Source organism: Apodemus sylvaticus, chromosome 9 (genome assembly GCF_947179515.1).
Source record: "Apodemus sylvaticus chromosome 9, mApoSyl1.1, whole genome shotgun sequence".
Classification (NCBI taxonomy): Eukaryota; Metazoa; Chordata; class Mammalia; order Rodentia; family Muridae; genus Apodemus; species Apodemus sylvaticus.
Genome location: NC_067480.1, coordinates 60,834,912 through 60,907,000, shown reverse-complemented (window position 1 = coordinate 60,907,000; position 72,089 = coordinate 60,834,912).

Below are 72,089 nucleotides of genomic sequence, written 5' to 3'. Positions count from 1 at the left end.
TCCGCTGAGAGACATCTGGGTTCATTCCAGCTTCTGACTATTATAAATAGGGCTGCTATGAACATAGTGGAACATGTATCCTTATTTCATGCTGGGGAATCCTCTGGGTATATGCCCAGGAGTAGCATAGCCAGAAGTATCATTCTCAGTTTTCTGAGGAACCACCAGACTGATTTCCAGAGTGGTCATACCATCTTGCAATCCCACCAGCAGTGGAGGACTGTTCCTCTTTCTCCACATCCTTGCCAGCACCTCTTCTGAGTTTTTGATCTTAGCCATTCTGACTGGTGTGAGGTGAAATCTCAGGGTCATTTTGATTTGCATTTCCCTGATGACTAAGGACATTGAACATTTCATTAGGTGCTTCTCAGCCATTTGATATTCCTCAGCTGAAAATTCTCTTTTTTAGCTCTGTACCCCATTTTTAATGGGGTTATTTGGCTCTGTGAAGTCTACCTTCTTGATTTCTTTGAATATCTTAGACATAAGCCCTCTCTTGGATGGAGTGTTGGTAAAGATCTTTTCCCAATTTGTTGGTTGCCATTTTGTCCTTTTCACAATGTCCTTTGCCTTACAGAAAATTAGTAATTTTATGGGGTCCCATTTGTCAATTCTTGATCTTAGAGCATAAGCTATTGGTGTTCTGTTCAGGAAAATTTCCCCTGTGCCCATGTCCTGAAGGGTCTTCCTCAATTCCTTTTCTATTAGTTTCAGTGTGTCTAGTTTTATGTGGATATCCTTGATCCACTTGGACTTGAGCTTAGTAAAAGGAGATAAGAATGGACCAATTTGCATTCTTCTGCATGCTGACCTTCAGTTGAACCAGCATCATTTGTTGAAAAGGCTTTTTTTCCACTGGATGGTTGCAGCTCCTATGTCAAAGATCAAGTGACTATAGGAGTGTGGGTTCATTTCAGGGTCTTCAATTCTATTCCATTGATCTACTTGTCTGTTGCTGTACTAATACCATGTAGTTTTTAATACAATTTCTCGGTAGTACTGCTTGAGGTTGGGGATACTGATTCCCCCAGAAGTTCTTTTAATGTTGAGGATAGTTTTAGCTATCCTGGGTTTTTGTTATTACAGATGAATTTGAGACTTGCTCTTTCTAACTTTATAAAGAATTAAGTTGGGATTTTGATAGGGATTGCATTGAATCTGTATATTGTTTTTGGCAGGATGGCCATTTTTACTATATTAATCCTGCCAATTCATGAGCATGGAAGATTTTTCCATCTTCTGAGGTATTCTTGTATTTCTTTCTTCAAAGACTTGAAGTTCCTGTCATACAGACCTTTTACTTGTTTGGTTAGAGTCACACCAAGATACTTTATATTGTTTGTGGCTATTGTGAAGAGTGCCATTTCCCTAATTTGATGTGTTCTTGGATTCGGTTAGAAAGAATTTTACTGAGTATTATTGCATCGATATTTATAAGAGAAATTGGACTAAAGTTCTCTGTTTTTTCTTGGATCTTGGTGTGGTTTTGGTGAAATTGTGGCTTCATAGAACGAGTTGGGTAATGTTCCTCTGTTTCTATTTTGTGGAATTGTTTGAAGAGCATTGGTCTCCTTTGAAGGTCTGATAGAACTCTGCACTAAAACCATCTGGTCCTGTGCTTTTCCATGACTACTTCTATTTCTTTAGGGGTTATGGTATCATTTAGATGGTCTATCTGATCCTGATTAAACTTTGGTATTTGGTATCTGTCTAGGAAATTGTCCCTTTCCTCCAGATTTTCCATTTGTGATGATTATAGGCTTTTGTAGAAGGATATGATTTTTTTTTTGAGTTTTCTGTTTCTCTTGTTCTTTCTCCCTTCTCATTTCTGATTTTGTTAATTTGGGTACTGTCTCTGTGCCCTCTGGTTAGTCTGACTAAAGTTTTATCTATCTTGTTGATTTTTCTCAAGGAACCAGCTCCTGGTTATGTTAATTCTTTGTACAGTTTTTTTTTTTTTTTTTTTGTTTCAACTTGGTTGATTTCAGCCCTGAGTTTGATAATTTCCTACTTTCTAATCCTCTTGGGTGTATTAGCTTCTTTCTGTTCTAAAGCTTTTAGGGGTGCTGTTAAGCTGCTAGTGTATGCTCTCTCCAGCTTCTTTTTGGAGGCACTCAGAGCTGTGAGTCTTTCTCTGTGCACTGCTTTCATTGTGCCCCATAAATTTGAGTATGTTGTGCCTTAGTTTTCATCAAATTCTAAAAAGGTTTTGATTTCTTTCCTTATTTCTTTCTTGACCGAGATATCATTGAGTAGAGTATTGTTCATCTTCCATGTTTATGTGGGATTTCTGTTGTTTTTGTTGCTATTGAAGACCACCCTTACTTCATAGTGATCTGATATAAAGCATGGAATTAGTTTGATATTCTTATATCTGTTGAGGTCTGTTTTGTGGCCAATTATATGGTCAATTTTGGAGAAGGTACCATGAGGTGCTGAGAAGAAGGTATATTTTTTTGATTTAGGAAAAAAAGTTCTATATATATTAAATGCATTTGGTCCAAAACTTTTGTTAATTTCACTGTGTCTCTGTTTAGTTTGGGTTTCTCCGATCTGTCCATTGAGGAGAGTGGGACGTTGAAGTCTCCCACAGTTATTGTTTGGGGTGTGATATGTGCTTTAAGCTTTAGTAAAGTTCCCTTTATGAAAGAGGGTGCCATTGTATTTGGAGCATAGATGTTCAAAATTGAGTGTTTTCCTTTGATGAGTATATGTGTCCTTCTGTCTCTTTTTTGATGACTTTTGGTTGAAAGTCTATTTTATTTGATATCAGAATGGCTACTCCAGCTTGTTTCCTGGGACCATTTGCTTGGAAAACTGTTTTCCAGCCTTTTACTCCAAGGTAGTTTTTGTCTTTGACACTGAGATGCATTCTGTGTGCAGCAAAATGTTTGGTATTGTTTCTGAATCCAGTCTGTTAGACTGTGTCTCTTTATCGGGGAATTGAGTCCATTGATGTTAAGAGTTATTAAAGAATAGTGATTGTTGCTTCCTGATATTTTTGATGTAATTTTTATGTTTGAGTGGTTATCTTCTTTTGGGTTTGTTGATAGATTAATTTCATGCTTTTTCTTGTGTGTAGTTTCTCTCCTTTTGTTGTTGTTTTCCATTCATTATCCTTTGAAGGGCTCGATTTGTGGAAAGATGTTATGTAAATTTGTTTTTGTCATGAAATACTTTGGTTTCTCCATCTATGGTAATTGAGAGATTTGCTGGATATAGCAGTCTGGGTTGGCATTTGTGTTCCCTTAGGGTTTGCATGACATCTGCCCAGGCTTTCACCAGTCTCTGGTGAAAAATCCAGTGTAATTCTGATAGGTCTACCTTTATATGTTACTTGACCTTTTTCCCTTACTGCTTTTAATAATTTTTCTTTCTTTAGTACATTTGGTGTTCTAATTACTATGTGATGGAAGGAATTTCTTTTCTGGTCAAATCTATTTGGAGGTCTGTAGGCTTCTTGTATGTTCACGGGCATCTCTTTCTTTAGGTTACGGAAGTTTTCTTCTATAATTTTGTTGAAGACATTTACTGGCCCTTTAAGTTGGAAATTTTTACTCTCTTCTATACCTATAATCCTTAGGTTTGGTCTTCTCATTTTGTCCTAGATTTTCTGGATGTTTTGGTTCAGGAGCTTTTTGCATTTTTTATTTTCTTTGACTGTTGTATCATTGCTTTCTATGGTATCTTCTGCATCTGGGATTCTCTCTTCTATCTCTTGTATTCTGTTGTTGATACTTGGATCCATGACTTCTGACTTCTTTCCTAGGTTTTTTATGTCACAAGTTGTCTCCCTTTGTAATTTCATTATTATTTCTACCTCCTTCTTTAGATCCTGGATGGCTTTGTTTAATTCCTTCACCTGTTTTGTTGTATTTTCCCTTAGTTTTTCAAGGGCTTTCCCCTTGTGTTCTCCTGTATTTGTTTAAGGGAGTTATTTATGTCCTTCTTGAAGCCCTTCATCAGCATCATGACCTGTGATTTGAAATCCAAATCTTGAAGTATATATTTTAAGCCTCACATTATGTTATGCCATAAGACTCAGAAGAATATTTCCATTGAAAAAACTCTACCTTTCCATCTATCTTAGCCAATGTCCTATTGCTGTGAAAGGTACCACAAAAATGACAACTAATATAAAGAAATTATTTAATTGTGGCTGAGTGATAGTTCAGAGGTTTAGTTTCTTACTGTCGTGACAGGAAGCCTGGTGGCATACAGGAAAATATGGTGTTAGGGAAGGAGTCAAGAGTTCTAAATCTGGATCTGCAAGAAACAGGGTGAAGGAAGCCACTTGTCTTAGCTAGAGCTTTTGAAACCTCAGAACCCATCCCTCAGTAACAAGTTCCTCCAACAAGGCTACAGCTACTCCTAAAGACCACACCCCCTAATAGTGCTTATGAAGCTATGGGGGCATTTTCATTCAAGCCATCACAGTCCACTCTGTAGTCTCAATAGACTTGTAACATATCATAGTATACAATACAGTTAAAACAATTTTAAAAGTCACTACAGTCTCTTACAGAATCAGCACTATAGAAAAGTCATAAGTATAAAGTTTCTTCTGAAACATGTACAATCCTACTAACCGTAGCCCTTTTGCAATAAAAAAAAAACCAGTTGATATATCCCCAACATACGATGACACAGGATGTATATTACAATTCCAAAAGGGAGAAAAAGGAACATGTAAGAAAATATTGAAGCAAAAGAAAACCCGAAAAAACAGTGAACTAAAAATTCTGCATCTCCATGTCAGATGTCAAAGTGTTCTTCAGAGCTCAAAGCCTTGTTGACTGCCATACTTCTCTCTCCCTCCCTGTTAGCAGCTGTCCTCAGCCAGTATCTTATGACTGGCATCTCCAATATTTGGGGGCTCCAAGGCAATCCAGGCTTTACCTTAACAATTTTATGCCATAGCCTCTCTGACTTCCATTCCACACATGTGACATGCATATCCTCAGCATCTTTCCTCAGTCACAGAGGTATATTGCATCTGTCCTTAATTGTACCATTGACTCTAACACCAGAACTAGGTGGCTGAAGTTGCTAAGTTCTTCTATTTTCTGGATCTGGAATACAGCCTCATTTGCACAAATATATTTTCCAAGTTTTCTGGTTTGGAGAGTTTCCTTCACTACCTAAGGTTGACTTGTACTGAGATTAAAGGCATGTGCCACCAGACTCAGCCCTAATCTATAAGTTATACTTACAAGTTAGATGTTTAGCTGGGCAGGGTCTTTCCCTGAAACACCACTCTATTCCCTTTCTAGCATCAGGAATTTCTTTAGACTACTTAGTTCCTAGAACACTGGAGTTGACTTCATTGTCCTTCCTGGTGCCCCCTTTCTCCTCAAACTTTACATTTTTTTCTTAGCTTGCTTCTTATTTTTATAGATCTACATAAGACTAGTCAATAATAACCACACAACACAGTGAACAGTAGGATGTAGGAATATCTCTTCTATCAATTCTGTCAATCTATGATTCTTCAATTATGCTTCAGGTACATTTCTTTGGACAAAATATTCCAAGTACTGTCAGTAGGCTATAAAGTAATGTTCTCCTCTTAAACTTCTTAAGCTACGTTTTTATAATCTATATTGCTCTCAGTACTGTTGTTTTCTAAGCATCTTTTAATATGTCCCATTAAGTCTTTCTTAAAATATTCAACTGGTACCCTGATCTAAAATCGCAAAGTGCACATTCCACTAAGAAGAAGTCTGATCAGAGCTGTCACATTAATATCCAAGTCCCTGGGACTAATTTCTATTTTAATCAGCTTATATGAAAAAATACCACTAAAATGGTAACTTTTATAAAGAAAAACATTCCATTGGGAACAGTTTAACCGTTTAGAGTGTTAGTGCATTATCATCATAGCAAGAAGCATGGCAGTGTTCAGGAAGACATGGTGCTGGAGAAGGAGCCAAGATTTCTATATCTGGATTGGCATGAAGCGTGAAAGAGAGCCACTGGGTCTGGCTTGAGCTTCTGAAACATGAAAGATCACCCCTAGTGACATACTTCTTCCAATAAGGCCACAACTACTGCTACAAGGCCACATCTCCTAATTGTGTCATTTCCTGTGAGTCTGTAGAGTCCATTTCCTTTCTACTACCATATCATCTGAGAACTCATACCCTTTAAGTTAGTCATGAAAATATTCATCTTCTAGGAATCTTTCTTCTCCTCTAGAAAATACTGAAAATGATAATTAATATATACTTTACAGAATTATATTCTGAGTACCATTGATGGACATAAATCACTTATGATAACTGGATCAAAATAGTTGTTCAATAATTATGTATTATCCTTGCTACTCTAATATCAAAAATAATAAAATTTCCATAATGAAAAATTCAAGTCTTAGAAGAAATAGGTTATGTCTTGAATTCTAGATATTCAAATTTCTTTCCTATATCTAATATATTAAGGAGAAAACAAATGTTTGACAATACAAGATAGATAACTCAAAACTATATTACAGTTTTATGAGCAAATGTTTTATGACAGTCTATGTTTTTTTAAGGAAGTAATGTTACATAGGTAATATGAATCTTCCCATGATTTCCAGATAAAGAACATTTAATAACTATCACAAGACAGTTTGATATTTTGGTCATTTACTACTCTTCATAGTCATACATATAAAATTTCAGCTTCACACCATCTATCTGCGGTGTGAATCCATTAGAGTTCAAGGGCAAGTGTTTAAAATACATCGCTATCCAAGCTAATATTCTTGATGAACATTCTGAATACAGGATATAACAGCAAAATTATTTTTGGAAACTGCTAATACATACATATAAACAATATTAGTGTTACCAGGACCCCTAATAAATATGAATCTGTGGACTTTGCATTTTGTAAATAAAAAAATTAATTAATGAAAATTGCTGAAATAATATTTTATGTACTATTATTTTTTTATTTCAAAGGAGTGGCCATTAGTAAATACTCAAACATTGAATATTTTTCATAAAAATAGAAGCTAATAATTTGAAAACATGTTTTATTAAACTTCCTATCCAATTTAATATCATTATATAGAATCAAATTTTAAATTGCTAACCCTTCAGCAGGGGAGGTTGAAGAGTGCAAGAGTCAGAGGTGATGGTGATGAAGGACACCAAAGAAACAAGACTTTCTAAACACAGTAGAACCGATACATGTGTGGACTCAGACTGTAGCAGCATTCACATATCCAGCACAGAGTCGGGCCTGATGGGGACCCAATGCTTAAATTGAAATTGGACACTAGCAGCATATCTAACCCAGGAGCTATCTCCTTTGATAACCATGAATTACTCTTAAGCCCAGACTACATGTGTACCCAACACAAAATAAACTCAATGTTATTTGTTTTGGGAGGATATTCTGTCTTATAATGCTTTAGTCTGGGCAATTTATTCTTTACTGGGTTTTGCTCCTATATTATGATTTCTGATATTTTGTTTTAAATGTTCTTTCTGTGTTTCCAATGTGTTTCTTCTGCTTTCCCCAGGGTTCTTTATTTTTCTGTTTATTTGTTTGTTAGCTTTTATTTTAATTTATTGTCTTTTTTTTTTCGTCCATTTTTAGAGGCTTGCTTGTTTCTAATGAAAGAGAACAATACAAATTGGGTATTTTGGTGGATGGGGAAGTGGAGAAGATCGAGGAGGAATTGGACAAAGCAGGAAAATTAATCAGATCATAGTGTTTGAAAAAAATCTAGTTACAATAAAAATGAAATATGCATTTTACTTTATATTCTAGAAATAAACTGAATATTTTATTTTAATTCTAACAATGTGTCACAAAAAAGAACTGGCTTGTTTCAGAAGATACACTGGAGAGGATCAGGACAGCTCCCAAAAGAGAAAGAGAGAATCTCTACTTCATGGTCTTAGACATGGAAATGGTGATGTTGACTTGACCTGAGGATCTCATACCAGCAACTTCTGCTCTTCTAATTCACCTCCTATGAACCATTGTCATCTATGGTTTAGTGGGTCCTCTGAGCTAGTATAGTCATCTATGGTTTAGTGGTTCAGGATTACTTCCCACAAGAGAAACTTGGTAAAACCATTCTGGAAATCAGTCTGGCGGTTCCTCAGAAAAATGGGCATGTCACTTCTGAAAGATCCTGCTATACCACTCCTGGGCATATACCCAGAAGGTTCCCCAGCATGTAATAAGGATATATGCTCCACTATGTTCATAGCACCCCTATTTATAATAGCCAGACTGGAAAGAACCCAGATATCTCTCAATGGAAGAGTGGATGCAAAAAATGTGGTATATACATACAATGCAGTTCTATTCAGTCATTAGAAACAATGAATTCATGAAATTCTTAGGCAAATGGATGAAGCTAGAGAACATCATACTCAGTGAGGTAACCCAGTCTCAAAAGATCAATCATGGTATGCACTCACTAATAAGTGGATATTAGCCTGGAAAACTAGAATACCCAAAACATAATCCACACATCAAATGAGGTACAAGAAGAACGGAGGAGTGGCCCCTGGTTCTGGAAAGACTCAGTGTAGCAGTATAAGGCAAAACCAAAACAGGAAAGTGGGAAGGGGTGGGTGGGAGAACAGGGGGAGGGAAGGGGGCTTATGTGACTTTCGGGGAGTGGGGGGACCAGAAAAGGGGAAATCATTTGAAATGTAAATAAAAAATATATTGAATAAAATAAAATAAAATAAAAAAGCAAAAAAAAGAGGAAACTCAATGTTTTCTTTAATTATTCACATTTGTACTGATGATTTTTATTAAATTCATGCAATTTTTTAATAGGGTTGTTTGGTTTTCTGGAGTCTAACTTCTTGAGTTGTTTATATATATTGGATATTAGCCCTGTAATGGGATCTGATGCCCTCTTCTGGTGTGTCTGAAGACAGCTACAGTGTACTCACATGCATAAAATAAATTAATCTTTTGGGAAAAGATCTTCACTAATCCTACATCAGATAGAGGGCTAATATCCAATATATATAAAGAACTCAAGAAGTTAGACTCCAGAAAACCAAACAACCCTATTAAAAAATGGGGTACAGAGTTAAACAAAGAATTCTCACTTGAAGAACTTTGGATGGCGGAGAAGCATCTTAAAAAATGCTTAACTTCATTAGTCATTAGGGAAATGCAAATCAAAAGAACCCTGAGATTTCACCTTACACCAGTCAGAATGGCTAAGATTAAAAATTCAGGAGACAGCAGGTGTTGGAGAGGGTGTGGAGAAAGAGGAACACTCCTCCACTGCTGGTGGGGTTGCAAATTGGTACAACCACTCTGGAAATCAGTCTGGCGGTTCCTCCGAAAACTGGGCACCTCACTTCCAGAAGATCCTGCTATACCACTCCTGGGCATATACCCAGAGGATTCCCCACCATGTAATAAGGATACATGCTCTACTATGTTCATAGCAGCCCTATTTATAATTGCCAGATGCTGGAAAGAACCCAGGTATCCCTCAACAGAAGAGTGGATGCAAAAAAATGTGGTATATCTACACAATGGAGTACTATTCAGCCATTAGAAACAATGAACTCATGAAATTCTTAGGCAAATGGATGGAGCTAGAGAACATCATACTAAGTGAGGTAACCCTGACTCAAAAGGTGAATCATGGTATGCACTCACTAATAAGTGGATATTAACCTAGAAAACTGGAATACCCAAAACATAACCTACACATCAAATGAGGTACAAGAAGAAAGGAAGAGTGGCCCCTTGTTCTGGAAAGACTCAGTGAAGCAGTATTCAGCAAAACCAGAACAGGGAAGTGGGAAGGGGTGGGTGGGAGGACAGGGGGAGAGAAGGGGGCTTGCGGGACTTTCGGGGAGTGGGGAGCTAGAAAAGGGGAAATCATTTGAAATGTAAATAAATAATATATCGAATAAAAAAATTTCATGAAATTATATAGCATCCTCTACTAATGTAAAAAATGAAAAATTCCTAATTAAAATAATAATAGGAAACTGGGTACTAGACTCAACATTTTATAAATTTAAAGTGTAACCTACATGTGCATTCAAATAGCATTATGTCATTATTTTGAAAATACATTAGTAATTACATTTTAGGAAATTGGATACTTATCTGACATATCTAGAAATTTGAAATCCCTTATTATCTGCTTCAAATCAGCAGCTTATTGTATTTCTAACAGAAATGTGAATGAGAAAATATGAAAACAAAACCAACACATTAACAATAGATATACAAAGATTATTATTTGAAAATGTAAAAGAAGATTAGATATCTCCATATCAAATAAACTAAAAGAAGTAAAAAGAAAATCCAATATAATCATTAAAGAAGCACAGGCAGATATACAAATGCCAAAGGGATTAGAAAGTTTTAAGACATATTTCAAAAATCTACATTTTGCTGTTAGAAAATCAGAAAGAACAGCATGAATCTTACGATATACCTGATCCATCAGAATTAAACCAAGATGAGATTAATAATTTAAGCAGACTTATAACAAACAAAATGATGGAAGCAATAATAAAACTTCTTCTCCAGGCTCAAAAAACAAACAAACAAAAACAAAACAGGAATTGAAGAATCCACAGCAAAAATTTTCTGGGACAGAAGTCTTCCCGCTGCCATTTGCACCAGGGAACCGGGAGACTCCACAGCCTTCTGTGCATAGCCCACCAGGAGAGAGTGATGTCCCAGCAGTGCTTTTACTTCTGAGCTCAGAGGAATAAGGTCACAGGCTTACAGGCCCACGAGAGGAACAAACTCCAGCCAGAGACAACAATACCAACTAGCTCCAGAGATAATCAGATGGCGAAAGACAAGCATAAGAACCCTACCCACTGCTGTTGGGATTGCAAACTGGTACAAGCACTCTGGAAATCAGTCTGGCGGTTCCTCAGAAAACTGGCATGACACTTCCAGAGGACCCTGTTATACCACTCCTGGGCATATACCCAGAGAATTCCCTGGCATGCAATAAGGACACATGCTCCACTATGTTCATAGCAGCCTTATTTACAATAGCCAGAAGCTGGAAAGAACCCAGATGTCCCTCTATGGAGGAATGGATACAGAAAATGGAATATATTTATACAATGGAATACTACTCAGCAATTAAAAACAATGAATTCATGAAATTTTTAGGCAAATGGTTAGAACTGGAAAATATCATCCTAAGTGAGGTAACCCAATCACAAAAGAATACACATGGAATGCAGTCATTGATAAGTGGATATTAATTAGCCCAGAAGCTCTGAATACTCAAGACACAATTAACATATCAAATGACTGCCAAAAAGAAGGAATGAGAGGGTCCTGGTTCTGGAAAAGCTTGATCCAACATTGTAGCGGAGTACCAGGACAGAGAAATGGGAGGGTGCTGATTGGGGAAAGGGCAGAGAGAAGAGGGCTTATGGGACCTATTGTGAGGGGGGAACTGGGAAAGAGGAAGGCATTTGGAATATAAACAAAGAATATAGAAAAAAAAGAACCCTACCAACAGAAACCAAGGCCACATGGCAACATCAGAACCCAGTTCTCCCACCAGAACAAGTTGTAGATACCCCAACACACTGGAAAAGCAATAGTTGGATTTAAAATCATATCTTATGATGCTGAAATAGGGCTTCAAGAGAGACTTAAATATCTTCCTTAAAGAAATAAAAGACAACATCGGTCAACAGGTAAAAAAAAAGCCCTCAAAGAGGAAACACAAAAATCCCTTAAAGAAATACAGGAGAGAATGGATTAACAGGCAGAAGCCCTTAAAGAAGAAACACAAAAATCCCTTAAAGAATTACAGGAAAACATAAACAATCAAGTGAAGGAACTAAACAAAACCATCCAGGATCTAAAAGTGGAAGTAGAAATACTGAGGCAATCACAAAGTGAGACATCTTTAGAGATAGAAAACCTTGGAAAGAATTCAGGAGTCATAGATTCAAGCATCAACAAAAGAATATAAAAGACAGAAGAAAGAACCTCAGGTGCTGAAGACACCATAGAAATCATTGACTCAACAGGCAAAGAAAATGCATAAAGCTGGTAACCCAAAACATCCAGGAACTCTAGGACACAATGAGAAGAACAAAACTAAGGATTATAGGTATAGACAAGAGCGAAGATTTCCAACTTAAAGGGCCAGTAAATATCTTCAACAAAACTATAGAAGAAAACTTCCCTAACCTAGAGAAAAAGATGCCCATGAACATACAAGAAGCCTTCACAACTCCAAACAGACTTGACCAGAACAGAAACTCTTACTGGCACTTACTGGCATATAACAATCAAAATACCAAATTTACTAAACAAAGAAAGAATATTAAAAGCAGTAAGGGAAAAAGCTCATGTAACTTATAAAGGCAGACCTATCAGAATTACACCAGATTTCTCACCAGAGACAATGAAAGCTAGAAGATTCTGGGCCTGAGAGCCTAAGAGAACACAAATACCAGCCCAGGCTACAGTACCCAGCAAAACTCTCAATCATCATAGATAGAGAAACCAAGATAAACCATGATAAAACCAAATTTACACAATATCTGTCCACAAATCCAGCCCTATAAAGGATAATTGATGGAAAATGCCAACATAAGGAGGGAAACTACACCCTAGAAAAAGCAAGAAAGTAATCTTCTTCCAACAAACCCAAAAGAAGATACCCACACAAACATAAAAACAACATAAAAAATAACAGGAAGCAGCAATCATTATTCCTTAATATCTCTTAACATCAATGGACTCAATTCCCCAATAAAAAGACATAGACTAACAGCAATATTTTTCATGTAAATCTTCAAATTTATCAGAAAATCTTTGTAATTCCCCTTTTAATTAATTTAGTAATTTTTATGTCTACCATTTTATCTGCATTATTTTTCATGATAATTTTCAATTTTAATGTCTTTTTATATATTTCCTCTATTTTATCAGAATTGTTTTCAATGTAAATCTTTGATTTTATCACAAATGTTTCTAATTCCATCTTCAATTAATTTAGAGTTTTTATATCTACCATTTTATATGTAAAAATTTCCATGAAATAGTCACTTTTTAACGTGTTTGTCTATATATTTCTTGAATTTTACCAGAAATATTTTCCATGTAAAACTTCAATTTTACCTGAAAATGTTTTTAATTCCACCTTCAATCAACTTAGCATTATCCTTATGCCTATCATTTTATCTGTATAATTTCCATGATAATCTTTAATTTTAACATGCTTTTCTATGTATTTTTTCAATTTTATCAGAAATATTGTCCATGTAAATCTTCAAGTTTATCAGAAAATGTTTATAATTCCACTTTCAATCAACTTAGAAATACTTTTATGTCTATCATTATTATATCTATATAAAATTTTCCATCATAATCTTCAATTTCTAAAAAATTAAAAAAATAAAATAAAATAATATTTATCAAGTTATGCCTTAAAAAATAAACAAAATATATAAATAAAATTTTAATATTTTATCAAATAGTAGAAACATCCAGATGTAAGAAAATATGTGAAAGAGATTCTATGGATGTAGACAGCACTAATAAAGAAGACCCACTGGAACAGCAGGCAAAACACAAAATTATTTTCTTTCTCCTCCTGCCAAGTTCTGCAAAAGCAGTAAGCATACAGATTTGCAATATATTGCTGACATACTTATTGTACATTAAACTTTACACTTTTAAAAATTAAGTTTTTCATTGTAGCTGCACAAATTGTAGTGTTTCATTGTTCCGTTGCAATGTACTTGATTAGGTACAAGAAGCACACAAAACAAATAATGCTAGTATTTTTTTCAATTTGTCTTTTTATTAGTAGCCTCAAATTAGTGATGAAGATTATCACTGATTGGCTCTGCTTCCTTTAATCAGCATCCAAGTATAATAAGTGTTTTATGTGCTAATTTTCCTGTCATTACACAGGAAGCTTTTTCAGCTCTCAGTTCCTTCTTGCCATGGTTTGAATCAATGTTAACTATCAAAGTGTCATTCAGTTTGTAAAGAGCTCTTTGGAAAAGAAGATTGCAAAAACCATGGACAACATTTTGAGTATTTCAATCCCTTCCAACATAAAAGTTTGGTTCCTCTGATATATAGGCAGAGAGAAAAATATGATCATGATTTAAAGAGAAGTCTTCCTTCATTCATAAATACTGCAAACTATGCAGTTGAAGAAAAGTTATGTACAGTGTAAGGATTTAAAATTAGTGTACATATATTTAGTGAAAGTAAAGATTGAGAGTATCTTCTACAAAATACCCTCATTGTATATAGTGTAGCATAAGGTTATTTGACTTAATTATATGCCCAGAGCACATTGAGTTTAGTATTTTTCAGAATAACAGAAACCTCTGTTACTTCTAAGGCTACAGAACTGGGTGCTACTCAACTCTACTCACACTGCCAATTCAATGTTCTTTTATATATTGGTTTACCAGAGTTTTGTATTTTCATTAAAAGAGAACAATTGTAATGAGTTCTATTTTTTATTCTTCCTTTCCTGACATTGTCAAGCAAAGACTTATATAGAATGTAAATATTTAGCTTGGTTTCCTTCTTCAATTCAAGAAAATTAAAGGCTGGATCAGATACTAACACATACAAGCTATTATGTAAGTAAATACATGCCATGCAGAACGTGATGTCTTTCCCATCAGATGGAGATAAGATATATTTAGTTGTTGCTTTAGTTTCCAGAGAAAGTCATGGCTAAGAACCTACTGAAGGAAGTAGATATTTGGAGAAGATCCTGAGAGGCAGTTAAAGCTGCATAATCTCAAAGCAAGGTGAAGACACATATGCAGAACAGAGAATGGATAATCAACTTGTTTCTGTTGGTGGGCTAAGAAAATAACCTAGTAAGTGTGGACAATGCAAAAAAGTTGGAGTTGGGTGTGTTTCTCATCACTGGATATGCTGACAGTCCATGCAAATACTGAGGCAGAAATAGATGTCCAGACACGTATGCCAAAATATACTCAATACAATGTGTTAAATCACTTAGGAAGCTCCTGGTAGTTGTAATAACAATTAGGGAATTTCTCTGGCTATTTCAGTTAGATCAGAACCGAGAGAGAGAGAGAGAGAGAGAGAGAGAGAGAGAGAGAGAGAGAGAGAGAGAGAGAGAGAGAGAGAGAGAGAGAGAGAGAAGCCCTGATTTCTGAGATAGTCTGGAAGATACAGCCCTGAGCTATAAGAAAAAGAGAACTAAGTGCCTATAATAGCTAGCAGCTTGAAAGAGCTTCCCATTGGGCAAGAGTATTCTAGGTAAGAATCACATATCAAAGGACATTGAAATTGTTCACTTGTACAGGATTTAATAGGAGAGAATAACAGCTTCTATCACAGTATCTGTGTTCTAGCATTGCTATAAACACACCACAGTCATGGAGCTTCTGGAGAGAATTACACTATCCTTAGGAGAATCTCATCTAAACATTTTAAATACATTAACCAGTTTGCAAAAGAGAGGTACACTACATTCTCAGAGTCTCTAATGCCCTTCCTTGTTCATTATAACACTAACTATTTAAGCAGACTATTTCTCTAATAAATCAAGAACTTGTTGTGAAAACAGCTTTGTTTTAAGTTTATCACTTTACACTTTCAGTCTATGCATTTGTTTGCTAATTGGCATACTCATTAATATATAACTGCCAAATACTACTTAACATCAATTGTGTGCAATGCACTGCACTAGACCTATAAACACAAGAATAAAACCCTATGAAAATTTACTTTTGATGAACATATGTATGTGATCCATTTTGATCTTATGATAAACACATTCATTGTGAAATGAGCCAATGTAGCTATTTACCTAGCGTCTTTCCTAGTTATTGTATATTTTGGTTTTGTTTAGAATTTGTTTTTCTTAGGAAGAATACCAACTCTACTCTTGAAACTTCCACCATTATTAGCTATAGCCACCTTGTTGTATAATAGATCACTAAAACATACTTAGCTTGACATTCTATATCCCCTTTGATTAGCATGTTTTCGTTACCCATCCCTAACACCAGTGAATGAAATGGGGCTGCCTGAGAGAGGGGAAGAGAGGATTTGTGAATTATAGTAATTGTGTCTAGTAACATTTGAGAATCTGATATATATACTTCACTCAGTGCATGTTGATCTCAGTCAGTAGGGTATGTATTTAAAAGTACAAGCCACACTGACTCCTTCCCAAATTCATGGTCATACTGGAAAGGCTGTTTCTACTTCTCCCGTTGTAGAATTCACATTTTATTGCAGGGAATTACTTTTATGATATAAAAATCTAGTTGAATTTCTGATATATTTTTGCTTATTCATGTGCCTCATAGAATGTTCTCCATTATAAGTGATTTTATGCTGGAACTGTATCAGCACCTAAAGCCGTCACACCATATCAATAGAACTGGAATTTCACTGCACCATTATCCTGGAGTTTTCTTTATTCTTTTTGTTCTATGCATTTTGTTTCAGCATATGAATGTAAATATACTTTTGGAAGTATTCCATCATAAAGTGGTCTTTAGTGGTTCCAAAATTTAATTAAATTTAGAATGTAAATCCTTTATCAGGGAGTTCAGAAACTTCATAGGCTTAAAAGCACATGTGACCAGGAAACAGAATAGACAAACCATTTATTTAATAACTTCACATTAGATTGCTCTCTAAATGCAACAAGAATGACATTTCCAGGAACCTTAGACAACTGCATTCTTATTAGTTGAAGCCAAATACTCTGTACTAAGAAAGCCCATGGGAGAAAGATACTCATACAGAAGATAAAGGAAGTAGAAAAGACCAATCTGATAGCTTGTTAAGAAACAGCTTTTAGTTCTTCAATAAATATTTACTAAGGGTCAATACAGCTTCTGTCATGAAAGGTTAGGAGTGATTAAATCTGATAGAGCAAAGATTAGCCTTATGCAAATGCAAGTGGCATCAGATAATAAGAGAGCATATTTATTAGAGATGAAGATAAAGAGCTAGCTAAAGAAACTCAGCCCTTGAAATTATTCCTTAGTCCCCATTCTGGGTTTTTAATCTTTATTACCCTTTCAGAAGATACAATTTTACCATGAGCAAAAAGATGTTTTAGCATTTTACCATGTAGAAACAGAAATAGATTACATGCTGTCAGGCCAAAGCCTGCCAATTGAGAAGTAATCGTATTCATCTAAGCTAATATAAGGACAGGAGAAGTGCCTTTGAGTTTTGGGACCAGAGTATTTAGGTAATAACCAGTGTGCTGCCTGCTGAGATAGCTTAGTGGGCAATTTCATGGCCAAGCAAGCATGATGATCTCAATTTGGTCCCCAGATTTCACAAAAGGAGAGAGCTAACCCCCAAATTTTCTTCTCTAACCTCCACATGTGCCGAAGTCCAGATCCAGTGGTGTTGAGCACCTGAAGGAAGATGTGTGGAAGGAGCAAAAGAAGTCTTAGAACAAGAACTGCAGTTTCCACACTCTTGCCCCGAGATAACTCATGACATCTTTATTTATATATCTATTTTTCACAACTGAAAAGGTTTACATTGGTTTACATTCATTCATTCATTCATTCATTTATTCTCTCTCTCTCTCTCTCTCTCTCTCTCTCTCTCTCTCTCTCTCTCTCTCTCTCTCTTTCTCTTTCTCCATGAGAAAGTTCTTTTAAGAAATCCCCATGGTCAACTATCATGTGCACACTTCATTTTCCCTATTTTTCTCCTCAATTCCCTTGTTTTCTGCCAACCAATGAACTGTATCCAGAAGGTGAAGCACAGCCTCTGCAAGCAGCTACTATCTAACCCATCACATAACCTAGTATCTATGGTTGGCAGCAACTGTGGTTAAAGTATAGAGAGTTGATGGATTGACCCAGGAAATTCTGACTTAACTATTGGTACCTAGCATCTCTCCACACCCTGTTTAGGAGATCTAATTCCTCTAACACCCAGGGATCTGGGCAAATTAGAGACCTACTTGGTTCTGAATGTTCTCATTAAGTCTTGGAACTAATAACCTAATGAGATCTTTCTAACTTTTTAAATATCAACTGTTGTTTGGAACAGGTCAGTGGACTTTAGCTGATGAACCCAGACCAGGCCCTCAAGTTGACTCAACCACATCATCATTTTTTTTTATTCGATATATTTTTTATTTACATTTCAAATGATTTCCCCTTTTCTAGCCCCCCACTCCCCAAAAGTCCTGTAAGCCCCCTTCTCTCCCCCTGTCCTCCCACCCACCCCTCCCCACTTCCCCGTTCTTGTTGTACCTTCTTTGATGTGTGGATTATGTTTTGGTTATTCCAGTTTTCTAGGTTAATATCCACTTATTAGTGAGTGCATACCATGATTCACCTTTTGAGTCTGGGTTACCTCACTTAGTATGATGTTCTCTAGCTCCATCCATTTGCCTAAGAATTTCATGAGTTCATGGTTTCTAATGGCTAAGTAGTATTATTAACAAACAGGGGAGTAGTGTGACTTGCTCTGCTTCCAAGATCTTCGGGGACAAACAAGAATGAATTATGGTCCGAGCTTTCTTTTTCTGATTCTGGGGAAATGACTGTTACACTCAAAATAAAAGTAAAAACTGCCCATAGCAAAGTCAAAAATGCAAACACAGTGAAAAAGCAAACCAATCATTTCCTCAGGAAAGGCCAGCAGATTCTGCACGAATATCTGCACAGGTCCTTGCCATGTGGGGACCTAGCCTCTCAGGCCCTGCCACAAGGACAGCCATTGGTATTACACTTGATAGCCATTTCCAGAAGAGATGCACTACTATACTGCATAACACTTCCACACCCACTCTTACACACATACATTTTAAAAGGCATTATGCATTGTAATTTTCCTGTACATGATATTTCTCAGGCCAAGGAATTAAGAACGGTGAGTCAGCCTAAAGGAAAAGCTTTTGTTGATAGTCTGGAAATTAAAAACTCTCTAATTGTTCTCAAAACCAATACATGACAAATATCAAAAATAGGCTTGAAATAACATTTGTTTAAGAAAAAATAATAATAGACTTCCAAAGCTGTACATGAGTTAGATATCTGAGATAGTGCAGTCATTCTTTTTTATAAATTTTTAAAAATATTTTTCTTTGATATATTTTATTTACATTTCAAATAATTTCCCCCTTTCTGGCCCCCAACTTCCTGAAAGTCCCATAGGCCCTCTTCCTTTCCTCTGTTCTCCCATCCACCCCTTCCCACTTCCCTGTTCTGGCTTTGCCCTATGCTGCTACACTGAGTCTTTCCAGAGCAAGGGGCCACTCCTCCATTCTTCTTGTACATCATTTGATGTATTGATTATGTTTTGGGTATTCCAATTTTCTAGGCTAATATCCACTTATTAGTGAGTGCATACCATGATTAATCTTTTGAGACTGGGTTACCGCACTTAGTATAATGTTCTCCAGCTCCATCCATTTGTCTAAAAATTTCATGAATTCATTGTTTCTAATGGCTGAATAGTACTCCATTGTGTATATATACCACATTTTTTGCATCCATTCTTCCATTGAGGGATACCTGGGTTCTTTCCAGGTTCTGGCTATTATAAATAGGACTGCTATGAACATAGTGTAGCATGTATCCTTATTACCTGATGGGGAATCTTCTGGGTATATGCTCAGGAGTGATATAGCAATACTTCAGAAGTGATGTGCCCAGTTTTCTGAGGGACCGCCAGACTGATTTCCAGAGTGGTTGTACCAATTTGCAACCCCACCAGCAGTGGAGGAGTATTCCTTTTTCTCAACATCCTCGCCAACACCTGCTGTCTCCTGAATTTTTAATGTTAGCCATTCTGATTGGTGTAAGGTGAAATCTCAGGGTTGTTTTGATTTGCATTTCCCTAATGACTAATGAAGTTGAGAATTTTTTAAGATGCTTCTCCGCCATCCGAAGTTCTTCAGGTGAGAATTCTTTGTCTAGCTCTGTGCCCCATTTTTAATAGGGTTATTTGGCTTTCTGGGGTCTAACTTCTTGAGTTCTTTGTATATATTGGATATTAGCCCTCTATCTGATGTAGGGTTGGTGAAGATCTTTTCCCAATTTGTTGGTTGCCGATTTGTCCTTTTGATGGTTTCCTTTGCTTTACAGAAACTTTGTAGTTTTATGAGGTCCCATTTGTCAATTCTTGATCTTAGAGCATACGCTATTGGTGTTCTGTTCAGATATATATGCTAAGGCAGTTATTTAGAGATAATATCTAACCTAAACCAGGAAATCAACAAATGAGTATAAGATACAAAATAACACTCATAATTACAAATATTTTCAGTGATTTTTGAAGATTTATAATTTGCTCCACTGACTTATTTCAAACAACACGTAGATAATATTCAAAATATTAGAAATGTCTTGCAGGATTATGGTTTCCAAGACCTAATAGAAATCTGAATTTAAAGAATCTATCATTTGTTACAAATGAAATAAGTACTTTGAACTTAAAATAGTCAAAATATTTTAAAATTAACTGTGTACTACTCAAGCAAAGGTGTGTTTACAGCATTGAAAGGAGTTTTGAAAACACAGAGATGAAAAGATGGTGAAACAAAATAAAACTGTGAATTATTAGAATATTACATTAGAATAGTCTAATATAATATATAAAGAATATAGAGTTATTAGAATATTGTAGAAGAGCTTAAAAGCTACAAGTTTTCCCATTAGCAAACATATCATATACTTTGATTAAAAATTTTAAGAGTATTGAAAATATAAAATCTGGCAAACATACAGTCACCATTTCAAATCTTCTTAGTAGACAGAAACAGATAGCTATATTTTTTACTTCAACATTCTTGAAAGATGAGCAAAATGGTAGGAATTTGGACATGATTATGGGAGAATGATCATTTATAGTGGGTGAAGGAGAAAGACACTCATCAAAGGCACAAAGGAAAAATGAAGAAAAGTCAGTCTGCATAGTTGCTTATCTCTGAAGTTGATGTACTTCTTGGGCCATTTGAGGACAGTTTCACAATACATGACTTCTCAGCTGACCTATTCTGTGACATGTTTTGAAGCACTTCAGGATGTTCTCCCGTTACTCATTCTGAACAGAGATCTGTCTGTATTTCACATTACTCACACTTTGGGCAAAGGGCAGGTAAATGTCTTACAAGATTCTAAAAGTTTCCTTAGAACATCTCTAAACTAGTTTTCTGTTCTCTGACTGGTTTAAGACTTTCTTTCCTAATTGAACAATGAGGATAATGACAATTAAAATTCTTGGAAGAACTCTAATATCATGGTGGTAGAAGGGGGAATTCCTCTTTTTAAAAAAAAAGAGCAATTTTATAATCCTAATTTGATCAACAGAGCCATTTTTTTCCTGATAAAACAACTTTCTCCCATTGTAAGAACATAGTGGGAGTCTAAGAAAATTCTGTATCTATAAAATTAAATGGAGTTCAACAGCTTGAAGGATTACTTAATTTGAAAGTGTTCATAATTTTTTGTATTAGAATTCCTATATTAGCTTTTAATTTTCAGTTTGTCACTTCCTGTAGATATTTTATTACCAAAGGTATCTACCTAGGTGACAAAGAAATCTAATTAGAATATATTGCATTTGTTAGCAACATTTTCTGACTGAAGCTGATCATGCCTCCATGACCAGACATGGGCTTAACACTGAAACAATTTGAGAATTGTTCCCAGGCAAGCCATAAGGTATGACTAAGTTTAGGCTGAAAAAAATTATAATTATCAGATACAGAGCTCTGAATTGTCTTGGCTTGAGAGATAACAAAATTTAGTTTGGCTACTCAGTCTGGGTAATGTGACATTCAGATAAGATAAAACTTTCTGACTAAATTATGGAAAACTCATAAACATGATTTTCATATATTATCTTTTAAGTAAAGTTGGTAATAGAACAGTGTCTGACACATTAAAATCAGATCATTCTGGCTAAGCTTCTGCAGGCTATGTGCTGCATCTATGTAGATATCACTGTAGAGACAGAGAATTTACAGAATACTATTTTCTGCAAAATTTTGAAAGGACAACATAAACCCCAAATTCCTCCATTTAAGGACCATACCTGATTTCAAAATGAAGGTCATAAGGGACCAGCTCCAGAAACAGACCATAAAATTCATAAACAAGGTCATAAAATCCTTCCCATAGAACAGCTGGAAGGTAACCACAAGAATGGGAAAATTTCTTATCCCAGGATGGGCCATTTGTGCTGGGCAGTCCTATCTCATCCTGTAGTTAAATACTCATGACATAGGAAAGCAGACCACTGAGCACTCAGCCAATCAGAAGCCCACCACTGTGACCTCTCCAGCACTCACCAATGAGAATTTGGTTTACTTAACCCACTCTCTAAATAAAGAAGAATTAATATAGTAGCCAATCAACGTTACCCCAATATCACCTCTCTGGCCCCTGCCAATCACACTAGAGATTATTTCTGGAGAGTTCTTCTGGTTCCCTATTAGAAGGCAAGCATGCCTTTTTCTGGAGTCACCATTTTGAAGAGTGATTGACCGATTCAAGATGGTTGTTTCTTCAGAATAAACATTGTTTGTCTTTGTATACTCTCCGAGTCTGAGGTCTCCCTTCAACTATTTTTGGACCCTTATATTTTTACCTAAATAATTTGGTTTAAAACAATGCATCCATACTTCTTTTTATTTTATTTTTTAATTATCATTGTTTGAGTGGGGGATGGTTATATTGCCTCAGTAAACACTGAAGTCAGAGCAGAGCTTTACAGATTCAATTCTTTCTGTTTTTGTGTGGGGTTCAGTAGCAAACTCCATGTGCCGTCCTGCTAGTCCCATGCTTCTTTTTGATGACAGAAAAAGAGAAATGTAGGCAATTGTTTAGTGGTTGGAAAGAGTACAAGATATGTTTAAGCACACAGGAAAGCCTTTTTGAGTACTTAGATTCGTTCCAGAATTAGGAGGGATGGATACTGGAGAGAATAACTAAAGCTGCTGGTTTGAGAACAAGGCATCACATCTGGTTTCACAGAGATTTTCACTGAAGAAAATGGAATTTAGAAAATGAAAGTTTTCAAAAACAACTATTTAAGAAAGAAAGAGAGAAAGTGAGAGATAGAGAAACAAACAAACAAAGATGTCTTCCCACCAAGTTTTAACAGAAAAATTATTTTAAGTTAATGGATATGAAATAAACTTGCCAGTATCCAATTAAACTATTCTACTTCCTACTCTTATGGAAATTGATGACAGGAGTGTTGGAAATCTTTGCAGTAATGATGGTTCTTAACAGAGATGTAGTAATGAAAACTCAATCTGATACTTCATGCAATTTTTGTTATCCAAGAAAACCTACAACATATAGCTTGTTCATATTTTATTGGACCATTATTATAAAGAGCAAAGATGCAAATACCACCCAAAATCATGATTTCAAAAAAGCAAAATAAAGTGATAACATGTATCATGTGAGAAGACAGGTGATTGTTTAAAACTTAAATGATTGTGGGATGATCATTATACATTCTTCAACAATTATGCACGCCAAAAGATCAATCAAAATATCAATGGGGGCTGTATGCTCTCCTGGAAACTTCTCCTGCCATCTATATCTGCATAATACCAACCTAAAAAGCACCACCCTTCTAAAGTCACCTTGAAACTATAGAGGCTCCAAAGCACAAGAATATCCTTATGCTTATGGGGTATTTGTAAGATACCTCGCAACGCACATGACATTAGGGGCAACAATAATTTTATTTGACCATCTATGACATACACTGACTAATAGCCACAGAAATCAGTAAGTTAAAAACAAACCTACTTCTATTTGTAATACCTAGATATGACCTCTGTATATAGATAGATTGATAGACAGACAGACAGATAGAGGTAGATATATTGTCCAATAGGAATTTCACTTACGTACAGCAATTATCTTACAATATCTATTCCTGAAACATTTATAACAAAACACAAAGAAGTTGAAGATTTCAGAAAGTGAAAGTGGTTTTATAGAACCATCAGCATATATTCTTCAACAGTTAGGCATGCTTATAGAAAAATCAAAATGTCAATACACTTCAAGCATTCATATTACTCTTTGTTTTTAAGAAGGGTATACAGACCATTGAACTATTTTTGTATTAAGTTGCCAAGTAAGTACCTTATGATTATTTTTTTCTTTTCTTTATTGCTCAGGTTGAGTTCTAACGTGTCTTTATCTTTGACAGCAGCAAGAACATAAATTTTCAAATAAATGTATCTAAAGATCTGGCTTGTGTCAATTTTAAAATCTATGTAAAGTCATCAGTGTTTTGTCATATATTGTATTTTAGGTCATCATTTACTTCAAATACCCAATAGGAAACTTGCTTAGCCACTGAAAGAAGATTCCCACAAAGAAATAAAAAAAAAAAGCAAAATTAATAACTAGGAAGGGACTATAATCATCTAATCATATCCTTTCTCTCTAATGCAGATCTTCTATTTACACTACACGATTTTATAATAAAAGCAAAATCCATCCTTCCCCTTACTCTTATGAAGAATCTCACATTCCACATATATTGCTATTTGATGCCATGAAACTAGGTCACAAAGAATATTAATTATAAGAAACATATAAAGATATCAACTATATGAAACAAACTGGGATATGACATCAAAGGCAGGAAAGAGTAGGTTGACCCAACTACTAAAAAACTCAAATAATGTCAGTTCATCGGGTTTTGGGATTAAGAGCAAAAGTTGCATCAATACTTCAAAATCTCAGATTTTATAGTACCAGGATAACTTCTGGCTCAGAAGGAAGTTAATTATGCTGCTCTCAGAAACTGATGATGTTTTCTAGGTTTTAAAATTAACTACAAGCTATAATTTCTTTTAAATACATTAACAGAAGATGAGTAATAAACAAGATGTAATGCTGATGCAGTCTACCTCAATATAAAATTAGAAACTCAGCAAGACTACAAAAGCAATGTATCCATGGACAAAGCAAGTCTGAGGGAGGAAAAAGAATTTCATACTTATGAAATATACATGAGCTTAGATAAGAAATGCTGCTACCATACACCTAACCAGCAATGCATATAAGTCCTCTAAACAATACACCCATGTAGACAAAAAAAAAAAAATACTTGCTCATACCAGTGGCATTTATCATAAAGTAAAGACTAGAAAGAGTTACTAATGCTTGTTAAATTCAATGCTTTTATGACTTATTCTTAAAATTTAGTATTATACATGTAATTATTCATTATATTCATTTAAAATGACTCTAATAAAACATGTGTTTTATTATTTCCGAATATGTATTCTTCTCATGACTTCTTTACTAAATGTATAAATAACTTGGTGAAGTATATAATGTCACTGTATATCATTTCATATTATTATTATACCAATTTTTATTATGGGGTTGTTATTATGGGCCTTGAGAGTTTTACAACAGCCCTTGCAGAAATGAAGCATTACCTTGTTCATTAATTATTATTTAAACTTATAGTAAAACATTAAATGCTTTTAATTTTTATATAATTATAATTGTTATATAATTTTTCTACCTCCCAAACAACTTCCTAAATAACATGGTAACTTTTACTCCCCTTTTTCATCTCCCATGCATTGGAGAGAAGTTGGATTCATATCCTGAAAGGTGTTGAAATTTCATGAGACAAAGTAGTTGACTATAGAGCTTTCCTTAATTAATTTTATGTTTTTAATTAACATTATCCTCATATATTGAAGAACTAGCCATAAAGAAATCCTCACAAGAAGTCATAGAATGACAACACTATTAATAAAACTCTAGCTTTAGCAAATGTGAGACACAGAGGCTAAGTATAGAGTAAAGTAATACAGGGGCAATGCAGATAGATCTACAGTGGATAGATAAATATGAATGGGGAATCATGCTGTAGTAGTAGGACCAAGTAGGGAGGATATATGTGTAGAGACAAATACATTTAAGGAGCATTTGAGGGTAGCAGAGAAACCTAATACATTAGAAGTTTCATAAAATGGATGCTCATATGAAGGTAATTTAAATGAAATAGCCAATTAATCAGGAAGGCAGAGTTCCAACTGAACATCTCTTGTCACCAAAAGAAGCTTTCCAGTACTAGAAATGGGTTACAATCTATTTGAGTTTTTGGTCAAATTAATCTCCAATGCATTCAGGCTATTATCAAGACAACACACTGCCCTCCACAAACTGATAGCAAGAACCCATTGTTGAAGACAAAATCCTACACGAATCCTTAAACATGGAAAATAGAGTTAGTGCCTACATAGAAACTTTAACATCACATGCTTGTGTCTTTGAGACTGGAAGGTACTCTGCATACCACCAAAACAAAACAGAACACAACAAAAACAAAAACAAAAACATAAGCAACAAGCAAGCCGCAAACCCTTAGATTTACCACTGGGTTCTGCAAAATTCGCTAGTACAATGATCACACAAACCTTGTAGGAATAACCAATAAATATCTGATTTAACTTAAGGTACGCTGCACTAAATAAAAGCAGTATCTGATATTTCCTGGGTGAATAATAGCTTAAACAGCCAAGGGGCATAAGGCAAAAGCAAATACAGAGAACAGTACTCAGCCACCATCAGAGAGGTTTTCTCATGGAGGACATGGGAACAGGGACCCATAGCCAGACATGATGCAGAGCCTGCAGGGACCTGGCAACACTCAGCACCAAATTAATGTCTCCATTTTACCTTTCCTCTCAGAGTCAGAGAACCTAGAGGAAGAGGAGACAGACAGAGTATAAGAGCAAAAGAATGTGGAGAATACCAAGTATACAAAGTTCACAAAATCAACAAGATTGTTGTTCTAATCAACCCACAAAAGCTGAGGAAGCACTCAGAGATCTGCACTAAATGGCCCTAGAGCTGAAAGGGGACATGGACACACTGTTAGGCCTATCTCAGAAACAGTCTCCAGTAGATAACAATATGCAAATACAAATTTACTTTCATTATTTAATTTTACTTTTTAAAAACACTTTTATGGATAAACTTATGCCCAGCTATAGTGGAGAGCAGAAAACTAACTCAATGGCATCTATGGAAGTTTCTTGTCTTGCAATGTCACATCATGATATTTCCTGCTTTTTAATAATATAATTAAAGAATACATATATATTTTTAATCTCTTTTTAGAATCCAGTCTTTATCCCCCTCCTGGTCTACCCTCCTACTGTTCCACATCCCACACCTCCTACCCTGGCTCTATCTCCAAGAAGATGTCCCCACACTACCCCCCACACCCCCAGACCTCCTGACTCCCTGGGGCCCCAAGTCTGTCAAGGGTTATGTGCACCTCCTTTGACTTAGTCCAAACCTGTCAGTCCTCTGCTATATATATATGTTGCGGCCCTCATTTCAGCTGTTACGTGCTGCCTGGTTGGTGGCTTAGCGTCTGAGAGATGACAGAGGTCCAGATTAATTGATACTGCTGGTTTTCCTATAGGATGACCCTTCTCCTCAGGGTCTTCCAGTTTTTCCCTAATTCAGCCACAGGGGTCACCAGCTTCTGTCCATTGGTTGGGTATAAATATCTGCATCTGACTCTTTTAGCTGTTTGCTGGGCCTTTCTCAGGGTGGTCATGATAGGCCCCTGTTTGTAAGCATACCATAGCAGCAGAATAGTGGCAGGCCTTGAGGGCATCCCCCGGAGCTGGATCTCAATTTCAGCCTATCACTGGACCTCCTTTTTCTGAGACTCTTCTCCAATTTTGTTCCTGCATTTCTTTCACACAGGAACAATTCTGGGTCAGAGTTTTTGACTGTGGAATGGCAACCCTTCCCTCCACTTGATTCCTTGTCTTTTTACTGGAGGTAGACTAAACAAGTTCCCTCTCCCTACTATAGGGAATTTGATCCAAGGTCCCTTCCTTTAAGTCCTGCGAGTCTCTCAACTGCCAAGTTTCTGGTACATTCTAGAGGGTCCTCCTTCCTCCTGCCTCCCAAGGTTGCCTATTTTCATTCATTCCAGTGGCCCTCTGGAATTCAGTCTTGTTCCCGCACCACCTCACACCCCCTGCAATATTTGATCATGTTCCCCTCTTCCCCTTCCTGTCACCTTTCCCATCCAGGTCCCTCCCTCTCTTCTCCCTCCTGTGACTGCTTTCTTCTCCCTCCCAAGTGGGATTGAGGCATTCTTACTTGAGCCTTTTGGCTTGTTAGCCTTCTTGAGTTCTGTGAAATCTATCCTGGGTATTCTGTACTTCTTTGACTAATATCCACTTATTATTAGGTTCTTACCATGCATATCCTTTTGGGTCTCACTCAGGATGATATTTTCTAGTTCCATCCATTTGCCTGAAAAACTCAGGATGCCCTCATGCTTAATAGCTGTGTAGTATTCCATTGCGTAAATAAACCATATTTTCTGTATCCATTCTTTCTGTTGTTTCCAGCTTCTGGCTATCTCAAATAAGGCTGCTATGAACATATTGGAACACATGTCTCTGTGGAATGTTGGGGCATCTTTTGGGTATATGCCCATGAGTAGTATAGCTGGATCTTCAGGTAGATCTATTTCTAATCTTCCAGTTTTGCAGACTATAGGCTTTTGTAGTAGGGTCTGATGATTTTTTAATTTCCTCAGTTTCTGATGTTACATCTCCCTTTTCATTTCTGATTTTGTTAATTTGGATACTGTCTCTGGGCTCTGTAGTTAGTTCGGCAAGGGATTTATCTATCTTGTTGATTCTTTCAAAATATCAGCTTTTGGCTTTGTTGATTCTTTGTATAGCTTTAAGTTATATTTTATTTATATAATTTTTCTTCTTTCTTTTTACCCTACTGGTCCTCCACATATACATTATGGCTTTCAGTTTAGTTCTTTTATGGGATTCTTGAGTGTGAAAACCAGTGGATGTTTCTTTCTTGTGCATCTCTTTAGCTATTTTCCTTCTGTTTGCTTATTTTTTCTATTCCAATGTGTTAGGGTTTTTTTTTTTTATTTTACCTTATTATGTTTTATTCTTATCCCTTAGAAGCTTGTTTTTTATTTGTTTATTTTTTGGTTTTGTTTTGGTTTTGTTAATTTTTAAAGACAGAATTCCCTTGTATATCCCTGGCTATCCTGGAATTCAGTCTATCAGTCAGACATGTTTATTTTCTAATGAGAGACAGAAAGAGGGTAGATCCAGCTGGAAGGAAGATGCAAATTAACTTAGAAGAGTAAGGGGAGAGAAACTGTAATAAAGTTATATTATGTAAAGGAAAAAAATTATTTTCAATAAAAGAAAAAATAAAAATGTAAATAAAAAAAGGTTATTAGTTGTGAAAGGAAAAAGATATAAAGTGAAACCATTATGTTGTTGGTGTATTTGCCTCCCCATTACACAGGCAAACTTCACCCTAGAATAGTGATTCTCATCCTATAACTTGAGATGCCCACAGATATTCTGTATGTTAGATATTTTCATTAAGATCCATAGCAGTAGCAAAATTACAGTTAAGTAGCAAAAATAATAATTTTATGGTTGGGGGGCGGTCAGTACAACATGAGGAATTTTGAGAACCACTGCCCTAGGACATTGAGACTGACATGAGAAAAAGGCAGAATATCAGCTCAAAACAAAGAAACTGAGTTTCTCAGAACTGTCTTAGCTTTCTCATTAGGCTTTCTCATAGCCTAATCAAGTAAATCCCTCCATCTGCAATAACCAAGCAGGAGCTGCAGAGTCAACAGAAGGCTGAATTGTAGATCTCTGGCTTTAAACAACTTCTTTTCTCATTATAATTTAATACTTCTGAATTCTAGACTGCTTCTTGTGGTCAGCCACACTTGGTATCTATTGGACAAGAAACAGAGACTTAAATTAATGGCTGTAGCTGCTTGTATTATGAATACTAATTATGTTCCCTCCAAAAAATACTGGCAAGAGAGTGTCTGCATGTAGCTTTTGGGAACCTGCCCCCCTGTTGTTTCTGCTTGATAAAGATGCTAACAGCCAATCACTAGGGAGGACAGACAGATGAGATTTTAGGATTTCCTTGACTTGGGACCCAAGGAGGAGGAGAGAGAGGGATCTGCCACACCAGGAGAGTATGGAGGAGAGGAGAGGCTCCATGCCTGACCAGAGTGCAGGGCAGAGAGGCATAGCCACCATGTGCAGAATCTGGGAGAGCACAGCCCAGAGGGCTGAACAACTGGGTATAAAGAAGCTTAGATAGAACATAGAATTAGTGAATATTAGCATGGGATTATTGGCTGGAGGTAGGTATTAACCAGATAGAAGTTAGACAGTGGGCAATTGTGCTGTTGAAGGCATATTAAAATATAAAGGCTATCTGTGTGTCTTTCATTTGGGAACATAAACCATTTAGAAAAGTAGTGAATCCTGGGCCAGGATTTTTTCAAATTTAGTTCAAATATGGCCAGGCTTTTTGTGGTTTTTAAAGGATATAATAGTTTATTAGAATTATTTGGAAGCAATGCATTAGACAATGCATTAGATAGTGAATCATTGTTATGATTCTGACACTCTAAAGGCTGAAACAAGATTTCTATTAAACTGCCCTTAGATACATAGTTTCAAGTTAAATTTCGTCTAGTGTGAGATCCTGTCTTAAAATTAACAGAAAAGAAAATTTATTAGTTTGGGAAGCTATGATATAAAACTAGACCAGTAATAAGAAAGGATCTGGAAGACATTTCAGTCGATAATTTTATGTAAAATGAAAATGGCAATCTTCTGACAGTATCAAGAGAGGTTTGCTTACAAACCTTTGGTTGTTGACAATGGTAAGAAAACCTGTTTCCAAAAGATGAACCTAAGTATTAAATGTATCCAGATTCTTTTGCTCATTTCTTCCCTTCCAAGTTCATATGAGTTAATAATAATACTCTATTGCTAAAGACAAATATTTGTGTCATTAAATATAATGAAACCCTTCTAGTACAGACCTACCTATATTCTTACGAGCCAGATTTCGCAGTGCCGGAAGGTGCTATGCATGTTGCTAAAGGAGAAAAGCAATGATCAGCCAAATTTAATATGAAGCCTGGGGGGCAATAATAATGACTTACCTACCAAGAGATGCCCAACAGTACAATAGTGGCACAACCACCATGAGTGTAACCAAGCACTTTCTGAATGGATTTAAATCCCACTCCACAATATGAAAGTCATACACAGCACTATTATCAGGCTAAGAACTTATCTCTAGACAGCTCATAGGACTTAAGGGAGAACTTACTATCATTAGTCTGTTAAACTGGCATATTAAGCCAACTCTTAATGACTTATGGTCCTTGACCCTCTTGTAAGAAGTGTTTATCTACCATGACAAGCAGAGTGATACAAAATTAGTCAAGGTGTAGAGAATAAGAGAATACAGACCGCCCATCCCTAAAGGGTAGATGACAATAAGAGAACAGTATCTTCTGTGCTCAGCATGGCAGCTGCATGTAGTAACACATAGTGGTTGCCCCAGCATGCACAAAGTCTTACAGGTCCAATTGAGAACAAACCACAGGATGGAGAAGGTGAGTTGGCCACAGAAACCCACCCCTAACTGTGGAGGTATTGGCAATTGCTAGCAGCTGGGAGCAGCTAAGACAGTTTTCTCTAAAAGTGTACCTCCTGTTAGTTAACCAAGTTCTAGTGGATGATCACAAATCCAATAATATTTGGAAAGCATAAATTGGTCTTGAAGTATTTTAAAAAAAGGACATAATGTTGGTCAGGTAGGAAAACAGTAATGAATCTGGCAAGAGTTGAAGAAAAGGGTAATATGATTGAAACATGTATAAAACACTCAAATATATGCAAAACTAATATATAACTTAAGTTATATATAGAAAACTTCTCTTAATAATTAGGATGTTCTTATCTTAAATCATAAAATATGGCTACTGTTTAATTTCTTTTATCAATCCATAGAGCAATAGTGAATCTTATAATCAATTACATTTCATATTAAATAAAATAAGAACACTGGTATTTAGAGACCAAATCCAGAACCTTGAATATAGTAAGCCAGAACTCTACCATTGACATATATCCCTAGTACTTTCTAAGTTGCATTAATAATTCCCAAATGCAAAACTTTATGTGTTATAATTTTACTTAGGCATATGAAAAGTTAAAATTCAGCCAAGTATCATGGAACATACCTATAATGAGAGCATTTGGAATTTGGAGGCCAGGGAATCATGAATTTTGGGCAATCCTGTGAAAGTGAGAGTCTGTCTAAATAAATAAATAAATAAATAAATAAATAAATAAATAAATAATAGAATGATAGTGGAGCTTCAATCATTACAAAACTAAAATACAGTATACATTAATTGACCTTTTTAAACAATAAAAATTATAAAATAAAGCAATTTTTAAATCCTTTTTAACAGTCCTAAACACCTTTAGATCGTTGCTGATCTGGTAAGTGATCAATCTGCTTTTGTACCACTATAGGAAAAGTTGATAAACTGAATTCTGAAAGCAATATTAGAGGCATTATTCTTTAGAAAACTTTAACAGTCTCTCTTAGGTGAAAGATTTAGTGATGTCCTGTCAAATATGTGTCTATTAAAAATAAATTTTTAGGTTCTGTTGTAAAATACTTTGAAGTTAACAATAAATAAAACTTATTGACCAATCTTGTACAGACTTTTCATATCTATGCTTTCACTCTTAATGTATGAGAATAAAGCCAAAGACATCTATTTTCTGTGTAGATGGTGATAGAGGAATACAAAATTAACACTGAAGAAAATGGTTTATGGAATAGTGGGTTTTAGTCTTATGGGCTTATAAGTCTTATATGATCCCATGTTTATGGTTTCAAAATAAACATAATAAGCCTAGCTCAAATGAGTCACTTTCTCAATGTTTAAAGAGTAGTAATTTTGGCACTATATGTTAAAATAATCTTCATGTTTTCACATGGGGCTGTGTAATTTATCATGTATGCCATTCAAACAAATGCACAGCAACTTCTAAAGCAGGTAGAATATATGCAGTTATATATGCAGTTATAAAGAAAGAAGTCCCATTAATATCTAATAATCTTATCAGCATGACTTTTAAAAACATTCATGTAATTTATGTTAATATGATGTTGCTTATATATCAAAAATATATTCTTAATTATATAATAACATTTAATACTTCCTGTAGAAATACTTTATCATAAAAAATTTGGAAATTTCCAATATATTGGGAATATAGTTCAACTGAATGAGTGCTTACCTAGCATGAACTAATCCCTGGGTTTGGTTGAGGGCCCTGAATAAAATAGGCATGATATGAACATACACTGTGGTCCCAGTGGCTTCCAGAGGAACAGGAAGGGCAATTTGAAGTTCAGTTTCATTCTGGGCTTCATTGTCAATGAATTTGAAGCTAGAATTTGATGGGCTGTAGGAAATTCTGTCTCAAAAATAAATTGAAATTTCTTCTAATTTTTTTCTGTCTTAATAGTATCTGTGTAGGAAATGCTTTGCACTGCAAGTTTGATCTTGAAAATTCAAGACAAAGAGATGCAGATGATGCATAACAGATGGGAGGCATCCAGGCAAGGTGGCTTAGCCTGTAATCTTAGATCACAAGAGGCTGAGACAGGAGTATTAAGAGACAGGTACTCAAGGCCAGCCTACAGTGCATAATGAGCTGAGGCTAGACACTACAACTCTAGCTGAGGCTAGAGCTACCAACTATGAAACTGACCCAAAACACAAACGAGTAAAAAAAAAAAAAAAAAAAAAAAAAAAAAAAAAAAAAAAAACTAAAAATACAAAGGAAAAATACTGTAGCTATTATTACCTTTGTGGCTAGAAATTGCCACAAAAGCTGAGGGCCTGAGTTCAATATCCAGAAAGCACATGGAGAAAGCAAAGAAGGAACTCCTGCAAGTTCTACACTGGCCTCCATATGCCTGCTTTGGCATGTATGCACATGTTCCTATATAATGCTGCATATGCAGACAGGCAAGGGTGCACACACACACACACACACACACACACAAATAAATAAATAAATAAATAAATAAATAAATAAATAAATAAATCTAATAAAACTATAGTACTGCTAAGATTTTAAAATGTCTAAGTATTAATAGACTAATTTTATGTTCACTGTTTTTCATGTAGTTCTATTGCATTCATTCCTAAATATAATTATGGCAGAAACATCACCTAGAGGTAGAAATCCCTAAAAATGTTTATATTTTCCTTGCCAAATTGGTTTGATTTTTATTTTTATTTTTATTTTTTTATTTTATTTATTTATTTATTTATTTTGGTTTGGCCTAGTTTTTGCTTTAGGAATCCAGTTTCTTATGAAAGAATGATGGCCAGTAGTGAAAATATATGAGCATGCAAGTTTGGTTTACCTACAGAAGTGGAGCTCTCATTCTATATCTAGGATGAAAAAAAAGTTAATTTAGATTTTAAAAATCATCCTTTGCATAAAAGAATTTTCATACAAACAAATGACTGAGTCAGACTTCCCATATTTGTTTATGTGGTGAAGTTTAATTCTATATTCTGAAGAGTTAGTGAAGAATATTTCTCAGGATGCGGTGGATAATAAACAGGAGCAGCAAGTAACCATTCTCCCTAATCTCATGAATCAATAATCCAAGGTAGGAAGAACTGGAGAGGGCAGGCAGGTACCTATTCTCAGAAAAAGACACTGAAGGCTGTACTGAATAAAAATTCATGAAGAGGTCCTATTCATTTTCTTCACATAATTTTGAAGAATAAGAAAATAGGGCTAAGAAGTAATTTTTTATTTCAATAATTTTAATACAAACTTATTGGCTGCTGCCTGGAGAACTAAGCAGGTGAATCCACTTCTGATATTAGAGTTTGGGCAATTTTTATGAGCAGCTACATCTTGTATAAACAGGTGTTAGAGTAACAATCTAGATTTATCATTAAATAAAAGTTTGATACTAGTGACATAAAATAATTCCAAATGAAATATGAAGTGTAAAAGTACGTAAATATACAATTATCAGTTTATTTGCAACAAATACCAAGTTTGCCTGGAAACAAAAAACAATTTATTTTTATTATTTGGAAAGACTAATAAGTTTTTGACATGACATACTTTGTGTTTGGGCATACATGCATGTGGATGCGTGAAGGAGAGAGAGAGACAGAGACAGAGACAGAGAGAGATTTTCATAGAAATGCAAAATCTTCCAATTAAACAAGAATAAAAATATCTATGCAATAAAGCCTCTTGAAGAGTTCACCACTGAAGCTCTAGCTGAGAATTTTATTTTCTCTGTACTTCCAGCCGCACACTGAAAAGAAAAGATAAAAAAGGAGTCCCAAGTACTAATTTTGAGGTTGCCAACCAGAGTTTGATTTTTTTTGTTTCAGAGCTTTTGATTAATTTCTACTTATAAACAAATAACTATCATTCTATGTGCCTGGACTATTAGGAATGTCTCCCAATAGAATTATGTCAACTTTCTGTAAACAATTAATTAAACATCCTTGTTAATTTTTTTATCAAGCTTTTACAGCATGTTAGAATATCTGCAATCTAAAGTGCAAGTCCCTTTCAGGCCAAATGATTACTTATTTCTTCATTTGAATGGCTCTTTATTTTGTGGATTACAAGGGGGGGATTAAAACCATTGGAGAAATCACCTTGGGCAGAATGTTTGTGCTGATAACAGAATTATGTTCCATGGTAAAAGGAAGACAGGCCCTGTATCTCATTAACAAAGCAACTAATAAAACAAATCAAAGGAGGAAACTTCCAGCCTGAAATGCTGAGCCATGCTGAGGAGAAGGAATGCAGAAGATACAACAATCAACCTCAAGTCACTGTGATGTTTGTAAATCATATTGTTCATCTAAAGAGGACTCCAAGAAATACACACTCTAAGGAAGGGAAAAATCACTAATCCTACAACATTCTCCCAGCCCCCTCAGAGAAGCATTACTTTTCAAAAATTAGTGTGAAGCAGTACATAGCAAGCCAAAGAGCAAAAGAAGGACATGATTGGTAATGATGTTAAGTATATTTAAAGTGTCTATTCACGTAAATTGCTAGACATTACAGACCTTCCAAATTCATGGTTTGCATGTTTGCTGTGGGTATATTTAGTTGCTTTTAGACTTTTCTGAAAAGCTACAGCTAATCAGGCCTGTGTACTTGGGACACATTACTAAGTTTTGCAACATTCCTTCCATATTTTTTTTAATTCTTGGTCCTGTGTGATTTCCTTCAATCATCATGCAAAGCCATTGTATTTTATTTTGTTACAAATAAGTGCTTTTGTTGAGACAAGGTTTTTCTACATAACCCTGACATTCCTAGAATTCACTACCTAGACCAGAGATCTATTGTTTCATTTCAGAGATCTCCCTGCCTCTGACTCTCAAAGGCTGTGACTAAATTCATGGTCAGGTATATGAGTACATTTAAACATAAAACATTCTGTTATGATCATGTTCGCAGATGAAAAAGTGTGAATAAATCTATCTTATATGTATGTTTTAAAATAAATGTGAGAGACAAGAGTAGAGATATTGTATTAGATACATAACTTTCTGTAGTTCTGCCAATCGTCATTGTCATTAAAACAAATGAGAACCTCTTTCACACACACTTACCAAATGAAAAATTATACTTCGTTCTTCATCCCTTTTAATTTGATAGACAAAAAGTACCTAATATTGTAGCATTAATTTAAAACTCTTGATTACTAGTGAGCTTGCACACATAGTCACATGCTCAGTGGCTGCTTACTTTGATGTATATTTTGAGGCTTTGTTTTTGTAAGACCCCAATAACCGAGGGTGCCCCAGCACCACACGTCCCGGAAGGTGACACCCAAATCACTTGAGAGAAATGGTCTCCATGCAATAACATGAGGATTTCTTTATTCCAGAATTCTGGGTTCCACAGTCGTACAGCGCGCAGGGCTAGAGGACTGTGGACCACGAGTGCCGCATTGCGACAGCTTTTATAAGTTTAAAACAAAGCCCGCGAATCACAAACCAATTGATTCTTAGCATGGAGAGCCCGTGAAATGTGAGCCAATTGATTTGTACCACTTCATAGTTTTTAGGCCAATCAGTTTAAATTATCAGAGCCCGCGCTCAGTGAACCAATTAGTTTCCTATTTTCTTGAATGTCTACAGCTGCGTGAACTCCTGCATAGGGGTAAGGGCGTAAGCAGTTTACAGAAGCAAGATAAGCTTAGCCCATTTCCAGTTACCGTGTGGGGCCAGGATCACCTATTCAAGGCCTTTCTGCTAGGTCTAAACAAAGGGTGGGCTCTGAAATGTGACCTTTTACCTACTTTCTAACAAAGCGAGATGGCATTTTAAACTTCTGACTTCTTGGGGTCATTAGAGTTAGGCTGTATTATTTTCTATCATTTCAGTTTGGTGGCATAAACTATGTTTCACTTAGAATTTGGGGGGCAGGGGGAGTAGGGTTAAGGTGTGGCTATCATGAACCAAAGAAATACCAAAACACAGTAGAACAAACTCCAAATTCTCGATCTCCATGTCTGATAAAAAAATGTTCTTCAAAGCTTCAACAACATTTAGCTTTTTTTTTAATTTATTGATATATTTATTTACATTTCAAATGATTTCCCCTTTTCTGGACCCCCACTCCCCGAAAGTCCCATCAGTCCCCTTCCCTCCCCCTGTTTTCCCACCCAACCTTTCCCACTTCCCTGTTCTGATTTTGTTCTATACTGCTTCACTGAGTCTTTCCAGAACAAGGGGCTTTATTGACTGCAACATACTTGCATGGGCTAGTTTCACGCACTGTTACCAGTTCTCCCTCTCAAGTACACCACAATTCTGCCAACTGTAACATCTTGGAATCTCCAACAGAATCTAGATTTCATCTTCACAGCTTCATGCAATAGCCTCTCTGAGCCTCCATTCAGGGACATTTCTGAGACACACCTGGCCCCAGAAGTTCTCCTTAGCCCTAGAGGGATATTTCACTAACACTTAAGTGTATCCTTGAGTTTACATTCAAAGCAATGCAGCCAAAGCAGGGAAGTACTCCATCTTGATGGGACTAGCATTTGGCCCATTATAGAATTACATTTGCATCAGCTTTCTGTTTTTGACAGTTTCCTTCCCTGATTAAGCTTTTTTTAAAATCCCTTTTAGCTGGGTGGAGTTTGTCCTGAAGAACATGTTTTTTTTTTTTTTTTTTTAAATCTTTTTAAAATGATTTTTTTTCACTTTACATTCCAATACCAGAGCCTTCTCTTCCCCACCTCATGAAGTTCCCCACATTCCATGCTCCTCACCACCAGCCACCCCTCCCATCCCACCAAGCACATCAAGTCAACCTTACTACTCTCTTTATTCCATTTAGCATCAGACTTTTCAGTAAACTTTCTATCTCCTTAAACAGTGGATTTAGCTCTATTACATTCCTGATACTGCCTAAATGTACATTATGTCTACCTTGTTCCTTTTCATTATAGATATGTATAAGAGTGATTACTAATAACCATATAATATAGTCAATATTAGGCTTTCTTGAAATCTCTTTTGCTAATCCTTTAATCCAAAAACTCTTCAATTTTGTGCCAGAAAGACTTTTAGGACAGGAGCTAAAAGCCACATTCTTTGCAAAATTATAACAAAATGGTTAATATTCTTCCCCTCTAAAGTTTCTTCAGCTTGGTACCTACAGTTCAAATCACCTTCAGCACTGTCTTCCATGATCCTACGAGAATTGACTATCATGCTTCACCTCCAACCACTTTTTCAGTCCAAAGTCTACCATATTCATTCAACAAACAGGAAAGTGTTGCTAGGCCTATATCAGCAACATTCTGCTTTTAACACTAACTTCTATCTTAGTCAATATACCATTGCTGAGAAGAGACATCATCACCAAAGCAACTATATTAAATAAAACATTTAATTGATGGCTTCAGAGGATAATCTATTACCCTCATGGTAAGGACCAGGGGGTCATGCAGGCAGACATGATGCTGGAGAAATAGCTGAGAGTTATACAATCTGATCCACAGACAGAGAGAAAGATTGGGTCTGCAATGGGCCACTGCAACATCAAAGCCCACTCTCAGTAACACATTCCCTGCCTAATCATTCTAACCTTATCAAACAGTGCCTTTCCCTCGTAACTAATCATTCAAGTATATGAATATATATGAGCCATTATTATTCAAACAACCACACTTAACCCAGGACCCAGTTGTACACTCCCAGGTACTTCTGTCAGAGAAATGAAAACACTGCACAATAGTTTTGTTTAAATAGTTGTATTTGCTTAGTAAGCAAAGGAATAAGGAATAACAAAATCTTCTCTACAAGAAGATAAACAGTCAAAACCATTCATATATATATATATATATATATATCATTAAATACTGCTCAGCCTTTAAGTAGAATTATCATTATTTCATACTCTGCTTAGGCTTGAATCCAGGGTCTCATGAATGGAAATCACTCATTCTATTACTGGCATACATTTCTAACTCAGAAATGAACTCGCACATAACAATTTGAACAGATCTCATTCTAAAGGAAAAGAAATGTCAGTATATGCTTTTCATATAACTTTACCCAAATTGAAATTTTAATAAATTCATTAGTTCTTATCAGAGATTACAGATGGTTCAGGGAAGGGTATCTATACTGGTGTAACATTGAGAGATCATTCTAGTAATGAACTAGTTCTGTGTTTGAAATGTTTACCAAACACACACACACATATAGATTGAATAATATAGGACTCAGACTCAAGAAACTGATGTGAATTTTTTATGCTTTCTATACTAAATTTTAAGTATGTCAGATTTATCCACAATGGAAACTGATATAAGAACATATAATTACAAAATATAACAAAATAAACTTAAAATGGAATCATTTTATGCCATTAGCCAATAAAGTTGCTTGTCGTCTTATTGAAAGTTGATTAGCTGTATATTTGAGGATTTGTTCTTTAATTTTCTGGTATATTCTTTGGGATTACTTGTCTACTCTTAAGGTCATATCATATTTAGTAGACAAACCATGTCATAGTTACATTGAATAGTTCTTTGTTTCTGCTTAGAGAAGCCTAAATATCACCTGTTTCTTAACTGTTGTCATTGTCATGGTTCTCACTAAGCAAATAATTGATGATCAGTGAAGCAATGGTCAGTTCCTTAAATGTTGTGATATCAGTTAATGGCCTTTAATGGAAGATCTTGTTAGATATTTTAGCTTGACTATGAGAGCAGAGAAGTAAAAGTGAGTATTTATATTCCTACAGTGCTATAATTCCTATAATTCCAGAACTCAGAATTTGGTGGAAGAAAATGGTTGTGAGTTATAGGTCATAATTGGCACATAATTTTTTGAGTAAGATCTATATTGAATTGTCTCAAATACAATATTCATTATATAAATCTCAGAACAAAGCACATCTTTGTGTAAGACTCCAGAAATCTTGCTCTGGAAATGCCTTTGACACAATGCTTACCTTCATTCTGACTTTTTCACATACTATTTCATTTATCTTCATTAAATTCTTGTCAAGAGCCAATTCTTTTATATAGTATGAGTCTGTGAATTCTTCATATACCCAAAGCAGAGATATCTGGAGTTCTAGATTATTGCAGCCTTCTACTGTCAAAAGTATGTTTGTTGTACATAGAATTTTACAGAATTGCTAAAAGAATACAGAAAACAGGAGACTTGTTTTAAACACTTTTCATTTCTATGACCAAAATACTCATCAAACAAATGACTTAAGGAAGAAAAGGTTTATTATTGCTCAAAAGTTTAGTGGTTTCACCCTATTATTGTAAGGAAAACACTCGGCAGGACACCCAACCACTGCACTGGTAGTGAAGACACTTCTTCTTTCTCCCCCTCAGTTCTGCTAGGACATTGCTCATGGAAAGGAGCCATTGCATCTAAGGCAGGGTTTCCCCTCAGGCAATCCACTCTGGTGACCCAGGTTACCATGGGGGAGCCATTCTACTTTAATATGCATTTTAAAATTTTAATTATTTATTTTAGTTTTTGAAATTATCACATAGTTACATCATTTGTTCTTTTTTCCATATCCTTCAACACCCTCTAATATACCCCTCTTTGCTTTTTATGAATAATGGCCTTCTTTTACATTGACAATTATTAGATACATACATACATACATGTTAATGTATGGGTGTTTTATTAAATATGTATTTTATATTATATATGTTTTTAAATCATAATACCTGAGCCTTTCATTTTTTTTCTCCTCAGAAAGCTTTGGTAGTTTAAATGCAGTAATTGATAGATTATTTTACATTTATTCTTATTCATTTAATACCATTTTGCTACTATTTTATAATTTAAATGTCTGGAAAATATTTTTATCAATTATCCACTACATACATATGAGTATTTAATATTTTATAACCCTTTGAAATTTCTCATTTATTTATGAAACTGATTTTCAATCATGTTTACTAAAGTTAATTTAAATTCCCTATTTGTTGAGCCCAACAAATTCTGTCTTTGATTGTCAATATGTTGATAATTTTCTCCTTTGATAATAGTCTATAATTTCCTAATTTTTTGATTGTGTGGTAATCACTGATTGTGTTATGTATTTCATAAAAATTGTTGGTATTTAAATAACACTTGATGTTGGCATCAAAAGACAAGTTTTGCAGATCAGCTCCAAACTCAGGATGTCACCTGTTGCTATGACAACCACATACCTTCCCAGAGCCCACTTTCCACACTCACCTGTGAACAGGTTATGCCACAGCCTGTATAAAAGACAGACCTTTCCCTATTTCACCTCCCCTGCTTTCTTTCCTTTGTCTTTCTCTCTTTCCCTTCTTTGTCCCCAGTAAGCCTCTTACTTGTGGAACTGCTTTGGCCTGGTGTGGTCTGTCCAGATATGATTCACTATTCTAAGACATCATTTGGTGCTGAACCCTGGTCTCAGTGATACCCACCAACAGCTCCTGTGGTGCTGGTTGCAGTGGCGCTGGGTGCAGTGCGACCGGCACAGGCAGTGGGATCATAGCCACGTGGATCATTGCCCAGTGGGCTGCTATGACTGACTGCAGGCTGCCTCGAGCATGGGCTCGCAACTGCTGCCAGAGGAGCAAGCCAGAACTCTTGCCGTGGCCTGTTGCTCGTGCCACAGCTACAACCAGCAGCCTGATGGAACTTCGGTTTGGCCGGCTGTGCATACTGCTGTCTGAGGAGCGATCCAGCAGAACTTCTGCCTGGCCTGCTGTGCACAAGAGCACTGTCTGGCCCATAGTGAGCTAACCAAGACTGGTGGGAGGGAGTGGGGAAGAGGTACTCGCTGCCACTTCAGGCAGCCCAGCCCAGGGCAGAACTAGCCACTGCTGGACAGACGAACTTCTACCATGTGAGCTGTGCCACCACAGTTCACCCTGTGGGGCTAGAGTCTGCTGAGGCCACAACAACCACTCAGTTCCATGTTCCCTGCTACCAGATCGCTAGAATTCTTGCACAAACACCTGCATAGTGATTGGTAAGGAGTTTCTCCAGTCAGCAGGAAGGACCCTAATTTCCCAGATAGGGCCTGATTAGCCTTTTCTGGGGGCTAAGGGGGTTGGCATTTCATAGTCATGGTCCTTATGCCAGCCTCTGAGCTTACATACAAGATAGGACATCGACCCTTGGGTGACCATACTCCTTGAAAGCACCTCTGGCAACCCTCTTCCTTCAGGCTCTTGCAGCCATTTAAGAACCCCCTAGACCTAGGGTAGAGACATTTTTCTGGTAAGTCTGGGACTTACTGACTTACCCTGTATAGCCTCTAGGAGGATTGTTGATGATTTAGGCCTCTAGTCTGGCTAAAAAATTTTGGTTATTGAATTAGTTTCAAAACAGCTGTACAAAGAATCCAGTACATGCCCAATGACTGCTGCAATGGCTTCAAATGTATCTCCAGGCAACCCACTGGGATGTCTCCTGGAAAATCTCAAATTTCTAAAGCTAACACCTGATTTGAGGACATCAAAATTAATACACCTCTGCAAAAAGGTCTAGATTCAGTACCAGCTAGATTATAGTTCCAAATGACCACTTAATGGTACCCTAGATCCAATTATTTTAAGGTATCTCAATACACACTGCCTATAAACTGGTAAATGGAAAGAGGTCCCCATATGTCCAAGTATTCATCTAACTTCACTCCAATCCCTTCATGTGTTCCTCTTGTTCTCCAACCCAACTTCTCTTAGCCATAAAACCTATACAACCTCCACTAGATGACGCCACAATGCTTGTTCCAGCTAATGAACTGCCTCCCTTGTTGACTACTATCTACAATGACCATACAATGATCCTGTCCATTGCCTGTCACCATTGGAGACCAGGTCCTTCTATCCTCTCCAGACCATCTGCCCTCACCCCTTTCTCCTAAATTGCAGGGCCCTTTTAAAGTAAACTTCGTGACCCTACAGCTGCTAAACTTGAGGGACTCTTTCATTGGGTCCACCTGTCTCACCTCGAACCTTTCATTCCTCCATTAAAAAATGACTCTTCTTCATACACATCAACCCTAACAGGACTGTCCTCTGTTAAGCCCCAGAAAACAACAAGAGCACCCAACTTGTACCCAGTCCCAGAAAATGAGACTCCACATCGGCAGCTAAGCTCAACCTCACTGGATTAGACATGGGTTTCTCATCCTAACCCTGTTGTTCATTTCTATCCACAGTAGACCTTACATCTGGAGATTCAGGATTCAAGAAACCCCCACAGATAACAGTCTTCCCAAATAGGGTCAGGAAACCGCTCCATAGCTGGATGCCAAGAACTAATCCAAATTGCTGTCATCCCTGTATCTGTTATCCCATCTTTTTTTTTGGGGGGGGGGATTTGGTTTTTTTGAGACGGGGTTTCTCTGTGTAGCCCTGGCTGTCCTGGAGCTCACTCTGTAGACCAGGATGGCCTCGAACTCAGAAATCCGCCTGCTTCTGCCTCCCAGAGTGCTGGGATTACAGGGGTACACCACCACCACCCGGCCTGTTATCCCATCTTAATATTATGATCTCTATATTTGTTTTCCCTTTGACCAAAGAAAAGATTATTTTAAAAAATGACCAGACAAATATGGGAGATGCCTATATTGGTCTTGTCAGACACATATGCTAGGATCTCGGACCAACCATTTCTTCTGTCAACACTGAAAGATACTCTTTTTCTACATACAAGACCCATAGAATCCCAGGTGGGAGACAGAAGTTGGTAATCTCTACTGTAAAAATCAACCTGGGTCCCCAATAAGTACTATCCACATCCAGAGAAAATATGTCTCAATTACCCAACCTCTAGACATTAGAAAAGTAGTAAACATAATTAAACACTCCTCTGAGATTCTTACCTCTTTGACATCACCCCTCATAAATGACATTAACTTGTCATTTCACCTCTTGCTCTAGACCTTGACTTCAGCAATCCAACCCCTTAATGTCACCAGACCTGGTCACTTTAAAGAATGATGGCTATGTGTACCCCCTGTAACTAACTCACAATTGCCACTTACAGCCTCTCAGGTAACCTTACCTCACCTTTTGTCAGCAGCACCTAACTCCGATGTTGCAATGATTACATACCTTATCTATATTCCCCCTCTTTGGTGTGGCAAATTGTTTTAAGACCTCTGGGACACATTCTGTAGGAACACTAAGCTCCCTAGACTACAACAGAAGCACAATACTTGATACATCATCTCAGCCACAATGCTCTCCAGTCTAGAACAAGTCAATTCTTTGTAGCACCCAAGTATATCATCGCTTACGCACCAGCTGGTCAGTAGTTTTACAAGATGGTACTTTTCCCTGAACTGGGAGTAAATCAGGGAAACAAGCACCTGCCAATCCCAGTTGTAGATATGATAGATGTGTTACTCTTGGTCACTACATGAATAACCATAGATGCTGGTACTAAAATTGCAGGGATAATGACTTCCATGGCTCATGATATGATAAATTCACTTACCAGTTTAAAAGCAATTTTCAAGAAATGTCTGAAACCTTGCTTACTATCCAGAAACAGATTGATTCTTTGGCAACTGTGATGCTACAGAACCAATGGGGGCTAGAGGTCACGACAGCTAAAGAAGGTGGTCTTTGCATGCTCCTTCAAGAAAAATGTTTCTACATCAACCAATCTGAGATAGTGAGAAATAAAATCCATGACCTAAAGTCGGACATACAGAATTTCCAGGAACACGAGGCCTCCAGTTCTGGGATTTTTGAAAACTCTATATAGAAGTGGATATTCCTTTTTGTAATTCCTTTCCTAGTCATCTTTCTGACATTATTTGCTCCGTGCCTCGTTAATCTTGTTTCTACATACCTTCAATGACAAACACAAAAAATTTCTAACCAAACTATTTATCAGTTTCTGTTATAGGATTACAAGCTGCTGTCTACATAGGAGCCTGACACAAATGTTTACCAAGTGGACCTGATGGTGAAAGTCAGCTATACCCCAAAATTAACGATGCCCCTACACAGCAGGAAGCAGTCTAAGAGACATGGAGTCCCTATTCCCTTTTCAACATCAGCTTCTCCCTCCCATTGTTTTCTTCTCTTTATGATAAGAAAAAGGGTGGAATGTTGGCCTCAGAGGATCAGTTTTGCAGGTCAGCTCCAAACTCAGGATGTCACACACACACCTGTTGCTATGAGTGTCACATACCTTCCCAGAGCCCACTTCCCACACTCACCTGTGAACAGGTTACATCACAGCCTATAAAAAAGACAGACCTTTCCCAACTTTCACCCCCCGTTTTTCTTTTGTCTTTCTCTCCCCTCTTTGTCCCCAGTAAACCTCCTACACATGGAACTGTTTTGGCCTGGTGTGATATGTCCAGACATGAGCCTCTATTCTAACACATCACTTGATTCTAGAAATTTATTAAGTGATTTTCATCCCAGGGGCCTAGTGTAATAAATTGTTCTAATATAATTTAGAATACGTTAGTTTCTTCTGGGTTTTATTAAACTGATTTTCTTCTTAGAAATTCTACTACATTCAGATCCTCTAGAGAAAAGATCAGGACAGTCTGTCATGTATGTCCTGAGATCTAACTGTGTGTAAGACAGAAACATCCTCCAAATTACAGCCAAGGCTCATGAAAGGTAATTGATCTGCTCAAGGTTATGTTAATTTTTATAAAACCAGCAACTATAAATTTTTCTACACTAGTAATCATTTAAAACATGAAATGAGTAAAGGGACAGATACACAGAAAGAAGTTCCTAAGGTCTTATTAACTAGCTAGTCTCACTCGAAGTTCAGTAAAAAGGACTGCATGGGTGGTAATACATACAACACCTATAGAATATATCTAAAAAACAAATCCTCTAAGTAGTTAAAATAAAATTGAATCCAAAGACAAATATGCTATACTTCTATCTTGAAGCATCTCTTGTTTATTGTAGCTGTATTTTGTATAATATGCTATTAGACTCAGGTCGCCACCTTGAAGTCACTTATTATTTTAGTTTAGATTGATACTAACCACAACATAGATTACACTACTTTTTTCTTCTCACCTTTTATTTTAAAGTTTTCTTCATTTCATCTTATCTGTGAATGTTAAGCCCAGATGTATGTATGTGTAGTATGTGCATACATGGTGCCAACAGGAATCATAAGAAGTCATATTAAGTTCAGAAGAAAGTATCAGATGCCCTGGACCTGGAGTTACAGTTAGCTGTTAATCACTATGTGGGTACTGAGATGCAAACCTAATCCTTTGCAAGAGCAATGACTGTTATTAAACACTGAGTCATCTTTCCAGTCCAAGTCTTGTCTTCATAATTTCTGTCCAGGTCTAGCTTTCCAGTAATTTCCTGGATTCTGATTTTCTTTTTCTTTTCTTTTCACTTTTCCTAGACACCCAATTGATTACTATTTTCATCTGGGTTGTGGTTGGTTGTTGAAAACTGCCAAATGTGACTCTACATGTATCTATATATTGATTTAAACTTAAACAACTCAACCACCCACCCAATTAAGGATACCATTTACCCCCAGCACAAAGTATAAATATATTTTCTGGGGAACTGATGGACAAGTTTGGTATGCATGGAATCAAAATATTGATGGAAAGCCTGCATAGTCCTTTCAGGAAGTAACATAACATGAGAGTTACCTCATAGAGAAGACAAATCACCTTTGGGAATTGTAATTCAATCTCACTGCTGATATACATATTTTTATTAATTTAAATACTATATAAACATATTATTATAATTATGCATTGTGTAATAAATTCAAATACTAATGCTGTTTTAATGGTAGTTATCACACAAAGTTGTGTGTTGAATTACCTATACTGCTTGATGTCTCTAGTGACACAGCTTACCTCATCTTCTTAGATTTTAAAGAATTTTAATTATGTATTTTCCTGCATACATATATGTCCATTATGTACATGATTAGTCCAGAAAAACTATAGAACTCTTGCAATAGGAATCAGACATTAGTATGTTTTACTGATAAGATTATCCTAATTTACAACCCAGCATACAACCACTTGCCTAAACTTGCCAGGACGTAACACTGGCAAAAATATTCTTCAAGAATGAAATATTAATTTGTATTTCTAATTGTATCTTGCATGTACTTCATAATAGTTGTTGACATTGACAGCAATAGTCTTGACCAGTAGATTGCTTTCTGGTAACTTTTAAGCAGAAACTATCTAACATATTTTTACCAGTAGAATGATTGGTCACCAGATATAACATGTTTTAGTAACATTATTCAGAGCCCAAGAGAACAGCATCTATATTCAAGGAAAAGAGCTAGAGTGAAATCAGGTAAAGATACCTGCAGCATTGTTACAGGACATTGCAAGAATTTCTAGTACAAATCACTCTCCCTTCTCACAATGGCAATGAGAACGGACAATGGGGCAAGAGGAACACTAGAGTTCAAACAGCAAGGTGTGAATAAAGAAGAAGACAAATAAGAGGGCTTGTATCTGGATATGAGATATTTAAGATAACCAGATAAGGATGGGACACTAAGAAGGCAAGGGCAGTTTCAACAACTGGCTAGAAGGCTTTCAGAAAGCATACGAGAAATATACACAAGGACAGTTTCAAAGTGTCTGGTAGCTTCTAAAATGCCTTTACCTTGTCCAGAAAAGAGGCAATCACATACTTGCATGTAAACAGGGAAATAGATAGGAGGTCATCAAGGAAATCTCTGCTACATCTTGGTTACTACGATGTCAGTCAGCTTCCCACCATGGTCCAACTACAATCTGGTCATGTAAACATAAGATCCAAAGAACCATTAAGAAAGAACTCTACAACTAGGTAATGTGGAGAGTGAGAGGCTTTAGATACCTCAGCCCTAGAGCATGAGAGACTAAATTTTTGGGGTTCAGACTCCATCTTAGAGAACCTGATCTAAGGTTGAACTCAAGTACACTAACAGGCCTGTAACTAGCACCAGTTTTCAGCTTGCTCCCTAACAAAACCTGCATCTAGTATGAGTTTTCAGGTTATTCCCCAACAAATCTGCACCTCTAGGTTAGAAGTCTGCCCCTGATACTTCTCACCATCAACCAGGATTAAAACAGAAGTTAAGATTATGATTTAGCTCCTGGTCAGGAGTAGCTTATCAACACAAAACAGTATCTCTCTATGTCTCTCCCTTTCCCTTTCCTCTTGTCTCTCTGTCTCTGTCCATCTCTCTCTCTCTCTCTCTCTCTCTCTCTCTCTCTCTCTCTCTCTCTCTCTCTCTGTGTGGTGTGTGTGTGTGTGTGTGTGTGTGTGTGTGTGTGTGTGTCTAAAGGCATGGTCCAAAAGATCAGAACACAACTTATGGAAGTCTCTTCCTCCACAGTGTGGGTTCCAAGAATGAAACCTAAGTTGTCAAGGTTTGAAGTAACATCCTTCTCAACAGAGCATTTTGCCAGTCCCAGCTCTGCTTTCTTTTATAATCTTTAAATACTTTTTCTCTAAGTTTTCTCTTTGTAGTAATTTCTTTTGTAGCTCATTCTTCTTGTGGTTAGTGAATTTTATTGTTGACACAAGAACCTGAGAATCAGATGCAGTAAAAGTTTTGTTCTAGCTCCAAGAACTCCTGGGTTATGCACACCTGAGATAAGAAATGCCCCCTCCTTTTTCCCTTTCCTTCAGTACATTCTTTTTTTTATTTATTTAATTTTATTTACATTGCAAATGATTTCCCCTTTTCTGGGTCCCCACTCCCCGCAAGTCTCATAAGCCCTCTTCTGTCCCCCTATTCTTCCATCTACCCCTTCCCACTTCCCTGTTCTGGAATTCCCCTATACTCTTGCACTGAGTCTTTCCAGAACCAGGGCCCACTCCTCCATTTTTGGACATCATTTAATTTGTGGATTATGCCCTGGGTATTCAAAGTTTCTAGGCTAATATCCACTTATCAGTGAGGGCATACCATGATTGATCTTTTGAGACTGGGTTACCTCACTTAGTATGATGTTCTCCAGCTCCATCCATTTGTCTAAGAACTTCATGAATTCATTGTTTCTAATGGCTGAATAGTACTCCATTGTATAAATATACCACATTTTTTGTATCCATTCCTCCGTTGAAGGACATCTAGGTTCTTTCCAGCTTCTGGCTACTACAAATAGGGCTGTTATGAACATAGTGGAGCATGTGTCCTTATTGCATGCTGAAGAATCCTCTGGATATATGCCCAGTAGTGGTATAACAAGGTCCTCAGGAAGTAACATGCCCAGTTTTCTGAGGAACCGCCAGACTGATTTCCAAAGTGGTTGCACCATCTTGCAATCCCACCAGCAGTGGAGGAGTGTTCCTCTTTCTCCACATCCTCGCCAACACCTGCTGTCTCCTGATTTTTTGACCTTAGCCATTCTGACTGGTGTGAGGTGAAATCTCAGGGTTGTTTTGATTTGCATTTCCCTAATGATTAATGATGTTGAACATTTCTTAAGGTGTTTCTCAACTCTCCGAAGTTCTTCATGTGAAAATTCTTTGTTTAGCTCCGTACCCCACTTTTTAATGGGGTTATTTGGATCTCTGTGTTCTACTTTCTTGAGTTCTTTGTATATACTAGATATTAGCCCTCTGTCGGATTTAGGGTTGGTGAAGATTCTTTCCCAGTCTGTTGGTTGACGTTTTGTCCTTTTGACGGTGTCCTTTGCTTTACAAAAACTTTGTAGTTTTATGAGGTCCCATTTGTCAATTCTTGATCTTAGAGCATAAGCTATTGGTGTTTTATTCAGGAACTTTTCCCCTGTGCCCATGTCCTCCAGGGTCTTTCCCAGTTTTTTTTTCAATTAGTTTCAGTGTGTCAGGTTTTATGTGGAGGTCCTTGATCCATTTGGAGTTGAGCTTGGTACAAGGAGATAAGAATGGATCAATGCGCATTCTTCTGCATGCTGACCTCCAATTGAACCAGCACCATTTGTTGAAAAGACTATCTTTTTTCCACTGGATGCTTTCAGCCCCTTTGTTGAAGACCAAGTGACCATAGGTGTATTGGTTCATTTCTGGGTCTTCAATCCTGTTCCATTGATCCGCTTGCCTGATATTGTACCAATACCATACAGTTTTTATCACTGTTGCTCTGTAGTAGAGTTTAAAGTCTGGGATATTGAATCCCCCTGAAGTTCTTTTACTGTTGAGAATAGTTTTAGCTATCCTGGGTTTTTTGTTATTCCAGATGAATTTGAGAATTGCTCTTTCTAGCTCTATGAGGAACTGTGTTGGGATTTTTATGGGAATAGCATTGAATCTGTAGATTGCCTTTGGCAAGATGGCCATTTTAACTATATTAATCCTGCCAATCCACGAGCATGGACAGTTTTTCCCTTTTCTGAGATCTTCTTCGATTTCCTTCTTCAGAGATCTGAAGTTCTTCTCATATAGGTCTTTCACTTGTTTGGTTAGAGTCACCCCAAGATACTTTATGTGGTTTGTAGCTATTGTAAGGGGGTCATTTCCCTAATTTCTTTCTCAGCCTCCTTATCCTTTGAATATATAAAGGCTACTGATTTGCTTGCGTTGATTTTGTAGCCAGCCACTTTGCTGAAGTTGTTTATCAGCTGTAGGAGTTCTCTAGTAGAGTTTTTAGGGTCACTTAAGTATACGATCATATCATCTGCAAATAGTGATAATTTGACTTCTTCCTTTCCAATTTGAATCCCTTTGACTTCCTTGTGTTGTCTAATTGCTCTAGCTGGGACTTCAAGAACTATATTGAAAAGATATGGAGAGAGGGGGCAGCCTTGTCTAGTCCCTGATTTTAGTGGGATTGCTTCAAGTTTCTCTCCATTTAGTTTGATGTTGGCTATCGGTTTGGTGTATATTGCTTTTACTATGTTTAGATATGGGCCTTGAATTCCTCTCCTTTCCAAGACTTTTAGCATGAAAGGATGCTGAATTTTGTCAAATGCTTTTTCAGCATCTAATGAAATGATCATGTGGTTTTTTTCTTTGAGTTTGTTTATATAGTGGATAGCATTTATGGATTTCTGTATATTCAACCATCCCTGCATCCCTGGGATGAAGCCTACTTGATCATGGTGGATGATCGTTTTGATGTGTTCTTGGATTCTGTGGGCAAGAATTTTATTTAGTATTTTTGCATCGATATTCATAAGGGAAATTGGCCTGAAATTCTCTTTCTTAGTTGGGTCTTTGTGTCGTTTTGGTTTCAGCGTAATAGTGGCTTCGAAGAAGGAGTTGGGTAGTGTTCCTTCTGTTTCTATTTGGTGGAAGAGTATTGGTGTTAAGTCTTCTTTGAAGGTCTGATAGAATTCTGCACTGAAACCATCTGGTCCTGTGCTTTATTTTGGTTGGAAGCCTATCTATGACCCCTTCTATTTCTTTAGGGGTTAAGGGTCTGTTTAGATGGTCTATTTGATCCTGGTTTAATTTTGGTAATTGGTATCTGTCTAAGAAAATGTCCATTTCCTCCAGATTCTCCAGTTGTGTTGAGTACAGGTTTTTGTAGTAGGATCTGATGATTTTTTGAATTTCCTCGGTTTCTGTTGTAATATCTCCCTTTTCATTTCTAATTTTGTTAATTTGGATACTTTCTCTGTGCCCTTTGGTTACTCTGGCTAAGGGTTTATCTATCTTGTTGATTTTTTCAAAGAACCAACTTTTGGTCTTGTTGATTCTTTGTATGGTTCTCTTGGTTTCTACTTGATTGATTTCAGCCCTGAGTTTGATGATTTCCTGTCTTCTCCTCCTCCAGGGTGAATTAGCTTCTTCTTGTTTCAGGGTTTTCAGTTGTTCCTTTAATCTTCTAGTGTAAGCTCTCTCGAATTTCTTTTTGAAGGGACTCAAAGCTATGAGTTTTCCTCTTAGCACTGCTTTCAATGTGTCCCATAGATTTGTGTATGTTGTGCCTTCATTTTCATTAAATTCTAAGAAATCTTTGATTTCTTTATTTCTTCCTTGACCAAGGTAATGTTGAGTAGAGTATTATTCAGTTTCCATGTGTATGTGGGGCTTTCTGTTGTTTTTACTGTTACTAAAGACCACTTTTACTCCATAGTGATCTGATAGGAGGCATGGGATTATTTCAATATTCTTATATTTGTTGAGGTCTCTCTTGTGACCAACTATATGATCTATTTTGGAGAAGGTACCATGAGGTGCTGAGAAAAAGGTATATTCTTTTGCTTTGGGATAAAAAGTTCTATATATATCTGTTAACTCCAATTGGTTCAAAGCTTCAATTAGTTTCATTGTCTCCCTGTTTAGTTTCTGTTTCCTGATCGGTCCATTGGTGAAAGTGGACTGTTGAAGTCACCCACAATTATTGTGTTAGGTGCAATGTGTACTTTGAGCTTTAGTAAGTTTCTTTTATGAATGAGGGCGCCCTTGTATTTGGGGCATAGATGTTCAGGATTGAGAGTTCTTCTTGTTGGATTTTTCCTTTGACCAGCAAGTAGTGACCTTCCATGTCTCTTTTGATGACTTTAGGTTGAAAGTCAATTTTATCTGAAATTAGAATGGCAACTCCGGCTTGTTTCCTGGGACCATTTGCTTGTAGAATTGTCTTCCAGCCTTTTACTCTAAGGTAGTTTTTGTCTTTGACATTGAGGTGTGTTTCCTGTAAGCAGCAAAATGTAGGGTCCTGTTTACGTAACCAGTCTGTTAGTCTATGTCTTTTTATTGGGGAATTGAGTCCATTGATGTTAAGAGATATCAATGAGTAGTGGTTATTGCTTCCTAACATTTTTGATTTTAATTTTATATGTGTGTGGTTATCCTCTTTGGGTTTGATGAAAGAAGCTTAATAACCTGCTCTTGCCAGGGTATAGTTTCCCTCATTGTACTGGTGCTTTCCCCGTATTAACCTTTGTAGGGCTGGGTTTGCAGAAAGATATTGTGTAAATTTGGTTTTGTCGTGGAATATCTTGGTTTCTCCATCTATAGTAATTGAGAGTTTCGCTGGGTATAGTAGTCTTGGCTGGCATTTGTGTTCTCTTAGAGTCTGCATGAGCTCTGCCCAGGATCTTCTAGCTTTCATGGTCTCTGGTGAGACATCTGGTGTAATTCTGATAGGTCTTCCTTTATATGTTACTTGCCCTTTTTCTCTTACTGCTCTAAGTATTCTTTCTTTGTTTAGTACATTTGGGGTTTTGATTATTATGTGACGGGAGGTATTTCTGTTCTGGTCCAGTCTGTTTGGAGTTCTGTAGGCTTCTTGTATATTCATGGGCATCTCTCTCTTTAGGTTAGGGAAGTTTTCTTCCATAATTTTGTTGAAGATATTTGCTGGCCCTTTAAGTTGTAAATCTTCACTCTCATCAATACCTATGATCCTTAGATTTGGCTTTCTCATTGTGTCCTGGATTTCCTGGATATTTTGGGTTACAAGCTTTTTGCATTTTGCATTTTCTTTAACTGTTGAGTCCATGGTTTCTATGGTATCTTCGGCATCTGAGATTCTTTCTCCTATCTCTTGTATTCTGTTGTTGATATTTGTGTCTATGGTCCCTGATTTCTTCCCAAGGTTTTCTATCTCCAAAGTTGTCTCCCTTTGTGCTTTCTTAGTTGTTTCTACTTCTGTTTTTAGATCCTGAAAATTTTTGCTCAGTTCTGTTATTTGCTTGTTTGTGTTTTCCTCTAATTCTTTAAGTGATTTTTGTGTTTCCTCTTTCATGACTTCTGCCTGTTGATCAAGGTTCTCCTGTATTTCTTTAAGTGATTTTTTGTGTTTCCTCCTTATTGGCTTTTGAATTCTCCTGAATTTCTTTCAATGATTTTTGTGTTTCCCTTGTAAGGGCTTCTAATTTTTGATCCATTTTCTCCTGAATTTCTTTAAGTATGTCCTTCATGTGTTCCTGTACTAGCATCATGACCAGTGATTTTAAATCCAAATCTTGTTTTTCTGGTGTGTTGGGGTATCCAGGACTTGCTAATGTTGGAGAATTGGGTTCAGATGCTGCCATAATGCCTTGGTTTCTGCTAGTAACGTTCCTACATTTGCCTTTAGCCATCTGGTTCTCCCAGGAGTTAGATGGTCTTATTGTCACTGGCTGGAGCTTCCACCTACTGTGGATCTTTAAGGTTATTTCTGCAACACTGGATGACTGGATTTCTTCTGGCACAGATTATTGATATGCTGGCTTCCTCTTTTGTGCCTTTGGAGCCCTTCTCAATCTTGCCTCAAGCAATGCTATACTTAGGTTGTCAAGGTCAACCAGGTGTTCTCTGTCTGCTCTATTATGAAGGGAAGAAGTTGTGGTGGGGGTCACTCCCTCTGTTGATTCTCACATAGGACGCAGGTCCTAAGATGGACTGGCTTGCAGATGAACCGCCTATGTGCTCAGTTTCTGAGTACAGGCAGACCCCTGGCGGTTTGCACCACCAGAAATCTAAGGCTCAGGGTGTTATGGCACCTAGTGATCCCTCTGTGTCCCTGCAGACAGCAAATATGGCTGCGGGGCTTCTCTCCTTCCACAGCTTCCTGAGCCCAGCGGGCTGGCAGACAAAAGCTGCCTAGGTGCTCAGTTCCTGAGTGTAGGCAGACCCCTGGTGGTTTGCACCACCAGAAATCTAAGACTCAAGGTGTTACAGTACCTAGTGATCCCTTTGTGTCCCTGCAGACAGCAAATATGGCCGCGGGGCTTCTCTCCTTCCACAGCTTCCCGCGCCTGGCAGGCTGGCATACAAAAGCCGCCCAGGTGCTCAGTTCCTGAGTGCAGGCAGACCCCTGGCGGTTTGCACCACCAGAAATCTAAGACTCAGGGTGCCACAGTACCTAGCGATCCCTCTGTGTCCCTGCAGACAGCAAATATGGCTGCGGGGCTTCTCTCCTTCCACCCCTTCAGTACTTTCTTTTTCCTTGTTTCACCACCATGTTTGCAACACTTATAACAATTATCTATCTATATTTACATAAACACATAGGTGGTGTGTTATTTTTACTAGAGACCTGTAGTTGAACAAATAGAGACTTAATTTTAATTAATTAATTAATTTACACTTCATATTTTATTCCCCCCTCACCCCTACTACCCTCTAACTGTTCCACATCCCATACCACCTTGCTACCCTCTCTCTCTCCACATGGATGTCTCCATGTCCCATCCCACCTGACCTCTAAACTCCCTGGGGCCTCCAGTCTCTTGAGGGTTATATGCATCATCTCTGAATGAACACCTTCCAGAAGGTCTATACTATATGTGTGTTGGGGGGTCTCATATCAGCTGGGGTATGTTGTCTGTTTGAGAGATCTCAAGGGTCCAGTTTAATTGACACTGCTGATCCTCCTATAGGGTTGCCCTGCTCCTTTCTGCCTTCTCTAACTCAACAACAGCACATTTCTCAAACAAACAGAATTAGAGTATTTCTGCACCAAGGAAATGTTGGAAAATGCAATGTCTATGGTGGTATGACATTTACATAGGAAGTAAAGAATGTATTAGGTGTGCCTTAAGAAAAGGTGAATCAACCCAGAAAATTAAAAACCTAGCATCATATTTAATATAGACTTTATCACTATAAACACATTTCTTTTAGGACATCTGATTAGTTGTATATTGAGTTTATCTGCATAGGACCTCAGTCTACTGTGGTTATGTAGACTATGGAATATAACTAACAGGTACAATTATACAGTCATACATCTTAGCACATTCTGTATGTAATGTAAACATCCTCACTTTAGATATCATGAAAGTGAAAGAATATACTTTCTCACTTATCTAACAAATTCTATACTTGCTTATTTGTTTAAAAAAAGTCATTTAAACAGGTATATTTATTTTTCTTTGATGTCTGTCAACCCTTAAAACTTGTCCAAACCTACAAGAGAAGTAAACACTGATAGTTCTCAAAGGGTCACACATACACTTTTCTTAATCTGTGATCTTTGTCTCTTTTTTGCTATCCAAGAAATAAGCTTATTATTATAAAGGTCATCAATGGCATTTGTAACATGAAAGTAAATATCTAATCCGGTTGCTGACAATACCTAGACTATCACAGTGACATTGACCAATGGAGAGGGAACAAAGGTCATCTCATTCCATCTTCTTTTATATTTACCAACACTGTTATTGTTATAACTAGTTTGCCATTACTTTGTACTGTCAGTCTTCATTACTGCCTCCATGACTTATACAACAAATCACAATTTTTAGGCTTATAAATGAAAAACAAAAACAGAATTTACATTTATCTCATTGTCCTCATTAAATTTGAAGATATTGGTTCAATTGCCAACAGGCAATGTTCCTAGCATCAGTCATGTGTTAAATGGATTCTTTCAATTCTCATTTCTTCAACTGCACAGACTCAGTCTCTATCCAGGTCAAGAATTATTTCTTATCCATACCCCAACCTTTTGCAATATTTGTTATCTGATTCAAGCATTGGATTTGTATCTAATGTTCTAGTTGCTGTGGCAGAAAGACACAGCAATGAAATAATTTGAAAGATTCTGTACTTCACTTCTCTCCAGGAAAGTAGCCAGGCACCTTGCTCATTTTTTTGACAGAGTTCACAGCAGCTGAAAACAGAAATGCTGACATCATCAGATCATCCTATCCAGAGAATCAGCCAATCTCTAAAGGGCTGCAATCATGAGAAAAACTTTGGGAAGGAGAATTAAAGAGTACTCAATGAGGAAAGAATATTGTCATATTACGAAAAGAAACTCTACACCTTTGTCCTTCTCACAACCAAAGAAAGGACAGACCTCAGAAAGGAACAGTGCCTTATTCTCCAATATAGCTTTAAAGATAGAGATGAAAAGAAACACAGCTTATAAATGAAGTGTTTGAAACTCTTCAGATAAAATAAAAAGGAAATAATGTTGTATTCCAAATATAAAGTCAAAAAGTTGGAAAAGCAGTCTAGAATGCCTACTTTAATAAGTGCCCTATCATTCTGGCACACAATGAATAATGAATGATTACATCAATAAATGGTAGGATCATTTTAGAAATTTTAGTTCTTCATATAAAGAACAAGAGGATCCACACTTGTTTTTTCCAAGTATAATTTTATTCCCAAAGAAATACGTTTTTATTATTTTCTAGAAGATAATTTCTTCATAACTAGAATAGTGACTTGGTCAGTCCTAAGATCAAACATCTACAGGAAACATACAGACTGAACGGGTTATTTTATGTTTTGTATATATATATATATATATATATATATATATATATATATATATACAAACATATACAAAACATAAAAGAGAAGATGACAATTCGGGAGAGAATAAAAAGGGTAAGTGGAAGGAGTTGTAGAAAAGAAAGGAAAGGAAGTGATTTAATTACATAATTTCAAAATTAAAATATTAATACTACTACTAATACACTTTATCTTTTTATATACAGACTATGTTGATAATGTTTGCTACAGATAAATAAAACAATGATGTTTCTAAGTTAGATGTTAATGTAACTTATCATATGAAAGTAAAAAGGGTATATGTGTATGTATACATGTGTTTACTAGGTATTTACACCTATGAATGTATATATAGAGGCCAGAATCTAACATCTAGTATCTCCTCTTATATTCTTTACTTTATTTTCTGATACAGGACATTTGTCTGTGAACCGGAAGCTTGCTGTTTTAGCTTGCTACTATCCACTGAGTCTGAAGGCTAGAACATGCAGTACTGTAGAAAGCATTTATGTGCATGCAGAGGATTTGAATTTAGGTCCTTTTGCTTGTTCAGCAAGCACTTTCTATGTTCAGATAAAACCCTCCTAAAAACAATTTATTTTTATCAAAGTATTATAATTACAATTTCAATGAAATTTCCATAGTAAAAAGGAATTGTTTCACACACCAGACAACACAACACAATTAATTTCTTTAAATGTTTAATATATTTAAATGGTTTAAACCATTTTGGGAACAGACAGGTATAGTCAGGACAGCAGGGAACACAGGAATGACAGAGCAACTGGGCCAGAGTCTGTCCAGGCTCTACCTGTACCCAGGAGCTAGGCAGCACCACAGCACTCTGTGCAGGGGAGAGCCTGTCACCCAGGGGTGCTGAGACAGGCTTGCAGGCCTATGGGAGGGACAAGCCACAGTCAGAGACAGCAGGACCAATTAACAACAAAGAAAACCAGTTGGCGAAAGGCAAACATTGGAGCTTTACCAACAGAAATCAAGGCAACATGTAAGCCCAATTCTTCCACAACAGCAAGTCCTGGATAACCCAACACACAAGAATAAAAAGATTTGGATTTAAAATCTCACTTCATGATGCTGATAGAAGCCTTCAAGAAGGGCATAAATAACCCCCTTAAAGAAATACAGGAGAACACAGGTAAACAGGTAGAAACCCTTAAAGAATTATAGGAAAGCACAACCAAACAGGTGAAGGTATTGAACAAAACCATCCAGGATCTGAAAATGGATGTAGAAACAATAAAGAAATCACTAAGGGGAACAACTCAGGACATGGAAAACCTAGGAAAGAAGTCAGGAATCATGGATGCAAGCATCAACAACAGAATACAAGAGATAGAAGAGAGAATCTCAGATGCAGAAGATACCATAAAAGCATTGAAACAACAGTCCAAGAAAATGAAAAATGCAAAAAGCTCCTAATGCAAAACAGCCAGGAAATCCAGGACAAAATGAGAAGACCAAACATAAGGATTATAGGTATAGAAGAGAGTGAAGATTTCCAAATTAAAGGGCCAGTAAATGTCTCAACAAAATTATTGAAGAAAACTTGCCTAGCCTAAAGAAAGAGATGCCCGTGGACAGGCAAGAAGCCTACAGAATTCCAAATAGATTGGACCAGAAAAAAATTCCTCCTGTCACATAATAATCAAAACACAAAATGCACTAAACAAAAAAAGAATATTAAAAGCAATAGGGGAAAAAGGTCAAGTAACATATAAAGGCAGACCTCCCAGAATTATACCAAACTTCTCGACAGAGGCTATGAAAACTAGACGATCCTGGGCAGATCTCATACAGACCTTAAAGGAACACAAATGCCAACCCAGGCTACTATACCCACAAAAATTCTCAGTTACCACAGATGGAGAAACCCAGGTATTCCATGACAAAAACAAATTTATACAACATCTTTTCATAAATTCAGTCCTTCAAAGGATGCTGAATAGAAAACACCAAGAAAAGGAGGGAAACTACACACTAGAAAAAGCAATTAATCTTCTTTTTAACAAATAGTAAAGAAGAGAGCCACACAAACATAACTCCACCTCTAATAACAAGAATAACAGAAAGCAACATTCACTTCTCCTTAATATCTCTTAATATCAATGGATTCAATTCTTTAATAAAAAGACATAGACTAATAGACTGGATAAATAAACAGGACCCAACATTTTGTTGCATACAGGAAACTCACCTCAGGCACAAAGAGAGACACTACCTCAGAGTAAAAGGCTGGAAAACAATTTTCCAAGCAAATAGTCCCAGGAAACAAGCTGGAGTAGCCATTCGAATACTGAATAAAATCAACTTGCATCCTAAAGCAATCAAAAAAAGATAAGAAAGGACACTTCATAGTCATCAAAGGAAAAATCTACCAAGATGAATTCTTTCAATTATGAAGATATATGCTCCCAACACAAGGGCACCCACATTCATAAAAGAAATTTTACTAAAGCTCAAAGCACATATTGCACTTCACAAAATAATCATGGGTGACTTCAATACCTCACTCTCCTCAATGGACAGATCAGGGAAACACAAACTAAATTGAGACACAGTGAAACTAACAGAAGTTTCTGAACAAATGTATTTAACAGATATCTATAGAACATTTCATCCTAAATCAAAATAATATACCTTCTTCTCAGCACCTCATAATACCTTCTCCAAAATTGACCATATAATCAATCATAAAACTGACCTGAACAGATATAAGATTGAAATAATCCCATGCCTCTTATCAGATCACTACAGATTGAAGATGGTTTTCAATAGTAATAAAAAACAACAGAAATGCCACATGCAAATGGAAAATAAACAGCATTCTACTCAAGGATAACTTGGTCAAGGAAGAAAGAAAGAAAGAAATTAAAGACTTTTTAGAATTTAATGAAAACGAAGGTACAACATACCCAAACTTATGCGACCCAATGAAAGCAGTGCTAAGAGGAAAACTCATAGCTCTGAGTGCCTCCAAAACGACACTGTAAAGAGCATACCCTAACACCTTAACACAAAAGCTGAAGGCTCTGTAAAAAAAGAAGCAAATACACCCAAAACAAGTGGACAGCAGAAAATAATAAAACTCAGAGCTAAAATCAACCAAATAGAAACAAAAAGAACTATACAAAGAATCAACCAAACCAGGAGTTTGTTCTTTGAAAAAATCAACAAGATAGATAAACTCTTAGCCAAAATAACCAGAGGGCATAGAGACAGTATCCAATTCAGAAAAATCAGAAATGAAAAGGGAGACATAAGAAATACAGAGGAAATCCAAAAAAATCATCAGAGCCTATTTAAAAAGCCTATACACCACAAAAGTGGAAAATCTAGATGAAATGGACAATTTTCTAGACACATACTAGGTGCCAAAGTTAAATCAGGATCAGATAAATGCTCTATACAATCCCCAACACCTAAAGAAATATAAGCATTCACTTATATTTCTCCCAACTCCCCCCCCCCCCCCCAAAAAAGCCCAAAACTATATGGGTTAAAGGCAGAGTTCTATCAGACCTTCAGAGAAGACTTAATACCAATACTCTTCAAACTATTCCACAAAATAGAAACAGATGGAATATTACCCAAATGATTTTATGAAGCCACAATTACTCTGATACCTAAACCATACAAAGACCCAACAAAGAAAAAGAACTTTAGACCAATTTCCCTTATGAATATTGATACAAAAATGCCCAATAAAATTTTTGGCAACTGAATCCAAGAAAATGGCAAAATGATCATCCACCATGATCAAGTAGGCTTCATCCCAGGAATGTAACGATGGTTCAATATTTGGAATTCCATCAATGTAATCCACTATATAAACAAACTCAAAGAAAAAAAAACATAATCATTTCATTAGATGTTGAGAAAGATTTGACAAAATCCAACACCTCTTCATTATAAAAGTCTTGAAAAGATCAGGAATTCAAGGCACATAAATAAAAATAGAAAAACCAATATAGAGCAAACCAGTAGCCAACATCAAACTAAATGGATAGACACTTAAAGTAATCCCACTGAAATTGGGGAGCAGACAAAGCGGTCTACTCTCTCCCTACCTGTTCAATATAGTACTCAAAGTCCTACTCAGAGCAATTAGACAATGAAAGGAGGTCAAAGGGATACAAATTGGAAAGGAAGAAGTCAAAATATCACTATTTGTAGATGATAAGATAATATTCTTAAGTGACCCCAAAAAGTCCACCAGAGAACTCCTAAACCTGATAAACAACTTCAGCAAAGGGGCTGGATATAAAATGAACTCAAATAAATCAGTAGCCTTCCTATGCTCAAAGGATAAAGAGGCTGAGAAAGAAATTAAGGAAATGATGACCCTTCACAATAGTCACAAATTATGTGAAATACCTTGGTGTGACTTAATTAAGCAAGTGAAAGATCTGTATGACAAGAACTTCAAGTTTCTGAAGAAAGAAATTGAAGAAAGAAAGACATTGAAAAAGGTCTCAGAAGATGGAAAGATCTCCCATGCTCATGGATTGGCAGGGTTAATACAGTAAAAATGGTCATCTTGCCTAAAGCAAACTACAGATTCACTGCAATCCCCATCAAAATGTTAACTCAATTTTTCAAAGAGTTAGAAAGAGCAATTTTCAAATTTATCTGGAATAACAAGAACAACAACAAAAAACCCAGGATAGTGAAAACTCTTCTCAACAATAAAAGAACATCTGGAACAATCACTATCCCTGACTTCAAGCTATACTACAGAGCACTAGCAATAAAAACTGCATGGTATTGGTACAGTGACAGGCAGGTAGATCAATGGGATAGAATTGAAGACCCAGAAATGACCCTCACTCCAATCTCACTCCTTTGACAAAGGAGCTAAAAACGTCCAGTGGAAAAAAAGACAGCATTTTCAACATATGGTGCTGGGTCAACTGGAAGTCAACATGTAGAAGGATGCAAATTGATCCATTCCTTTCTCCTTGTACAAAAATCATGTCAAGGTGGACCAAGGACCTCCACATAAAACCAGACACACTGAATCTCATAAAAGAGAATGTGGGGATGAACTTGGAGCACATGGGCACAGGAGAAAATTTCCTGAATAGAACACCAATAGCTTATGCTCTAAGATCAAGAATTGACACATGGAACCTCATAAAATTGCAAAGCTTCTGTATGGCAAAGGACACTGTCAATAGGACAAAATGGTAACCAATAGATTTGGGAAAACATCTTTACCAATCCTACATCTTATAGAGGGCTAATATCCAATATGTACAAAGAATTCAACAAGTTACCAGAGAACCAAACAATCCTATTAAAAAAATAGGGTACAGAGCTAAACAATGAATTTTCAACTGGCTGAGAAACATGTATGGAAATGTTCAGCATCCTTAATTATCATGGAAATGCAAATTGCAACAATCCTGAGATTCCACCTCCCACAAGTCAGAATAGCCAAGATCAAAAAGGATGTGGAGGAAAAAAAGAAGCATTCCTCTATTGCTGGTGGGATTGCAAGCTGGTAAAAACACTCTGGAAATCAGTTTGGTGCTTCCTCAGAAAATGTGACGTAGCAGTAGCTGAGGACCCAGCTATGTCACTCCTGGGCATATACCCAGAAGATTCGCCAATATGTAATAAGGACACATGCTCCACTATGTTCATAGTAGCATTATTTATAATAGCCAGAACCTGAAAAGAACCCAGATGCCCTTCAACAGAGGAATGACTACAGAAAAGGTAGTACATTTACACAATGGAGTACTACTCAGCCATTAAAAACAATGAATTTATGAAATTCTTAGGCAAATTGATGGAGCTAGAAAATATCATTCTGAGTGAGGTAACCCAATCAGAAGAGTATACATATGGTATGCTCTCTCTGATAAATGGATATTAATCCAAAAGATCAGAATACCCAAGATGCAACTCAAAAATCACATGAAGCTCAAGAATAAGGAAGATCAAAGTGTGGATATTTTCATCCTTATTGGAAAGCTCTCCAATGGAGCACCTAGAGAAAGGACCCAAGGAGCTGAAGAGGTTTGCAGCCCTGCAGGAGGAACAATAATATGTACCAACCAGTACCCCCAGAGCTCCCAGGGACTAAACCACCAACCAAAGAGTACACATGTTGGAACCAATGGCTCCAGCTACATATGCGGCAGAAGATGACCATTTCAGACACTGATGAGAGGAGAGGCCATTGGTCCTGTGAAGGCTCGAATCCCCAGAAATGTAAATAAAGCAAATATCTAATAAAAAACATTATTTTGGTGTAGAATTAATTTGTCATCATAGTTGAGTCACAATAAATTGACAACTTGCTTCAGAGCAGGGTTGCAACGTCAATGTATAGTCCATTTTTGAGTATTAGATGGTTAATTGTAGTCACAAAAGTGATTTTTCATTACTCTAGTTCATGTGTATTTGAACAGATTTATTTCTTTATTCTTTCAGGTTAAGAACCATTGTAACTTCTGAAAATAACACAAGGTGCAACTATGAGAGAAAATAAACAACAAATGACGAGAAAGAGAGCTTTGAAGACTAGTATTTTGGACACAAGACACTTTTTAGCTGACACTTGTCTTCCCATAAAGAGGTCCAGTAACAGAAGACTGTGTTGCAGGCCTAGCAGTGCATGCTACACCTTAAAATGGAAGATGGCCTCTCTTATCTTCCCATGCTCAGGTTTAAAGGGTTTTAAAATCTCTCCTAGGCCCAACACTACCGGGAATGTGTGATAACCTGGGAATCCTATCCAGAGTTAGTGGGCAGAAGAAATATTCCACCCACATTAAAGGAACCAGAGTTTCCAGCTGTTAAGGTAAATAGAGGAAAAAACATTCCAAAGAAATCTGTTTGACCCAGTGGGCATAAATCTCATGGACAGACAGTTGGGTAGCTGCATTTGGGAAAATCTCTTTCTCCTTTGTAGCAGAACTAAAAGCCCCACTGGCACCAAATAGATGAAGTAAACCAAAATAAGCACCATAAAGACATACAGACCAGGCTCCAACAACAAAAGTTGAAAAGATGATTGTTAATCATCTATATTGCTATAATATTTAAATAAAGCTCAGAGTCACTGAACTTAATAAGTAAAATATATACCTACAAAAACTGGATGATACAATACAATTTTATTTATTATTATTTTCACTATTTCTGTACAAATTCAGGTCACTGAAGTTTATGCTTCCTGTTCAATGGAAACACTGTATCTTTTGATTGTTTTGTTTCATTTCTCAGGTTCTGATATTCACTGTTTTCTCTACTTCTATTAATTCAAAATTTTTATATTAGAAAAATAAATGAGCTCATCCAGGATTTTTACTGCAGAGATTTCTTGAAAGGGTCTGTGAGAGATTCCTACTTCATAGGTTAGGTACATAAATTCAAGGAGATCGTTCATAAATGTACTTATACAAACATGATTATTGTATTGATTGTCACTGTATATCCAGAGAATAAGTATGGTTGTTAAAATTAGTGTGGTTAATCAAAATATTCCCTGATAAAAAGTCAAAAGCATCTTAGTATTCATATTTAATTAATGAAATATGAATTAAAATGGATTATATATATATATAATTTTTAAATTAAAACAATTTCATAAGAGAAGAAAATAGAGAAATTAACTTCACATTTTCTACAGAGGCAAAAAAGATCTTTAAGAGGCACAAATATCATTTACCATAATAAAAATAGGAAAAAAATTATGAACTCTGTAGTAAATTAAATCTTGTAGTATATCAAAAGGCAACACTAGAGAATAAAAGTAATAGATATGGGCAATAGAATTTATGACAAGTGACTCATGTCAGTGTTCTATAAAAAGAATAACTATGATAAGATATCATATATGAAAACAGCTCAAAATAATGAAGTTGGTTGTCTTTGCAAAGTAAAGCCAACTCAAACATAAGCAACTACATTAAAAAAGAACCATGAAGTAAAATAAACTGAAATGTGTATCTATCCAAATAGCTGTAACATTTACACAATGATAGGCATTATTAGATGCTGGAAGACATGCATCAAGCAGAATATTCTTGCATTATTGATAGTTGTAAATGAGATTCACTATATTAATGAATGAATAGGTATCACTAGAGTTGAACAAATATTCTTAATTAAAGAATATTATAAACACAAATAGTATAAATACAAATTAATGTATTTAAGAAGGTAAGTACCTATATCCATTAAAAGTCATAAACTAAAATGCTTAAAACAAATTTATAATAAAAACTTGAAAAATATCTATTATCAAAGTAGAATAGGGGAATAAATGTTACTATATTTATAACATTATCTAAAATGTAAAATTAAATGAAATACTAAAACAATGGGCAAATTAAAGATATCTCATCAATGTAATTGAATAAGAGAATTTCTGTACAGAGTAGAGAAAAAAAACCACTATGCTATTTCTGCAAAACTGAAATAGACTGAAAAACATATGCCTATAGAAGTCACAATATCCATGAGGAATCATTCATTTCTAATTAATCATTGGAAGAGTACTGAAAAATACATGATGGATAATAACTTAAATCCTCAAATCACAAAGAATACACACACACACACACACACCACACTTTCACACACACACACACATATATACAAACACATACGAAGGCAACCTAAAACAAGCTGTTGTTAATAGTCTGGAAAAAAACAATATAAAATGAGTCATTAATGAGCAAGCAAAATCTGAAGAAATATGCAAATTCATTTCAATCAGACATTCACTTTTTTGGGGGGTTAACTACATTTGAATGCCCATAGATAATTACCTCATACAGTGTTATAGGTAGCATGATATTCTACACTATTACAATATTATAAAATATTGATCATTAACTCTTAGTTTTGGACCGCTATTTAACTTGATTTCTGGCTAACTTTTGCCTAGGGAATTTTGTGTCTAAAGTTTGTGTCTAAAAACTAATCAATACAATATGTAGCAGCAAAACAGCTAGTTGCTTATATGATCAAGCACCTGGGAAGCACGAAAATGGTAACCAAAGGAGAAATTTATTTCACAAGCTGTGAATGTATGAATATTTATTTAAAAGTTAGGTAAATCCCTACCATGTGACTTATATTTTGAAATAATAAATTTACAAAGTAGAGAAATGTTTAGAACATTTTATTAAAAAAACTCTAGTTCATACTTTGGTTATTGTTGTTTTTGGCAATTTTATTTAATTACAAATATTACAATTATTGTAACATTTTCTCTCCTACCTCCAAACCCTCCCATATACCCTTTCACACTCTTCTGACACAACTTTGTAAAATATTAAGATCCAGGGTTGGCTAGGCATCTTAAAACACTTCCTGCTTTTCTAGAGAATTCTTAATCAATTCCTATCATTTGCATGCTTTCTTCTGAGGGATTGTCACTCTACAAATGCTTAGCCTGTCAGAGTAGATGATCTGGATCTGCAGATACTATAAACATGTGGTTCTCAGACATTCATGCATGCATACAGCTATCCACATAGAATTAAAATCTAAAATACTAATTCTCTTTGAATATTTCATCCCTTAATATTTTGTCTTTTTAATAACATGTACAATCAATATTCATTTTCATCATGCTTTCTTTTTTCCCCTTCCTCTCTTTTCTTCTTTTCCTTCTCCTTTCTTTCCACTCTCCCTTCTTCCTTTCTTGTTTTTTTCTTCCAGATTTATATTAGTATCCAAAAAAAAGCATCAAAGTGAAAAGTTACTTTAAAAGCAACTATCGCAATTTAAATTTTTTTTCCTCTACAAGATCATGGAATGTCAGAGTGGTCTCAAAAGGTGTCTTAGTATAAACATCTGTTGTCTGTCTCCTAAGATTTAGGAGTGCTAAGTCATTTTCAAGATATGTTGCTGAATTTTAAGGAAGAAAAAATTGTATAAATTTATAATTCCATTTGAGATCAAAGCTTTAAAATGATACATGAAGTAATGGACAGAGACAATGTAAACAGAATGCATATGCTCAAAAGTGATATTGTGGAGAAATAGTGAAAGATATTGGAAGTCTGTAGGATAGCTTCAGATTTAAAGAAATTCTCTAGTAATACATAAAACCAATATACCATTGGTTTAATTAGAATAACTTTCCTCATGCTTTACTCTTTTTGAATATTTATTTTTCAATGACATCATACAATGAATATCATGAAGATGATTTTCTTTGTGGTAGTCTCTCAATTATTTGTTCATTTTGTAGTTTATGAAAAACCATAAAATGCACAAGGTGATCCAGGTAGATGTTATCAATCATGTTTCTAGCATTCATTCTCTTAAATTAATAATAAAAACCAAGAGAGGAAAAAAAAAAGATCTTTGCTTCCCCATATAACATTTCTTAACCTACAAAAATGCTTTCTGTTAAAACAGTGGTTCTCAACATGTAGCTGACAACTTCAACAAGGGTTACATAGCAGGTACTTCCAGTACAATTCATAACAGAATTAAAATCACAGATATACAGTATCAACAAAATAATTTTATTGAACAACATTAGAAACTGTATTAAAAGGTCACAAATCAGGAAGGCTAAGAACCACTGCTCTAAAAAGAAATATTCAACAAAGTACAACATAACTATGTTAACAGAAATTTAACTAGAAATTCCTTTGTCTAAAGTAGCAAATTTAATATTCTAAATAGAAGATTCTAAGTTAAAATTCACCTTAAGAGATTTTAGCTAAAATTAGAAAAATATTGACCTAAACACCTTTCGTTTCTTTTGGGTATATGCCCAGGAGTGGTATAGCAGGATCTTCCGGAAGTGAGGTGCCCAGTTTTCGGAGGAACCGCCAGACTGATTTCCAGAGTGGTTGTACCAATTTGCAACCCCACCAGCAGTGGAGGAGTGTTCCTCTTTCTCCACATCCTTGCCAACACCTGCTGTCTCCTGAATTTTTAAACTTAGCCATTCTGACTGGTGTAAGGTGAAATCTCAGGGTTGTTTTGATTTGCATTTCCCTAATGACTAATGAAGTTGAGCATTTTTTAAGGTGTTTCTCTGCCATCCGAAGTTCTTCAGGTGAGAATTCTTTGTTTAATTCTGTACTCCATTTTTAATAGGGTTGTTTGGTTTTCTGGAGTCTAACTTCTTGGATACATGTTCCACTATGTTCATAGCAGCCCTATTTATAATTGCCAGAAGTTGGAAAGAACCCAGGTATCCCTCAACAGAAGAGTGGATGCAAAAAATGTGGTATATCTACACAATGGAGTACTATTCAGCCATTAGAAACAATGAATTCATGAAATTCTTAGGCAAATGGATGGAGCTGGAGAATATCATACTAAGTGAGGTAACCCAGACTCAAAAGATGAATCATGGTATGCACTCACTAATAAGTGGATATTAACCTAGAAAACTGGAATACCCAAAACATAATCCACACATCAAATGAGGTACAAGAAGAATGGAGGAGTGGCCCCTTGTTCTGAAAAGACTCAGTGAAGCAGTATAGAGCAAAATCAGAACAGGGAAGTGGGAAGGGTTGGGTGGGAAAACAGGAGGAGGGAAGGGGACTGATGGGACTTTTGGGGAGTAGGGGTCGAGAAAAGGGGAATTCATTTGAAATGTAAATAAATATATCAATAAATTTAAAAAAAGAAAAAAACCTTTCATTTCATTGTTGTGAATTATGCAAAAGTAAAATTTTAAGCAGGTCAGATGGTAAAGACTAGCACATTACATTTAATATGTTATACTACAGTTTTTATTTAGTAGTTTTAAAATATGATTAGTTTTAATACTCACATTAAGTATAAATGGAATGTTAAAGCATTACAATAATAAAGTTTTTCTATATTACAAGTTATTTATTATTCAGCTGACTGTGTTAAAGTATTAGCTTTCGCTAAGTATAATCATGATATGATAAACATCTGTAACTAGACTGATAGAAACAAATTACTTTGGAAAATAAAATACAAGAATTAAACCTCTGCTTTCTTTATGAATTATGTGAGAGGAATTATTGATTTAACCAAAACAAAAGTAAAAATTTTATACACATTTCATTAATAATACAAAATAACATGTCATCTACTTGCATTTTAAAGCTTGAATTATTACAAAACCACTAATTATTTTTATAGTTAATTAGCATCTCTATATCTTCTGGCAGGAATTTCCTGCCATGTTCTTTGATCATGTTTGTTGAATAATGCTAAACAGTTATTCAGAGAACCTTTTAAAATAGTACAATTAAGACTTTTTAGCATTGAACTATTTCTATTACATTCTTTCAATATTCTGGCTTATTGACATACATATATTAAAGTTTCCTAATTAATATAACCTACTGTTTCTTAGACCATGAAAGTGTCTCCAGGAAATAATTGTATTTTAATAGTCTTCAATAATAGTCTTCATTTAGATTTGGGGGGTGATACTTTTCAAACAGTGTCAACAAATTACAAACTAAAATAACTTACCACAGAGAATGGAAGTTGTGAGATCTTATCTTCAGTCCCCTTGAACCAGGTTCAACTTTTCTTGATCAGAGATAAGAGGGCATCTACAGACCAACAGGTCCTTTGAGACATGTAGGATTTTCATCATAATTTCACAAAATAGTGGTCATTTTAAAAACATATTTTATAGTTCACTGAGTATTATACCTGGAATTCAACCATCAATTTTGCTGTTTTTCCCCACAAAGGTATTTCTGCTACAGTTTGCTCTCTGTGGATATAGTAATGATTTAATTTATTGGCTAAACAAGACCATTTTTGCAAACTAAGACATCATTAAAACACACTACAATAATAACAAAATTGATGTCTTTTTGTAAAATGAAGAAACGCTTTTCTCTAAACATTGGTGTTTTAAAAAGTTAAATGATATATTACAATGAATAAACATTGCATTTCACTAGTGAGACAATGTAAACATTAAGATAGATGTTTAAGAATATTTCTTTGTTCTCCTTTGTCACAAGAAATTTAGTCTTTGAGAGAAAATGTCATGTGATCTTAGGTCATGTGCTGTGCTATGGAACACCTGGGCACATGTAAGGTCCAACATGGAGCCAAGAAGGGTGACTATCAAAATATTCTTTATGGAAAGCCATGGCTCTTTCGTTATTCATGATGTTCATTTTTAAATTTTGTAATGTTAGAAATGTGTTTCCCATTGTCCTAGCACCACTCTTCCTCCTTCATTATACTTGAGGAATCTGAAACATACATGTAAGCCTCCATTACCCAACCCATCATCCCTGCATGCTGAGTCCTCTGTAGCAAGCCCAGCTTCCTTCAGCAACTGATTGTCCCAGTAAACCTCTACCCACCTACATCAGACCTGGGGATCCTGAACCATCCAGGTAAACTTTCATTCCCCAGCCAATCTTCCCTTCTTGCTTCCTCTGGAGAAAGTGCAGCGGCCATGAACAGCTTGCTATCAAAGGGGGGGCCTCAATCCTTGCTCCACAACTCTCTGTCTACAGTCATTGAATCTGCAGCGTCTGCATCATACAGACCTGAAGATCTGGAACCATACAGCACAAGAGTACCCATCATTTCTGAGGTGTTTCTAGCTTCTGGCAATTACAAATAAGACTGCTATGAACATAGTAAATAATGTGGCATTGTGTTATGTGGGGAATCTTTTGGGTATATGCCCAAAAATGGTATAGCTGGGTTTAGAGGTAGAACTATTTCCAATTTTCTGAGAAACCATCAGATTGATTTCCTGAATGGCTGTACTTGTTTGTACTGTCCTTCAGTCAGAGAATGGATAAGAAAATGTGGTTCATTTACACAATGGAATACTATTCCACTATTTAAAATAAGGACATCATGAACTTTTTAGGCAAATGGATGAAACTGGAAAATGTCCTGAGTGAGGTAAACCAGGCCCAAAAGGGCATTCATGGTATGTACTCACTAATAACTGGAGATAAGCCAGGAAGTACAGAACACCTAGGATACAACCCACAGACCATAAGAAATGTAGGCAAAAAGCTCAGGTGAGGATGCTACAACCCCACTTAGAAGTGGAGAGAATTCCTGTCCTTTCCAAGACTTTTAGCATGAAAGGATGCTGAATTTTGTCAAATGCTTTTTCAGCATCTAATGAAATGATCATGTGGTTTTTTTTCTTTGAGTTTGTTTATGTAGTGGATAGCATTTATGGATTTCCTTATATTGAACCATCCCTGCATCCCTGGGATGAAGCCTACTTGATCATGGTGGATGATCGTTTTGATGTGTTCTTGGATTCTGTGGGCAAGAATTTTATTTAGTATTTTTGCATCAATATTCATAAGGGAAATTGGCCTGAAATTCTCTTTCTTAGTTGGATCTATGTGTGGTTTTGGTATCAGCACAATAGTGGCTTTGAAGGAGGAGTTGGGTAGTGTTCCTTCTGTTTCTATTTGGTGGAAAAGTTTGAAGAGTATTGGTGTTAAGTCTTCTTTGAAGGTCTGATAGAATTCTGCACTGAAACCATCTGGTCCTGTGCTTTTTTTGGTTGGAAGCCTATCTATGACC